Below are 70,639 nucleotides of genomic sequence, written 5' to 3' on the forward strand. Positions count from 1 at the left end.
TTATAGGTGTGCCCCACCACACCCACCTAACATTTTAAAGGTGGGCTCTCTGCTGGGTGAGGTGGCTCACACCTGTAATCCCAGCACTTTGGGAGGCTGAGGCGGGCGGATCACAAGGTCAGGAGATCAAGACCAGCCTGGCCAACGTGGTGAAACCACGTCTCTACTAAAAAAATTAAAAAATTAGCTGGGCATGGTGGCACGCTTCTGTAGTCCCAGCGACTTGGGAGGCTGAGGCAAGAGAATTGCTTGAACCTGGGAGGCAGAGGTTGCAGTGAGCTGAGATCATGCCACTGCACTCCAGCCTGGCAACAGAACGAGACTCCATCTCAAAAAATCATAATAATAAAAAATTTAAAAATTAAAGAAAAAAGGTGGGGTTTTGCCATGTTGTCCAGACTGGTCTCAAACTCCTGAACTCAAGCCATCTTCCTACCTCAGCCTCCCAAAGTGTTGGAATTACAGGCATGAACCATTGTGCCCAGCTCTGTGAAAACTTTTTATGATAAATTTGGTTATGTATAGCATAAAGAACCTTTACTCTCAGGATTCTCCTGCTGTAGGCTGAATGGGTTCTTTGCTACTTACATATATGTGGGAGAGGGTGGCACCTCTGAGTTCTGGCAACTCTGCTAGTCTGATATGCTGCCCACCTCCCAGTGATCCCCAAACCTGGTACCAATATCAAGTGGTAGAGAACTTTCCTTAATTCACTGTTGCCTAAATTCTCCAACAGATAATATTCATTTGGGGGCACTAGTTAAACCTTCGAATTCCCAGATCCCTTCCCTGGAGTGTTTGGTGGAGTGGCTTTGAGGTGAGACCCAGGTTGTTATGTTTGTAACAAGTATCTCAGGTACTTCTTAATAGAGAAGTGTGGGAAACACTACTTTCGTTAGTGCCGGGATGACTTTTACTTTAATATTTGAATCTTAGAAAAAAATATATAGGCCGGGCGCGGTGGCTCAAGCCTGTAATCCCAGCACTTTGGGAGGCCGAGGCGGGTGGATCACGAGGTCAAGAGATCGAGACCATCCTGGTCAACATGGTGAAACCCTGTCTCTACTAAAAATACAAAAAATTAGCTGGGCATGGTGGCGCGTGCCTCTAATCCCAGCGACTCAGGAGGCTGGGGCAGGAGAATTGCCTGAACCCGGGAGGCGGAGGTTGCGGTGAGCCGAGATCGCGCCATTGCACTCCAGCCTGGGTAACAAGAGCGAAACTCCGTCTCAAAAAAAAAGAAAAAAAAAAAAGAAATATATATATATATATATATATATATATATATATATATATATATATAATTAGCACAATACATAATTTTAGTTATCACAGCTTACAGTGAGGCAATATTGAAGTTCAAATAGTGATTAGCTTAAAAAAGAAATTGTACCTGTGGATGATAGATATTGTAACAGTTGTGAAAGTGCTATTTGAATGACTGAGGTTTAGGAAACACTGTCTTTCATTCTGGAATTACCTGTAGATATGAGACATTCCCATAGGAAGGATGTGTTGGTGGCAGTTGGGCTGGTCCTCTATTCATTCCACCACCAAGCCCAGATGAATTAAGATAGATCCCATGCTGCATATGAGGCTACAGATTTGAAAAACCCAGTTCCTTCCTTCAAGGAACTCAGTCTTTTGGGGGAACTGACAATTACATTACAATAAGGCACTGTATTGGAGGTTTTAGAACAAGGTAAGGAAAGCAGAAATGCCCTGATCTTCCCGGAGTGGTTGGGAAGACTACAGAAGAGATGATGTTTCAGTTTAGTACAAGAAAGAATATAACTTGTCAGTGGCTAAAACTGGGGAGGGCATTCCAGGCAGAGGGAACAGCCTCTGCAAAGTCACAAAGGCAGGAAACAGTAGGAAGTATAGAGGAAGCTGCAAATAATTCAATTTGACTGAAGCAGGAAGATATGAAAAGCAAATGGTAAGAATGTTGGAGAGAGGCCAGGGCCAGTACTAAGCTTAACAGTTCATATGTTATCCTGAGGCCAGGGGCTGACTTTCAGACATGCAGTATTTTTTCCCTTCTGGGGAAGGAGTCCATTATGCTCCTGAGATTCTCAAAAGGGGCACTGACCCTCCAGAAAAGAATCAGGCCAGTAGGAGCCACTGAAGGATTTTCAGCAGAATATTGTAGTTGAATTTTCGTGTTCAGAAGATGACTCTGGCAGCATTGTGGAGGATGGGCTGGAGGCCGGGGAGGAGTCCACTGCAGTAGTAGTCCAGGCAAGAGAAAAGAGGTTTTACGTGAAAATATGTGTCTGGGGAGCACTGGAGATTTGACAGCAAATATTTACGTGCCTGCTGGGCATGTGACACTGTTTGTTCCCTGTCCTGAAACTCAGAAGCTCTGCCAGCTGAAAAGGCCAGGGAGGAGAGAATGTTTGGCTCCAGAACAGTCCAAAGGCAGAGCTGCTTGCCTTGCAGCCAGGTCCTACACACATAGAGGTTCCATCCTCTTCAATGGAATACTATACAGCCTTAACAAAAAGAAAGAGATAGATCTGGATGTGTTAGCAAGATTTCTAAGGTAAATTAAGTGACAATCAAGATGTAGTAATTTATGCAAGCATGGTACTGTTTATTTTGAATAACTTTCAGGAATCTCTGCAGTGATATATAGCAGACTGTTGATAATACTTCTGCCGAGCAGAGATAGCAGAGAGACTTTTCAGTTGCCTTATTTATGCTTGAATTTTCTACATTGAACATGTGTCTTAGAACAGAAATACATCCTGTTTATATGTAGTTTTAACAAATCCTAAATCCTCCCAGCACCTCCCAGGAGCCTGCCCACAGCTGTGGCTAACATCAGTTATGAATCCATCCCTGATCCCTCCATCTCCTCTTCCAGGTCTAACCTAGTCAGTGGCTCCCACCTGGGTGCTCCCTTGGTTCATCTCTCCATTGGGGCATTGAACACGCTGTATCACAAATGTGTTGGTCTGTTTTTCCCTGGACTGAGAACTTCTTAAAGCAAGGACCACGCTGACTAACGTAGTGCCTGGCCTGACAGAGCTTAGGTCCTGGCACACCATGCAACTTACAAAGTACATTTATATATTTTCATACATTTCTTGGGGGCCCACGGTTAAACTTCAGTCTGTGCCTGCAGTACAATGCCAGTACTCATTGTTCACTGAAGGAAGGGGTGGCTGTGTTTGAGGAATGGAAGGAGGAGGGGGACAATAGTATCTGAGTGTACTCACCCTGTTCTCTGAGTATAGCTTGCTCGACTTCAAGGCCATAAACCAAGAGTGTGGACTGCCCTTTCTCTCTATCCTGGGACCAAAACCTGCCAGGAAGAAGGATTGCTCTTTGTTCTGGACATCCACAGAGAGCCATCAGAGTCTTGACAGAAAGGACAAAGGCTTTGGAGCCAAGTAGACCAGGAAGCCCCACCACTGTCTAATTCTGTGACTTTAGTCAAGCCATTAAACCCCTTGGCACCCTACTTCACTCCTTTGCATAATTAGATAATATATTATGCACAGAGTTGTGAAGGGCAAATAAATGAGACAGTATGCTTGACCATAAATGTTACTTTATTTCTTTTTGGTTCTTTTGTAATATACTGCTCAACTTTGCTCTGGGGAGCCAAAGGTCTGACCTATGGTGAAAATCAGACCTGTTCTACCCTTTTGGGAAAAGAGGATTAAGAGTGTAGAGAATAGCTGGGAGTGGCCAGGTGTGGTGGCTCATCCCTGTAATCCCAGCACTTTGGGAAGCTGAGGCGGGTGGATCACAAGGTCAGGAGTTTGAGACCAGCCTGGCCAATATGGTGAAACTCCATCTCTTCTAAAAACACAAAAATTGGCTGGGGGTGGTGGTGGGCACCGGTAGTCCCAGCTACTCGGAAGGCTGAGGCAGGAAAATCGCTTGAACCCGGGAGTTGGAGGTTGCAGTGAGCCAAGATCACACTGCTGCACTCCAGCCTGGGCGACAGAGCCGGACTCCATCTCAAAAAAAAAAAAAAAAAAGAATAGCTAGGAGCATTGTCTCTTATGGGATGTCCCCTTCCAGTTCCTCTGAGGTGCTTACCTTCCCATCCCACACTGACTTCCCTGTCTCTGCCATTGTAGGCCTTCCCTTCCTCTTGGTGGTGTTCTTGAGTAAGATAATCTGGACTGGCTGTCGTGTTTGCTTCCCTGCCTGCTGCTGCCCCATTTGATCAAGAGACCCTGGAAGTATCAGAGATTCAGAATCCAAGATTGTCTTTAAGTTTTCATCTGTAAATAAAGTTTTTTTGTATGTGTATGTTTTTTGGTTTTTCTGGTTTTGTTTGTGTGTTCTTTTTAAATGGTTGTAATAGCCCTGCCTGCTCACACCTCAGCTTTAGCCAGGAGGACTGGCGCTCCTCAGAGGCCAGCATGGACCAGAGCCCTTTTGTTGTGTATTGTTGATGGCTCTGACTTGCAAGCAGTTGTAGTAAACCTAACTCTCTTGGATTAAAGCTGATGGGCAAAGAAGCCAAAGCCCCAGGACTTTACAGTACTACTTGTTCCAGGGATGTTCCCAGTAGGTTCAATTTGGTTAGTTCTGGATGGAGCCCGCGGGGAAAGGGTCACTAACTTGACCTATCTACCTACCTCAGAACATCCTTGAAAGAGTCAAATAAGAGAGTGGATATGAAGGCAATTTGTAATAAACAGTAACATGCCTTAGAAAATGTTCGTTTTGGGACTGGGTGCAGTGGTTCACACCTGTAATCCCAGCACTTTGGGAGGCTGAAATGGGCGGATCACTTAAGGCTAGGAGTTTAAGACCCACCTGGCCAAAATGGTGAAATCCCATCTCTACTAAAAATACAAAAATTAGCTCGGCATGGGGCATGGGCCTGTAATCCCAGCTACTCTGGTGGCTTGAGGCACAAGAATCGCTTGAACCTGGAGGGGGGAGGTTGCAGTGAGCTAAGATTGTGCCACTGCACTCCAGCCTGGGTGACAGTGTGAGACCCCATCTTTTTTGAAGAGGCTAAGAAGAAAGTTCCCTGATGTTTCTTTCATGAGGCACTTTCTGGGTGTCCTTTCTTATTTGCTTTCTCCTGTCTTGTGGATGTGGATGCCTCATAACTACCAGCAGCAGGATACTGCAGGAGCAAAGGTAGCAAACAGCTGAATTCTATGACAATAGAACTTGGTTAAAAGTGTTGTTTCAGTGTATCAGATGGCAAGGGAGATGTTGATAAGGGCCCTACAGTAGAGACACTTTCAACTCTCTAGCCAAGTAAACATACTTCAGAGGACATTGTAGAGAAAGTACTGTCATCTAGAGGAGGAGAGATTTTTAAGTAACTATCTAGGGATTGTAAAGAGATGGGAAGGAGGATGAACAGCTGTGATCTGGAGCTGACATTCTTGTGATGGGCTGTTCAGCTGAACTCCCTTACACCTGGCACCTACATTCTATGCCAGTCTCTGTCCTTAGGCCCTGGAGCTGAGTAAGATGTGGCCCATACTTGTGAGAGGCAACAGGACAGTTTCAATGCAAGGTGGTATTAGAATGTGAGCCCTTACATGCATTTGGTCTGTTTTGTTTGTTTTTTAATATAACTGCTGTTGTCCCCAACTCCTGGAAGAGGTGAGCTTCTGATATATAATAGACACTGAATAAATATTTGTTGCATGAATGATAGTGGTATGAGAGGAAGAGGGAAAAAAAGGCTTCTCAGAAGAGGTGATGCTTGAGGTAAGTATTGACAGGCTGGAATTCGCCAGATCAACATGGTGGCGAGGACTTTCTAGGAAGAGGAAATTATGTTCTTAGGCTACAGTCTGTTAGAGATGGGGGGACAAGGTAAAAGTTATTTTGCAGAGAAGATACTTGAGATGAATCCCTTGCCCATCACATCACTTAAAGGTAGGCACTGGAATTTGTACGGTAGTCACCATGGACACCTGGGTGGTATGAGCTCCCAGGATGGCAGGGGGACTGTCAGAGCTCTAGAGTGGCACTCTCCCGCTTTGGAACAGGGGATGAAACTTGTCATGAACTGTTGGTGCGGCTTGTAGAGAGGTGGCTACAAGAAAATTATTATTATTATTATTATTTGAGACACAGTTTCACTGTGTCACCCAGGCTGGAGTGCGGTGGCAAAATCTCAGCTCACTGCAACCTCTGCCTCCCAGGTTCAAGTGATTCTTCCGCCTCAGCCTCCCAAGTAGCTGGGATTACAGGCATATGCCACTATATCCAGCTAATTTTTGTACTTTTAGTAGAGATGGGGTTTTGCCATGTTGGCTGATCTGGTTTTGAACCCCTGCCCTCAAGTGATCCGCCTGCCTCTGCCTCTGCCTCTGCCTCTGCCTCCCAAAGTGCTGAGGCGTGAGCCACCCTGCCTGGCTGCAAACTAGTTTCTTAAACAGCTCATCCTCAAGCTCACTGAGCAAGAAGAGAGCTGAATGAAGTAATTGGATGAGTAAGTAATGATACTTTTTAAAGTAACATAGAAAAGACAGATGTTACACAATTTGTATTTTTGCTTGAGATGCCATCCTTTCAAAGCAGTTACATAGTGAGGTTGCTCACTTATTCTTAGGGGTGCTGCTGCAATGTTTACTAAGTGCCTTTGTAACTGGAGAAAAGCTTTCAAGCCTATAGGACATGCTTTTAAATGGCCTCAGTGTTGGCAGAACTGCCTTTTGAGGAAAGATTTTAACATTCAAAGTCATCTGGAGCTGGAATACACGAATAGCAGCTGTGGAATCCATCCACTCTCCATACACATTGCTGCTGCTGAAAGCCTTTTTCACCTGGATTACTGGCACAGCTGCCCAGATGACCTTTCTGCTGCCAATACCCTTTTCAATTCATTTTCTAAACCATGCCACTCATTTAACAAATGTTTGAAGGTATTATGTGTCGGGTACTAAGTTAGATGCCCAAGGAAGTCACGGTTTGGTGGGAAAGATTTAATTAGAGCAATACAGTGTGTTAGGATGGGAAGGATTCTTAACCTAGTAGCATCTGAGCCAAGACCTAGAGAATGAAGAATTAATCAGCAAAGAGGAAGGAGAAAGGGCAGTGTTTCATGTAGAATCGTATGTGGTACTCCAAAGGAAACAGTGCCTAAAGGACTCCACTAGATGACAGTCCTTTCTCTACAATGTCCTGCGAAACATGTTTACTTGGCTAGAGAGTTGCAAGTGTCTATACTGTAGGGCCCTTGTAGTATTTCACCATCTCCCTTGTCATCTGATAAGTGGAAGCAACACTTTTAACCAAGTTCTATTGCCATAGAATTCAGCTGCTTGCTCCTCTGCTCCTGCAGTATCTTGCAGCCAGTAGTTACGAGCACCTGCAAGGTTGGACAGGGAATGCAAAAGAGACTCTAAGACTTCTTAGAAGTGAGAGAGTCCAGTAAACCACATTAAGGAATCTGGACTACCCTAAGGGTAATGGTAGTCACTAGAAGATTTTAAGTAAGACAATGTCACAATCAGATAGATGTTCTCAAAAGAACTTTCTGGCTGTTGTGGTGGGGAATATTAGAATAAGGAGGAGGTAGAGAGGTGTGGTTAGGAGCCCACAGCACTGCTCTATGCTAGGGGTCAGCCGGCTGCATTCCATTTTTCTGTGGCTCATGAGCTAAGAATACGAATGGTTTTTTTTAATGTTTAAATAGTTGAAAATATGTAAAGATTCGTGTCATGTAAAAATTAGGGCTGTTTTCAAGCTCCAAACCTGAGTAGTAAGTCAAAACCATATGGTCAGCCAAGCTTAAATTATTAACTATTTGGCTCTCACAGAAAAAGGTGTCCCTACTCCTTGCTCTAAGCAACTGATGATGATGGCCTAGAGTAGTGGCAATAGGAACGAAAAGACTCTGAATTGACATTTACAGAGTTTGGAACTGACTCAGGACGGCCTTTAGGAGGTGGAATTGACAGGCCTAGACGGCATTGGTAGGGGTAAGGGATACTGCACTAGCCTCTTAACTGCTTTCTCTACTTCCATTCCTTGCCCCTTTGCAACCCATTCTCCACTCAGCAGCCATTTTTAAAAAGAAGCCCCTCCGTACTTATGACTCTAAATTGCTCTTCTCACTCTTGCCCTTAGGATATATCTCCAATTAAATATACCTAAGTGACCCTGCCCACCTCTGCAACCCAATGCCACATTGGAGTCTTACTGAACTACCTGACTTGCATTTCCCGAGATCCCACCTCTTCTCGCCTGTACCCTGTGCGCGGAAAGTCAGCCCTCCACCTTCTCCCTGCTTCCACTCCCAAAATACTTACTGCTTTTTTTTTTCTTATTTATTTTTTATTTTTTTAAAGACGGGGTTTCACCATGTTGGTCAGGCTAGTCTTGAACTCCCGACCTCAGGTGATCCGCCCGCCCTGGCCTCCAAAGTGTTTGGATTACAGGCGTGAACCACCACGCCCGGCCCAATACTTCGTGCTTTTGCAGCTCTCGAGTATTTCCAGTGCTCGCTGTTTAAATTCCTGCCTCCATCAGCAGGCAGAAACTGACTCGCGAACTATTCCATCCCCAGCCGATAGTAGACGCTTAAAAAAGAACGAAAGACGGTGGGTGGAGGACTTCAATAACATCAGGTGGCAGCCTCAATTTTAACGTTTGTGAAACGTGGATAGTAATCCTTCTATCACATGGCTGTTGTCGGAATAAAATGGAAAAACCAAACAGGCTAGCTTGTTCAATTAAATCTGATTTGTGGTCAGTAGAAAAAGACATGAACACTCGAAGACACTTTATATATATATATGTACATGTATGCCTGGTAAAACGGATCAGAAGGCAGGTCCCCAGAGAACACACCCTCGCCTTAAACATGCTAAACATGCTGAGCCCAGGCTGTCTGAGCCTGCGTGGTCCCTCCAAGGTGACTGCTCCGACAAAAGCGTAAGCTCCTCAAACGCATACGTTTAAGGCAATTCCAGAAACCCTCGGCTGTGTCGCCACAACACAGCCATTAAAGAAAAGATGACTCTATACCAGCAGTAATGTTCTCAGATCACAAGGACTGTATTTGGAGCAGGGAGGGAGGGAAGCCTTGTCTTTACGAAGGGCTAATACGTAGTCGGGCCCCCTTCCAATCCCGGGTCCGGCCGGGTAATTCCTGCCCAGCATTCGGGCGTGCCTTTTCTTCAGCTGGGACACAACCCTGAACGTGGGGCCCGCCAGCCCAGCTGCTGCCTCGTGGAAGTCACGTTCTCTCTGCCCGTCCTCTCGGGTACTCTATGGTTTTTGTGGCCGACTACTCTAATTCTAGTTCCGGTCTCTATGGCGGCCGGCGGAGGCAGGAACGGTTGTAGGTCGGCTGAATTAGCCGCCAAAGGGCCAATGAGAGTGGAGGACTGATAAAATATTATCCAGTAGAAGTCAGGAATTGGGGTCAGGTGGGCAGATTGACAGCAGCACTGGCCAGTTAACAACGCCTAGGGCGGGTCGATCGTAGGGCTTATCCCGCCTGTCCCGCCATTCTCGCTAGTTCGATCGGTAGCGGGAGCGGAGAGCGGACCCCAGAGAGCCCTGAGCAGCCCCACCGCCGCCGCCGGCCTAGTTACCATCACATCCCGGGAGGAGCCGTAGCTGCCGCAGCCGGCCCCAGTCACCATCACCGCAACCATGAGCAGCGAGGCCGAGACCCAGCAGCCGCCCGCCGTCCCCCCCGCCGCCCCCGCCCTCAGCGCCGCCGACACCAAGCCCGGCACTACGGGCAGCGGCGCAGGGAGCGGTGGCCCGGGCGGCCTCACATCGGCGGCGCCTGCCGGCGGGGACAAGAAGATCATCGGTGAGGGCCGGACGGGGACGGGGGTGGGGCCCTCGGGCAGCCTGGCAGCGGAACCGTTAGCCTGAGCAGGGCGAGCCGGCGGGCGCGCGGCCGGCGGGGACCGACTCCGCGGCGCGCGGCCGCCCCTCCCCCAGCCCCCCAACTCACCCTCACGGGGGCCCGCCCGGCAGGCGCGCGCGCGCGCTGCCTCCCGCGCCCCCTGTGGACCCCGCGCGGACGCGCGCCCCTCCCCCTGCGGCCGCGCGCCCGCCAACCGCGTGTGCGACGGGGTCCCCTCCCCGCCGACCGGCCTCGTGCGCTCTGGCCCGCACGCCGTTGTTCGCGTCTCCCCCACCCAGCTCTCTTCCGCGTGTGCTAGGAGGGCGCGGCGCACCGCCTACGCAGGCCGGAGTGGGCCGGGGCGGCTTCCCCTTCCCTCACGTGCTCTCTGCCCGCGGCCTGCGCACACACCCATCCTGGGCCCGCTCCCCGGGCCTGCCCTGGAGCGCCCCGCGGCTTCAGACTCACCCACGTGTGCGGCGGCGGCGTGGCCCGGCACCCGGGAGGTGGAGAGAAAGGGCTGTCAGGTGGCCGCGCGGGCAGCGTGCGAGGGACCGGATACCGAAGCCGGGCGGGTTTGGAAAAGGATAGATGGTAATCGTGGCTTGTTTTGCTTTGTTTTCTTTTCCAGCAACGAAGGTTTTGGGAACAGTAAAATGGTTCAATGTAAGGAACGGATATGGTTTCATCAACAGGTGAGCTCCCGGGCCCTGAAGCCTCCATCCCACCGTCTCGCTTGTTGCCTGCTCTGTCGGCTTCTCAGCGCTTGGGAAGCCCCAGTCCACAGCCCTGTTCTGAAGGGCCAGAAGGGCGTTTACTACCTCTTGTGTATTAATGTGATTTTTTTTTTTTTTTAATATATATTCCTTGACGATTGGAGGGATTTGTGGATCTAGAGAAGGTCTTTGTTTTGCAGCAAAATGTTAATTTGAAGCCAACTTCAAAGGCTTCGTTACAGTACAAAGCAATTTAAAAGGCAAGCGGAGTGAATGACCCATGCCTTAACAGGGTAAACGGGAAACTACGGTCCTGTACATTTTTATCCTTGTTATCCTTTTCTACTTTATTGAACTCGGTGTTTGAGAGTGTGAGCCACTGACATCGGATATTTACGCCTTGTTAACATTTTGAGGGTAAGATTTGACTTGTCAAGTATATGAGGTTTTGTCACCTTTACCGAGAAGTTGTGTTGCCTTTGTTTCACCTTCACTGTAATACCTTAGATAAATCTTATAAATTTTATGTTAGCACCAGAGAGAACCTGTTTTTATTTGCTCATAGAATAAATAATGTATCAGCAAGAAAATGGTTCTTTGCTTTCTTCAGTTCTTATTTTTCATTCTTCCTTGTCCTAAAATCATACCGATTAAATCGATTTCTATTAGATCTCTGGCTGTAGCCTATTTAGAGTGGCCATAGTCCCTGGTAACTTGACATTGTTGTTCTTGCTTGAAGGCAAAGCTGCAGGCTACATCTTTAGGACTTACCCTTCGGGTTGTTGCTGGTAATGTGCAGTACACTGGATTCCATGGGCTCCCTTGTGAGCCTGGCATCATTTTCAAGATGGCTGCCAAGGCTAGTAGTGCAGTTACATGGTTGTAGAGCCCTGGGTATGCCAATAGCAATCTTGGCCTCATAGGTATGGTACGTAGTGCCATCTCAGCATTCTCTTACTGTAGAAGACCTAAGCAGATGATTAAAAGAACAATTAAGAATGTTTGTGGAACGGACAACAAATAGACGAAATCAAGCTTAAGGACAGACATAATCATCGCTTGTTGAAAAACCGTTCATTAATCAATCATTATTGTGGAAACACTCAGAGTAAGAGATAAGCATTTGATGGTCTATTCTTTACTTTTGCAATTGTGGGAAAACGTTTTGTTTCTTCCAAAATCTTAGGATTTTCCAACCTTCTATGCTGTTGCCACTGTTGTGGCTGAAACTACGTTTTTCATTAATTTTTTGATAATGGATTATTAGCAAGGAAGGAAGGGAATGCTTATATATGATTGGTATACTGATAGCTTTTTAACTGATCTCTCTGAACTTATTAGTGTTTTAGTTTGTATTTCTGTCTCCGAACTAGTCTAACCCTTAAACCAGTGGTTTTCAAATTTAAGTGTGCTTGCCTAGGTCTGGGTACATTTTTAGCAAGAATGATAATGTGGGCCATACCTTCAAAATCACTGCTTTTAACCCTTGACCCAATGTAATGGTAACTTTGGTGTGCAGATTTGCAGCCTTTTCAGTGGATAGATTGCAGTTTTGTATGTATTTAAGAAGTTTTAGTGTGTGCCTTGTTTTGCTGCATTTTAAGTGGCGTAGGTTATCACATTTTAAAAAATCAAGTTTTATCCAAAATAAGAGTAATTCTTTATAAGTATTTCATGAGGTGCCATTCATTGAATATCTCTGTTCTGAATTGGAATCAACTCAATTGGTCATCCTCCAGGGCAAATTGTGAATTGGCTTTTGATGGTCTTTTGTTTGGACTATCCTAACCTTAATTATTTTGTTAAATTGACTGGTTAAAATGTTCTTTATCCTTCTGAACTGGTTGTTTTAATGATTCTGAGACTTTTTGATAAGATGGTGTAAAATCCGACTCTAAATAAATAAAGGGAAGGTTTGCTTTAATTAAAGAAAATATGTGTTAAAAGAAATCAGTTTGGAAGCCAGCAGTTGGTTCTATATGTAGTTCATATAGTAGAACAAATAGACTTGGCTGGAGGCACCTGGTTCTTAAGAGGGAAGGAGACAGACTGACACATTACATGTGCTGTTTTCTGTATAAAGGAGAGGGTGCAGTATTTGGGATGACTACTGAGACAACTTTTAATTGCAATTTTTGGGTGCGCTGGATTATATATTCTAGAATTGTGAGATTTTGTTGTTGTTGCCCAGGCTGGAGTGCAGTGGTGGGCTCACCACAGCCCCCACCTCCCAGGTTCAGATGATTCTCCTGCCTCTGCCTCTCAAGTAGCTGGGATGACTGGCATACGCCACCACACCCAGCTAATTTTCTACTTTTAGTAGAGACGGGGGTTTCTCCCTGTTGGTCATGCTGGTCTTGAACTCCCCATCTCAGGTGATTTGCCTGTGTTGGCCTCCTAAAGTGTTGGGATTACAGGTGTGAGCCACTACACCCAGCCACGATATTTTGTTATTTTATGTAAATTTTTTGTCTTTAAAAGACAGATAATTTCATTGTAAATGTGTTTATTCCAGCCTGAATTACCACCTCTGAATTGTTACAACCTTGTTAAACTTGATTCATTAAAGGGCTTCTCCCTGATGATTATATTGCGTAGAAAGTGCTAAATAACCTGAGCATAGAGCTTTTCAAAATAGCGAAAGTTTTGGCTTTATTTTGTTAGACTATGTGATCAAGAAATTCTGAGAAATTCATTGAGTTATTCGTTTGTGAGCTGTGTCTACAAAAGATAATTGGAGAATGTGACTAGAGGGGTTTGTTAGCTCCTCCCCCATCACTGTCAAATTTTATTAGTGGTTGAGGATTGACCCAAATTCACCAAAGATTACCATGAATTGATAACAGTTTATAGTGACCAGAATAGGAATATTTTTGTTCTAGAGTATTAAAAATGTTTAATATTTAGAGCAAAGGTTACAAATTTGTGACCTACTGGCTAAAACTACTCCCAGATGCTTTGATTGGACAGTACAGTGTTGTTAAAAGGAATTGGGATTAGTTACTAACATCATAATTCAGGCAGTAACACCAAGTAATCCAGATTATTATATTAAGATCGGAACTTTAGCTAGCTTTGGGGGTGTGTATTTCCACATAAATAAAAACCACCTGGCAGTATTTTCACCGCATTTAGGTGGGGTATGCCTTTTTTTTTTTTTTTTTTTCTTCCGGATGGCCTGTCATGCTTAGTTGTCTTAGGTTGCTGACTTCCCTTCACACCTGGCCTTTGTGTATGCATTTGAGTTTTTTACTCTTGGTCTAGGAAGATGTAATAAACCAAGCTAGGGAAAGGTTTAGCTGTCTCTCTTCAGTCATGCCTATCAGGTTTAGTATCCCATTGGGGTGGGGGCTCCCTTGTGGGGATTCCATGTGTATGTAAAAGGTGACTTCTTTCAAACGTTGGTGAAAATACACGTAGCTAACAAGTATTTATACTAGGGTCTATTTTAAATCCTTAAGATTAGCCAAGTCACTTAATCTTTAAAAACCTTTGATGTAGGCTGGGCTTGGTGGACCATGCCTGTAATCTCAGCACTTTGGGAGGCCAAGGCCGGCGGATCACTAGGTCAAGAGATCAAGACTATCCTGGCCAACATGGTGAAACCCATCTCTACTAAAAATACGAAAATTAGCTGGTGCGGTGGTGCACGCCTGTAGTCCCAGCTACTTGTGAGGCTGAGGCAGGACAATTGCTTCGACTGGGGAGGCAGAGTTTGCAGTGAGTGGAGATCGTGCCATTGCACTCCAGCCAGCCAACAGAGCAAGACTCTGTCTCAAAAAAAAAAAAAAAAAAAACCTTTGAGGTGTAGGGACTATCACTCTGTGAGGCACAAAGAATTTATTACTTGCCCCACCCCCACTCCATAAGCATATCTGATAAGTGGCAGTCAGGATTGGATCTTAGTTTTCTGACTCTGGAGTTAGTGTTCACCAACTGCTGTTAACGCTATCTCTGAAATAGACCCTAGCCATCTTCAATTTGATTGTTCACATAGTTAGAGGTAATTTCTTAGGGTGATTATTTTTAGAGCCATTGAAAGACTCTTAAATGATCAGAGTATGTCACTGGGGCTCTTGTGTTTTAGCCAACTCCTGGCTCCCTACATTTGAAAAGCTTTTGGCCTTTCACTGTCTACTTTGTGAAGTTTAGGATTGTGAAAAATTCTGGTTTAGCATGTAGGTCAGCTTTACAAATAAAAGGACTTGCTTAATTCCTAATATTGGGAGGCAAAGAATTAAAGGAGAGAACATCACACCATATCTCACTGAATCTTTTTTTTAATATGGCCTACAAGGTAAGCATAACTGCTGCCTTTTTATTTCTTTTTTCTTTTCTTTTCTTTTTTTTTTTTATGAGATGGAGCCTCACTCTGTAGCCCAGGCTGGTCTCAAACTCCTGACCTTGTGATCTGCCTGCCTCGCTTCCCAAAGTGCTGGGATTACAGGGGTGAGCCACCGTGCCTGACCAAGGGTGTTTAATAGAGAAGAAATACAATGATAAGTGGGGGTTATTATCTTACAGTCATCTGCAAGGCTTGGGAATTGATATGTGGTTGCTTTAGGTTATGGAGCATATAGATGCTAAATCCTGGAGTTTTTATAACCACAGGATTATAAATTAGTGTATGCAGTTAAGTGAATTAAAGTGTTAGACTGGCTTGGTATGGTAATCTGCAACAAAGTAGAAGAATAAGAGCATTTAGTTATGGATAAAGTTATGTATGGTAAGTCTTATTTAAGGCAGTATTGTGGATTGGCAAAAAAAAAAAAAAATTAGCCTATCTTTTATGTGGATAGATAATACAGCTAGAATAAAGATAGTTGTGTTTTAGGGATGGCAGGGTGGTCAAATATGGTGAATATGCTGGAGTAGCATCCTTGAGTTTGGATGGATTGGGCCATGGAAAGCAAATGCTGGAATTTATGGTTCCAATGGCATGCAGACTGTCAGGCAAGCTGTAATTGTCTTTTGAGTTATTAAAAAGTTTTCCAGGGAAGTTACATTTTTTTGACTTTGTTTTCGTGTTTTGAGTTGCATTTTTTCTGTGTTTAAGACCCTGACCAATCTGGATAGACTAGTATAGGAGAGGGTGTAATTAGATTTTAATTTTAAAGACTCCCTAATATTAGTAATAAATGCCCAATAAATACTGAGAAGATTTGAGTGCCTACCTTAGTAAGTTATTAAATGTTTAGTATAGTTTTTCTCATTTTGCAGGTAAAAAAGCCAGTGAGGCGCTTAACAAAATGTTTTGGCATTAGGGAAAGCTTAAAGACTTTTCTGGTTACAGAGCTGTTAATAGTTGAATCAAGACTAAAAATCTAGCAGGGCATGGTCGTGCACACCTGTAGTCCCAGCTACTCATGGCTGAAGTGCGAGAACTTGAACCCGGAAGACAGAGGTTGCAGTGAGCCAAGATTGCCACTGCACTCCAGCCTGGGCAACAGAGTGAGACTCTCCCCAAAAAAAATAAATGAGTACTGTTTTTTTGTTCTTGCTTGCTTGCTTAGATCTCCAAAGGGGTTAAATAATGTAAATATCGCATATATTTCCATTTTTAACACCATATTTGTTTCCATTTTTTTAGCAATAGAAAATGATAAAAAATGTTTTCTCCAATATAATAATACAACTGGGAAATATTATAGACAGTCATACTAACCCAATGAATAAGATTCACAAGAAGCAAAATTTTTTGGCGGGGGTGGGTTCTATATTGTTACATATATACGGGGCACCAGCACCAGAACCAAATTTAGAGGAATACTTTTTATTTCTAATTAAAAAAAATCAATAGAGGACAGTCCTCTGGCCTGCAAGTCTAATTGTACATATGTATGTTTCACACTATGCAGGTGGTCAAGAAGAATACAAAGAAATACTTTATCCAAATTTGGAGTTTAGGGCCTGATTGTCCTAGCTTAAGCCTGTAGGAACTTGACAGCTTATTCATACCTCTCATCTTTAGTCATGGTTTTCTTTCTCCATCCTTTTCCTCCTTAACTACTCTGTGCCATTTAGACTTGAAATTTTCTTTTTGGATTATCTTTATTACTGTATAACTTTTATTTTTAGAATATTCCCTATTTCTATAAGTAGGTGGGGGAGCTAGAGCTAGAAAAGGGTCAGTTTCAGTGTTAATTTCCCAGCAAGCACCTGAGAGCAAAACTGAACAGAAAAGAATATTGATAGCTAGCAGAGCAGTGACACCTACACCCAGAAAGCTGCACTGCAACTGTCTAATAAAAGGCTCTCCTTTGTTATAACTCTTCCAATTTAAACTAGAAAATTCTGACTGGTTGCAAATTCAAAGCAGATCCATGCATTTAAATCACTGGTTCAACAAATCACTCTTTTTAATGTTAACAATATTTTTATTGTAATTGATGTTTTTAATAAATATCTTGAGCTTGAAGCCCTGGCTATTCCTTTTGGAGTACTGTTTTTTCTGTCATGACGTTGATCAGTGAACTATATTGGTTTCACATATCTATCTTTGTACTCACAAAACACCTTACTGTTTTTGCAGGAGTGACATTACCATGCGTGTAATCCCAGCTTTGTACTTTCTCTGTTCAGAGACAGGGTCTTGCTCTGTTGCCCAGGATGGAGTGCTATGGCATGATTAGAGCTCACTGCACCCTCAATTCCTGGACTTGAGTGGGAGCCCAGCTAATTATTTTTTTGTAGATACAGGGTCTTACCACATTGCCCAGGCAGGTCTCAAACTCTTGGCTTCAAGAAATTCTCCTACCTTGGCATGCCAAGTGCTGGGATTACAGGCATGAACCACCACACCAGCCTAACTGGTGTGCTTTTTTAAGACGGAATTTCGCTCTTGTCACCCAGGCTGGAGTGCAATGGCGCAGTCTCGGCTCACCGCAACCTCCGCCTCCTGGGTTCAGGCAATTCTCCTGCCTCAGCCTCCTGAGTAGCTGGGATTACAGGCGCGCACCACCATGCCCAGCTGATTTGTATTTTTAGTAGAGACGGGGTTTCACCATGTTGACCAGGATGATCTCGATCCCTTGATCTCGTGATCCACCCGCCTCGGCCTCCCAAAGTGCTGGGATTACAGGCATGAGCCACCGCGCCCGGCTGGTGTGCTATTTTTAAGAAAATCGTCGTTTTGGTAAAATTTTCTAATATTCCTTTTATAACCCTGAAGTAAATTCATAAACTACTTTTAATATTTTTTGTTGCTGAATATGATGATACTGATAATGTGAATACCTGTTTGTAACTGCATTAGAAGGCATAACAGTCAATGCCACCACAAAATGGATTGATAAATGATGTATTATCCAGATACCATGAGTAGCATTATCAATAATGAAAAATTCTCCATGGAAGCTGCATTTTTAGTGAATTTAATGCATGTTAAAGCAGTACAGAAATACATACACGACTCAGATAATAAACAAATTTACGTTCTATACCAAATCTTTGGATAGTCTTCCAGCAACTGATACCCCCACTTCCATTAATGCAAATAGTGCTCCCTATCTTTGGAAAAATTTTATATATATATATATGTGTATATATATATATATATATTTTTTTTTTTTAGATAGAGTCTCATTCTGCCGCCTAGGGTGGAATGCAGCGGCTTGCTGCAACCTCTGCCTCTCAGATTCATGCAATTCTCCTGCCTCACCCTCCAGAGTAGCTGGGACTACAGGCACATGCTGCCATGACTGGCTAATTTTTTGCACTTTTAGTAGAGACAGGGTTTCATGATGTTGGCCAGGCGGATCTCTCAAACTCCTGGCTTCAGTGATCCTCCCACCTTGGCCTCCCAAAGTGCTGGGATTACAGGCATGAGCTACTGCACCTGGCCTGGAAAAACTTTAAGTGCTCTGCAGGGGGATTTATTGCCCCCATTGAAAATCACTGTTCTAGACTTTGCCTGCCTTTATTTTTCATCCTCTGGTACCAGTTTTTTATTGTATTTCCCCTTAAAGCCTTACAGTTTGAAATTCAGTCATGCTGGAGAGCAGAACTAATAAATGATGACTGTAATCTGTTTTTGTGGTGCCTGTGGAACTATGGACAGATGTACATTGTGTACAGCCATCATTTCCCTAGGCATACCTAATCACATAGCTTGAAAGTTCGGTTTTCAGTCACTTGCCTCAAGTAACTTTTACAGTCTTCCTGTTCCGTTTTTTTTAAAATTATCCCTTTCCCATAAGTTTGAAATGTTCATATAATAATCCAAGTTATTGTTATACCTGAGCGAGTTTAAACAGAAGCACCATGCTCTGAGTTTGTTGAGAGTCCACTTTTAGTGCCAGCCCTGTTTCTCAGAAAATTGATTACAAAGATACCAGGTGTCTCAGACCACAAGCTTTCAGAACAGAATGCCCTACATAGCTCAGGGTGGGCAAAATGGAGTTAGCAGGATTATTCAAAATGTATTCATTACAGTCAAACTAGGGTATTTCATTATAATTTACAGATCAAAATTATAATTTTTTTTTAAGACGGGGTTTCGCCATGTTGGTCAGGCTGGTCTTGAACTCCCGACCTCAGGTGATCCACCTGGCCGAATTATAATTAATTTTATGTGGATCCTTTGCATGTATTGCTCCTTAGTTCAGCAAGAAGCTAACAGTAAGCCAGTTTGTCTACTTCATTATAATCTTTGTTCCCTTTCTCATTAAACACTAGAGCTACTATTGAGCTTTTTCTCACTGACCTGATGGAATAAAGAGGGCGAGGCAGGATGCTACAGGCCTGGAAATCCATTTTCTCTCCAGTAGTGGTTCTTGCTCCTAGTATTATCACCTTAATCCCAGTCTCCAGGCTACAAAGTCAGATTATTCTCCACTTTCGACATCCAGTTATCCACACAGTCTTTCTCATTTTGCCTCAAAAAGAGATCTCAAATAAATATCTTCTCATACATAACCCCTTGGTCTGAACCTTCATCAGTCCTGGTCTGAACCTTCATCAGTCCTGGTTTGGGCTTGTGGAGTAGCTTTTTTATAACTAACTGGTTGGGCTTTTCCTACATTCAAACATATCTTATCACCCAAAGTCCACAGTTAACATTAGGTTTCATTTTTTGTATTGTACATTCTTTGAGGGGAGGGGGCATTCTGCTCATTTTTATGATCTCAAGGAAAGTTGGTAGTTGGAAATGGTGAAGAGGAAATGATTGAGGATAAAGTGAGAACGTAATTACTACTTCTGTTGATAACCATGCTCTAGAGGTAAGAGGAGGGTGTGCTAGAACAGTTAATGTTTAATAGGATAAGGAGGGGCAGAACATGTTGCTAGTCACTGCTATCCTCTTAATTATGGCTCAGGAGGTCACACTTTAATTTCTTAGATTGGGGGGGGCGCTATCTTACAGGTAGTGAGGTTACAATTATTTGCAACAGCTTAAGTCTTTAAAGCAGAGAGCATGGTGGCTTGTGTCTTTTGATTTGCCAAATTTGCTGGTAGCTAGTTGGCAGCCAGAAAGTCTCTGAGAAAATTAATCTTTGGCAACATGAGATGTATTTCATTTTCTGACTTGTTCAACTTGGTTCTGTCTTGCAGGAATGACACCAAGGAAGATGTATTTGTACACCAGGTGAGTGCTTGTGTAGATACTTGCGCTTCTGATTCAAGGATTGTGAGAAGAAAAGGTTAGATGTTCTCAACTTTGGTTCCTTGTGAAAGTTAAGTCCAACTACCAGTTTATTTACTTAACTACAGGAGTAGTAGTAGCATGCTTCAAATGTATACATTGAAACATTGTGTTAGAGTCCACTTAATTCTCCTAGACATTTCAGATTGGAATTTTGTTAACAGCTGTGGCTTTCTCAAATGTTGAGTCAAACTCATTGCACTAAATATTTATACCTAATCTCAGATGAACAAATTACTCCATGATTCTAAAGTTGAACACATAATGTTGCTATAAATACACAAACTTTGGCAAGAAGCTTTCAGAGCTTTTAGGTCTACCTGTAGGGACAAATCTCCATAATCATGGGTAAATAAGGTAGACCTGCAAAACAGTATTGCAGTGAATACTCGAAAAGTAGCATAGAGAGCCTTCTACTTATTCTAAATCACTTTAAATAAAAAAAAAAAAAAAAAAACCTTTGGAGAGTTTTGGCTGGCTTCAAAAATAAAAAATCATCACTAGTTTAAGGTTAAATGAGAGGCAGTGTGACAAGGTTGGCAGCTGCTCGTTAAATAATTTTTAGATTGGCTTCCAGTGTTTTGGGAAGAGAACATTGTTAACATAGGATGAGTACTACATGTTGACTTTCTCCTCAAATATCATTTAAGGAAAATGGACATTCAGGAATTAAGAATACTGCTAAAGTAAACCACTGCATGAGGTATGTTAGTACCTCAAATTTACGTATGTTACAGACTGCACTGAATGTACTTACCTTCCCAGATATGAAATTGGTAGGAAAAATACATGTGTTCAGTTTTCTTACTAAGACTGTTGGTATTGTCAACTTGTATTAAAACTAATTTGAGACCCTAACTACTTTTTTGTACTATAATCCAGAAATCAAAAGACCTAATGTCAATTTCCATACTCAACATTTAATTAGATACTACCTTACATGGCAGCATGTTTCTCATAGGAAGGACTGTCATGGGTTGGTGCTTTGTAGCTCACTGAAATATCCTATACAGCATTCAGTGACAATCAAGGAGGAAGCTATATCAATTTCTAGTACATCTAAAACCCAGTTGGTTAGTTTTGAGTCAAATGTAGTTATGGAAACATTTAAATTCTAAATGCAAATAAATACAAGACTACTTCAGACAAAATGTTATTTTAAAGGAAATGTTTTATAGAATTGGCATTCTTGTTTGGGTTCACTACTTACCTCTTCTTTTATTCCTCTTCTGCATGTTCAAAAGAATGTGTGTGTAGACTTAGGAAAAAGAGACAGCAAAGTTTATCAGTCTTGTTGCCTCTTGGCAAACCCTAAGGTTGGGGTTGGGGCAGGGGGTGGAGATGTTGATGAAAATAAAGACTTGGGATTTTAATTATCCATACTTCTGCTATCCCCTATGACTGCAGGTAATTGATAGTTGGCTATATATGAAAGGTGTGAAAATTATGTGACAGTTTAGATGACAGATGAGATCAATTATTTAACTCAACTCACCCAGTTGTACCGATTCACAAGGTGTCACCAATATGCTTTCATTTTTTTGGGGAAGTGGTTTCTTCATGTAGTGTTTCTTGGGACTTTGGCTGCTCAAGTCTTAGTGGTGTGTCAAGGAGACTGCAGTTCTGGGCAGCTTCGCTTAATTGGCCTCAGATTGGTTGGTTGTCCTGCTTCCTCTGCAATGGGAATGCATGAGTGATCCTGTAATGGATATAGCTGGGATTTGTAATGAACATGGATTTGGAGTCCCAATACCTGGGTTTAGAAATTCCCCTTACTTCCTGTGTGACCTTGGGCAAGTCACCTAACTTTAAAGCCTGTTACATTATCTGTAAAATGAGATTAACAATGCTTCACATACCCTCTGTCATAATGAAATTGAATAGGTAATAAGTGAAAGAATGTTGCAAAAAAAAATTTCGTAGAAACATGAAGTGTTACTCTTCCTCCCTTCTCCTAACAGTCTGGAGAAGCAGAAGCAACAAGTCTCTAATACAAGATTTATTGAATTCTGGGGAGGTGATAACTAACAGTTCCATGCAGTCAGATAATATAAAGAATGACATAGTTAATACATGCTAATTGCATTTCCACTGAAGTATTATCAGACAGATTGGAAGGATTTTGGTTGACATTTGTAATTGAGTTTGGTATGGTAACACAGGGACAAAGTTGGTTTGGTCAGCTTTGAAGCATGCACAACCAAACTTGCCTGTCATCTAAACTGACCCAGTGTGGGGCCACCTTCTACTATTAAGTGCAGTCTTTAGGGGATAGGTGGATATCCTCATTTGTTTAAAGTTACATATAATGCATTTGCAAAAAGCAGATTTTAAAATTTGTCTGTCTTGAGTGTTAAATTACTCGTTTTAGTTTTGTGAATAGTGCTAAAATGCTGGGGCCTTGTACGATTAGAGTATTTTGGTTGAAGTTGGGGATAGCGTGGTCCCCGCTTTCCTAACTTTATTGATGGTTTGGTCTTGTTTAAAGCAAATCTTAAGTGTATATCCAAACTAAAATAATATTGACTCTGGTACATTTTAAATGAAAAAGCACATTATTCTCCCCTGTTAATCTATTTTTGGAATGTGATATTACTAGACTGCCATAAAGAAGAATAACCCCAGGAAGTACCTTCGCAGTGTAGGAGATGGAGAGACTGTGGAGTTTGATGTTGTTGAAGGAGAAAAGGTGAGGATGCTTTTTGTGTAAAGGTTTGACTTCAGTATGGAAATATTTTGGAGGTCTCATCCATTAGGATGGTGGCTCTAATGTGGATGGATATGTTCAGGTGACCTCATGAACATAGGTGCATCAAGCCTAATGTTCTGGCTGCAGTTAGAAAGCAATCTCTTCAGAACAGTGAGGAACTGATATTTAGTCATTGCTATGCACCCCCGGCCACGCAAACGCCCTCCCCCCTTTTTTTTCCTTAACTTCATTTTGTTTTTTGCTTTGTTTGAAATTTGTTGAAAGTGTTCTGATTTCCTTTGTCACTATCAATATGTGATGGCTTTTGTAGGGTGCGGAGGCAGCAAATGTTACAGGTCCTGGTGGCGTTCCAGTTCAAGGCAGTAAATACGCAGCAGACCGTAACCATTATAGACGCTATCCACGTCGTAGGGGTCCTCCACGCAATTACCAGCAAAATTACCAGAATAGTGAGAGTGGGGAAAAGAACGAGGGATCAGAGAGTGCTCCCGAAGGCCAGGCCCAACAACGCCGGCCCTACCGCAGGCGAAGGTTCCCACCTTACTACATGCGGAGACCCTATGGGCGTCGACCACAATATTCCAACCCTCCTGTGCAGGGAGAAGTGATGGAGGTAAGTTTCGTCATCAGCAACAGCAATGTGATAAATTCCGGTAGGACTGTTTAGAGCAGTTAGACTGTTAATCTATGGAAAGTACCTTTGATTCCTAGTAAGACCAAAAAGGATTAATTTGTAGTGGAGTCACAATTACTAGATGGTCTGTTTTGTTTTTGTTTTTGTTTTTAACTCAGATTTGGATTTATCTCATTGCGTTTTTTATTATGTTACTGATACAGTAGGCTTGATTTCCATTATCTTTTTCAGGGTGCTGACAACCAGGGTGCAGGAGAACAAGGTAGACCAGTGAGGCAGAATATGTATCGGGGATATAGACCACGATTCCGCAGGTATGGTTCACATAAACATGTTTCTATTAAAATTTTCTCAAACCTTTGTTAGGACTCCGCACATCATGCCTCTCCTGCAGACTTCTTGACTCATTTTTCTGTTAACACTTCACGTTTTCTTTCATCAGATGCCTAAGTGCTGAACCTGAAGTCAGTTATCTCTGAGAATATATTCTTTGAATCTTCTTTGCTGGCACTCGTTAAAAACAGCTTGTATAGATGAGGTCTGCTTTATACATAATTTTTTTTTAATAATGAGGGTATGGAATTTCAAATTTTCTGTCCCTGAACTGATAAGAGAATATTTTAAACCACATCTTTTAAACCTGCCTCCTTGGTAGGGAGAAAGGAAAGCATTAGGAGTACCTGAATTGTACTATGGCATTAGCGAAGAATCAACAGTAAGTGTTACCACTTGAAATGGCATACATAATCTTCCACTAATCACTTCTCAGTTTAAGTATGTACCCCTTTTTTTTGAGTTGGGGGTAGACAACTAATCTATCTGCTTGGGTGGGTATTAGAAATCCTATTAATAGATGTAATTATTAGAGTAATCAAGCAAAAGTTCCATGAACCAAGCATATTTTAGTATATGCTGTGGTAGACTTTGAGGCAGTATTCCCAGTCCCACGGTGGTAGGATAGAATGGTGTAATAGATATTTCTCTACTGGTTTCATATTGAACCATTGAGTTTTCATAGGTCATCCCTAAAAGTTGATAGGTACTTTTGAAGAATCAAACCAGTATAATAATGCATCTTTGTATTTTTTTTTTTTTTTTTTTTTTTTTTTTTTGAGAGGGAGTTTCGCTCTTGTTACCCAGGCTGGAGTGCAATGGCGCGATCTTGGCTCACCGCAACCTCCGCCTCCTGGGTTCAGGCAATTCTCCTGCCTCAGCCTCCTGAGTAGCTGGGATTACAGGCATGTGCCAGCATGCCCAGCTAATGTTTTGTATTTTTAGTAGAGACGGGGTTTCACCATGTTGACCAGGATGGTCTCGATCTCTTGACCTCGTGATCCACCCGCCTTGGCCTCCCAAAGTGCTGGGATTACAGGCTTGAGCCACCGCGCCCGGCTAATAATGCATCTTAACTGATCACTTAAATAGCAACTTTTAAATCCCCAAATAATTGTCAAGTTTATTATTCTCTAAGTATCCAACATGTCCAAAACATACTGTGAGCCTATAAGAAGGAGTTTCTGTGTGTAGGTTTTGGAGCACTTAGTGGAGTTTTAGGAACTAGGGAATCTAGTTGATGTTGTAATACATGTATTTGTCAGCATATGTATATTGAGAGTTTTGCAAGAGCAGCTGATGTCATCATTCTTATTTGTGTTAATATATATATGTCCTGTCCTGAGTTTTCAGTTAAAAGAGCTGGGGTCCTAACTGATCACTACTACAATTGAAGATCTCTAATTCAGTTTTCTACCAGGAGACTGTGTTAACCAGCTGCTGGATGTTGAAGACAGATGGGTTTTTATTTTATTTTGGGAGACAGAGTCTCGCTCTGTCACCAGGCACCAGGCTGGAGTGCAGTGGCACAATCTTGGCTCACTGCAGCCTCCTCCTAGGTTCAAGCAATTCTCCTGTCTCAGCCTCCCAAGTAGCTGGGACTACAGGCGCACGCCACCATGCCCAGCTAATTCTTGTGTTTTTAGTAGAGACGGGGTTTCACCATCTTGGCCAGGATGGTCTCGATCTCTTGACCCCATGATCCACCCGCCTCGGTCTCCCAAAGTGCTGGGATTACAGGCGTGAGCCACCGCACCTGGCCGAGTTTTTATTTTTTATAGTAGGTCTGACATAGGCTCTCATGGCAGTACATCCATTAAGTAAATGGGTTCCAGCAGCAGAATCTTTGGTTTGCCTTTGTTTGTTTGTTTGTTTGGTTTGAGACTGAGTTCTGCTCTTGTTGCCCAGGCTGGAGTGCAGTGGTGCAGTCTTGGCTCACTGCAACCTCCGCCTCCCGGGTTCAAGCAATTCTCCTGCCTCAGCCTCCCAAGTAGCTGGGATTACAGGCATGTGCCACCGTGCCTGGCTAATTTTTGTATTTGTAGTAGAGACAGGGTTTTGCCATCTTGACCAGGCTGATTTGTAGCTCCTGACCCTCATGATCTACCCGCCTCAGCCTTCCAGAGTGTGGGGATTACAGGCGTGAGCCACCATACCCAGCTGGTTTACCTTTTTGTTAAACTGAAGAGCTGCTTAATTAAATGTTCTACCTAGTTTCATTGATGTCCTTAAAAATAGCATAATTTTGTGTTTGTATTCAATGCTTCAGTTTCACTGTTGAGTAAATTGTTTGTCTTTATATTGACAAACAAGTCTGAATTTGATTTGTCTCCTAAAAAGGTATCTTTGTCCATTGTTACCCCTTCAATACGTTTTGCCTTTTGGTTTTAGACTTAATGTCTGTGTGTTTCAATGTTGAGAATGCTCAATCCTCCAAATAGTTGCTGCAGTAACACATAATTGCTTTGAAGTTATCAGTGAATGTTAGACTTTCCAAACCTGTGCAGGAATCCTTTATTCAAATGAGAGTGAATGAAACATGCTGCCCCTAATGCATGGAATCGTGTAGTGAAATCCTGGCTAGTGTGAGTTTAATAGCAAAATTGATAGAGAACTCTTAAGACGGTATAGTACAATTTTCACTGAAACAGAGACAAATAGTAGGGGAAAATGGGAAGTCAAAAAGGGATTTTTTTGTTGTTGAGAAATAACATTTATAGGCTGAAATTTAATCGAGGATAACAGGTGATGGCAGGAAAGTGACTACTGGAAGTATTTTCTTCTTCAGAGAGGATGGGATTTTGCCCACATGTGAAAATGTTCTCCTTTTGTTAGGAATCTGATGTTTTCATGTGTAAGAGATAGGAATACATGGGCACACACCTATTAATGGAAAGGCGTGGAAGCCTTTGGTTGCTTCGTTGAGTCAAAAGAAGGAAGAAGTTTGAAAAGTTTGGGACAAAGATGTGAACCCTCTAGAAGAGAAAATAGAGATGGTAGATTTATAAATAATAGGATAATAATCAAAAATTAGAAGTGAGTTGACCCAGCTTGGCTCTGTTTTTCTAGCCATTTGAGCATCAGGCTCACATTCAACAGAGTTGGATTTGCCTGGCATTGGTTTATCCAAATGAAGACACTGGGGTAGGGATTAGTCATACGATTAATATTGGACTTTATACTTGGATAAAGGGGAGAAAGGGGAAAGTGAGGAGTTTTTATTTATTTATTTTTTTATTTTTGGTAGAGATGGAGTTGTACTGTGTTATTCAAGCAGTCTTGAACTCCTGGCCTCAAGTGATCCCCCCAAAGTGCTAGGATTACAGGTGTGAGCCATTGTGCCAGACGTGGGAGTGAGATGAATAGGTAATGGGATCACTGTATTACAGGTCCTAGATTAAGAATGACAAAACACTCCAAAAAAAAAAAAAATTTCTTTAGGTCTGGTGCTGTGGTTCATGCCTGTTCAAGACCAACCTGGGCAATGTAGCAAGACCCTATCTCTACCCCACCTGCCGCCCTCCTCTCCACCCCCCCCAAAAAAAAGCTGGGCGTAGTGGCCTGAGTCTCTACATCCCAACTATCAGAAGGCTGAGGTTGGAATATTTGAATCCAAGAGCCTGATCATGCCATTGGACTCCAACCTGAGTGACAAAGTGAATTACCCATAGAACCTCTTAAAAAAAAAAAAAAAAAAAAAAAAAAAAACTGAAAAGGCTTCAATTTCAGGACACTGAGGATAATACATTGTTGGAATGTACTACCTCAGCTTTACTTTGTAAAAAAGTGTACAACTCAGAGGCTTTTCGTATATTCACAAAGTTGAACAGCTGCAAGCACTAATCCCAGAATATTTTCATCACTCCAAGAAAACCTGTATCCATTAGCAGTCACTCCTCATTCCACTTTGCCCCAGCCCCTGGCCACTGTTTATCTTTTTAAACTTTATTATTCTGGACATTTCATATAAATGTAATGAATCATACATTATGTAGCTTTTTTTGTCTGGCTTTCATTTTTAGCACATATATTCGTGGCTTTTCCTGTCCTAGCACAGACCAGTGCTTGATTCCTTTTTATGGCCAAATCACACTCCTTTGTATTGTGTGCCATGTTTTGTTTATGCCTTAACTCCATGGATATTTGTACTTAAACTTTTTGGCTATTGTGAATATTCATGTAATGCCTGTACAGTTATGTGGATAAGCTCTTGGGTTTATAGACCTAGGAATGGAATTGTTGGGTCCTTTGCTAGCTCTGTTTACCCTTTTTGAGAAGCTGCCAAACTGTTTTCCACAGCTCACTGCACCATTTTACATTCCCACTAGCAATGTATGAGGGCTCCAGTTTTCCCACATCCTCACCAATACTAGTTATTTTCTGTCTTATGTATATAACCATTTTAGTGGGAGTGAAATGGTATTTCATTGTGATTTTAGCTTGCATTTCTCTAATGACAAATGGTTGCTGTATACTGTTACTTTTATGAAGGGGAAATGTTTGGTTTTGAACATGGTGGGTTTTGAACACATGCCTTTTTAGCAATTGTTCATCTGTAAAGGTTATACTGTTTACAGATTTGGTTACCACTTAGCCCATTTTGATCTTTTAGAATGACAGCAAAATGTTGATGGCATTTGCTTACTGTTAGCTTATTTCAGGATTCATTTTGTAATGCTATGAACAAAAAAGTTTGCTGGTCCATTAAAACCAGTTTTTAAAAGTCATCTTCCAGTTTATACTCCATCTCCTTACACAAATTGCCTACAGACCACTTGATACAGAGAACAGGCTGGGCATGATGAGTTAGTTGAGTGAACCAAGTGGTAACACTGGTGGGTGTGTTGAAGAGAAGAGGTTTTATTATTCTTAAGTTTGACAACATTCATTGCAGGGGCCCTCCTCGCCAAAGACAGCCTAGAGAGGACGGCAATGAAGAAGATAAAGAAAATCAAGGAGATGAGACCCAAGGTCAGCAGCCACCTCAACGTCGGTACCGCCGCAACTTCAATTACCGACGCAGACGCCCAGAAAACCCTAAACCACAAGATGGCAAAGAGACAAAAGCAGCCGATCCACCAGCTGAGAATTCGTCCGCTCCCGAGGCTGAGCAGGGCGGGGCTGAGTAAATGCCGGCTTACCATCTCTACCATCATCCGGGTAAGCAAGCCTGGAAGGCCACCATTTATGGCAGTCATGAATGGTGTCTGTTTCATTTTATTAATGCAAGAGTGGGGAAAAGTCAATTCTATCAGATAAGGAAAGCCACGTTATTTACATTGTGTTCTGCCCTATTCTTAATTACCTAAATATTTCATTTTAGGAGTATTGAGTATCAGAAACATATTTGGCCACCCCTCAGCTAGCTCTCAATTCTGACACTGGAGACCTGTATTCTCATGAGTATTTTGAACTATTAGAGCTTTCTATCAACTTTTTTGAACTTTATGATTTGACCAGTAAGCTGAGAAAAGTTTTCCTAGCTGTATTCTGAGAAATGTTAATTAACATTGTTATTTATGCATTATTTAATAAAAGAAGTAGGATAGCTGTTAGAATGAACCTATATGGTGACAGACAGAGTCTGTTTGGGTAAAGTGGCAACATCGATAAAATCTTTTTTTTTTTTTTTGAGACTGGAGTTTTGCTCTTGTCCAGGTGGGAATGCAATGGCGTGATCTCAGCTCACTGCCACCTCCGCCGCCCTGGTTCAAGTGATTCTCCTGTCTTCAGCCGCCTGAGTAGCTGGAGTTACAGGCATGAGCCACCATGCCCAGCTAATTTTTTGTATTTTTACTAGAGATGGGGTTTCTCCATGTTGGTCAGGCTGGTCTTGAACTCCTGACCTCAGGTAATCCACCCATCTCGGCCTCCCAAAGTGCTGGGACTACAGGCATGAGCCACTGTAATCATCTGTAGTTACTTTTTGTTGGTTTATTCAAACTGTAGGTTAATAATAATAATTTTCTGGCAGACCGCATGATACATTTATGTTCTTGTTACCAGCTCACTTGTTTTTTTTTGTTAACCTTCCAAAATTAAGGGATTCATTTTCATTCAGCTTTTTGCATGATACTGAGAGGTGTATGATTGTTGTTCCCTCCAAAATTAGCATTCAGCCAGAGGTGACTTGCTAGGTGGCAAAGGTCTGTTAATGTTTCCCAATATATAAGTAATGTAAACTAGAGCATGTACTACACTAAATGAAGATTACCGTGAATTCTACGTGATCATCTTTTTTTTTTTCTTTACAGTTTAGTCATCCAACAAGAAGAAATAAGAAATTCCAGCAATAAGAAATGAACAAAAGATTGGAGCTGAAGACCTTAAGTGCTTGCTTTTGCCCGTTGACCAGATAAATAGAACTATCTGCATTATCTATGCAGCATGGGGTTTTTATTATTTTTACCTAAAGATGTCTCTTTTTGGTAATAACAAACGTGTTTTTTAAAAAAGCCTGGTTTTTCTCAATACGCCTTTAAAGGTTTTTAAATTGTTTCATATCTGGTCAAGTTGAGATTTTTAAGAACTTCATTTTTAATTTGTAATAAAAGTTTACAACTTGATTTTTTCAAAAAAGTCAACAAACTGCAAGCACCTGTTAATAAAGGTCTTAAATAATTGTCTTTGTGTAAATTTCTGTCTAGTTTTGCTTTAGTTTATAAGTTCTTAGGTATTTATAGGACCCTTAGCTTAACCCGGTCTACAAATAGATGATGCTCACTGGTAATTCCCTCAAGTAAAATGTCTTTAAAATCTCTAATCCTTTTAAGTGGCATGCTTGTGGGTTCATACTAAAAATTACAAAATACATATTCTGATAACCTGGCTTTTTTTTTTTTTTTTTTTTTTGAGATGGAGTTTTGCTCTTGTTACCCAGGCTGGAAGTGCAATGGCTCACAATCTCGGCTCACTGCAACCTCCGCCTCCTGGGTTCAGGCAATTCTCCTGCCTTAGCCTCCTGAGTAGCTGGGACTACAGGCACATGCCACCATTCCCAGCTGATTTTTTGTATTTTTAGTAGAGACGGGGTTTCACCGTGTTGACCAGGATGGTCTTGATCTCTTGACCTTGTGAGCCACCGCGCCCGGCTAGCCTGGCCATTTTTAAGGAAGACTTCGTGGTGTAGATTTTATGTGGGTTCCTTTGGCTGTGTGGCAGTGCTTACAAGGGCATGCTCTAGTCTAGACTGGCCAGATTCTAATCCTGCTCCACTTAGTTTTGTCGCCTAGGGAGAATTTATTTCAATATGCCAATTGAAGATGCCAACTTAAAGTGTTCGGAGAACCTGTCACAGGGTCTGGTGTGGTCACCAAATATTGGTTCAGCTCCTTATGTCCTAGAAATGGGAATAAATAATACAAAAACCCATGGGGAAGCTGCTTAAGAACATGGAGGTTGGTCTTGTAGTTAACATGGAACTTGTAGTTAGGTGGTTCTCAACACCTTACAGCCTAAGCCTAGACTGGCTGTTCTTTTCTAATGTTTTGTTAGATGTCTTTGGCTTGCTTTGTGAAATTATCAGTCATGTAGTTGAAAGTAACTGCTGTCCAGAAATACACTCTAGATCATCCTGGCCAGGTTTCAGGGCCCAGGGGAAACAGCATGGGTAGGTAGTAGGCCAGAGTGCCACATCAGGAATCCTGCAGTGCTGTGGAAGTCATCTGTTTGGGACTAATTTTGCCAGAGGACTTGATAAGAGACTACCCAAATTTTTTTTTTACCCTACTTGGTGTAAGTATTCGTGCTGCGGAAGTGAGTTTGTTAGTCCATTTCTTGCTGGTGTTTATGAAAATACCCAGTGTTCGTGAGTGCAGTGGACCGGAGATGGAAACTGTTGGTAGCATCTAAACTGTTAGGACTGCACATGAAGACAGTCCTGACTCAGAGGTTCAACTTAGGGGCTTTTAGTGGGGTCATGTTTTCTACTGAATAAACATTGTTTTCATGATACCACAGAGTTGAAAAATATCATAGAAATGGGAAGACCAACACATTGGTTAAATATCCAAGTAATGTTAAAATGAGATTTTCAGAAACATCAAGGAGGAAAGTTTTTTGGGGGAATACAAACTTTTGTGTTAGCGTTGCAAGCAGAACTACGTGCACATTTTTAAATACTGTTGTGTTCTGTTGCCTAGGGCTTTGAGTACTTAAGGATTATTTGTAAGGACTGCAGCACGTGTACATCTCTAAAACTGTCCAGAAAACTTGCAGCTAAGATAAAGATTTAGAGCCTGTTCTGCCAATCAGATATACCAACATGAGACATGGAGACATTGCTAGGAAGCTGTGCAAACCCATTATGCTGGAGAGGGTAGTTGCTGTGCTTTGGTGATGCAATAGCAGCAATGGCTTCCTCCCATCTGCCTCCTAGATTTTCATATTCACTGAGCTTAGTTCCCCAGCCTTAGCAATCGTGAGATAACCTGTTTTATTTTTATTTATTATTATTTTTTGGCTTCCTGAAGAGATGTGCCATTTGGAGCAGAGTGAGCATGGGAGAGCAGGAAGTGAGGAGCAAAACAAGTGTGTCATAGTTCCCGTTGAACATTGCACTAAAGGACCTAGGGCAATACAGTTTTTTAAAAAAAGGATTTGGAAGAAATAATTGTCATTATGCTTAGGTGATGCTGGCCACACAAAATCCAAAAGACCTTGCAGTCAAATTTGAGTGTTTATAATTAGCTGGTTGTGTTTCTGTATAGTAATGTCTAGAAAATATATACACATTCTTCATGGTACTATCAAGGAAATGTAGCTAGGAGTGAATCTGTGGGTCTTTATGGAAGAGAGTAGAACTATCAAAAGACAAGGGTTTTTTTTTCTTTTCCTATTTCATGGGTATTAAGGCTTGCTAGTTTATCCAGTGATTAAATGTATTTCAGTTTTAGAGTCTTAGGGTTATTTTGGTGTGTCTTGGAAAGCAAACAAAGGGGGCTCAAGGGATATTAAAGATTTAAAAGAGAAAAAAATGTGAAATAGTCTTGAGAAATGGGAAAACAAATACAGTAGGGACATGCAGAATTACCAGCAGGTGGGGAGTTGGATTTAACTAGGGCTTTGCTAGGTGAATTCAACAAAGGAGGGAAAGAGCAAAGGTATTGAGTATGTATACAAACCTATGTGGTATAGCCTATTGCGCCTAGGCTACAAACCTGTACAGTGTGTAACTGCTGAATACAGGCAATTGTAACACAGTGGTAGGTATTTGTGTGTCTAAACATTGAAGGTAGCTCATGGCTGTAAACCCAGCATCTTGGGAGACCAACCTGGGCAAAATAGCAAGACCTCACCTTTACAACAGAGTTAAAAATAGCCAGATAACGGTGGCACATGCCCATAGTCCCAACCACTGGAAGGCTAAGGAGGGTTAAGCCCAGGAGTTCAAGGCTGCAGAGCCGTGATTGCACTACTGTACTCCATCCAGCCTGGGCAACAAAGCAAGACTGTCTCTAAAAAAATGAAAATGAAAAATAATGAGAAAAGGTACAGCAAAAAGGCCATATAAATGATTTTTTTAAAGGGACACCTGTACTTAACATAAGTTGACCATGCAAGACTCTGGGTGAAAATTAAAACTTGTGGGTTCAGGGGTACATGTGCAGGTTTGTTATTTAGGTAAACTTGTGACCCCCATATCACTGCCTTTTACCAGTACACTTGTCCCACTGAAAGGTCTTCAGGTGCATTAATATTGAGTGGAACTGCCATCTCCGGTGATAATGATAACAGTGCCTCTGGAATACCTCCTGAGGGACCTGCCTGAGGCTCAGTTAACTAAAAGTTAACTAAAAAACATCCTAGACATACGTTATAGTGTAGTAAATACATAAGCCATTAACAGTTAAGTATTATAAGCTGTATGTAATTGTGTGTGCTATGCTTTATATGACTGGCAGTGCAGAAGATTTGTTTAAGCATCGCTACAAACGCATGGGTAACGTGTTGCACTATGACATTCCTATGGCTGGGACATCACTAGAGAGTAGGAATTTTTCAGCTCCAGTATCTTTTATTGATACAAAGTATTTTACATATGTACATGTGAGTATTTGTTACCTGAATAGAATGTGATGATCAGGTCAGGGTACTTGGGGTGTATCACCTTGAGGTACACTTTGAGTGTCATTTCTATGTATTGGTAACACTTCAACTTCTGTCTTCTAGCTATGTTGAAATTAGAGTACATTGTTACTAATATATAATACATAGTCGCCCTACTCTGCGATAGAATATTGGGGCTTATTCTAACTCTAGGTACCCACTAATCAACCTCTCTGCCCACCTCACACACTTCCCAGTCGCTAGTATGTATCATTCTATTCCCTATCACCATGGAATCAATTTTTTTTTCTTTTTTCTTCTTTTGGAGATGAAGTCTCACTCTGTCCTCAGGCTGGAGTTCAGTGGTGAAGTCTCGATTCACTCCAACCTCCACCTCCCAGGTTCAAGCAATTTTGTCTCAACCAACCAAGTAGCTGGGATTACAGACAACCACCAGCACGCCTAGCTAATTTTTGTACTTCTAGTAGAGACAGGGTTTCGCCATGATGACCAAGCTAGTCTTGATCTGACCTCGGGTGATTTGCCTGCCTCAGCCTCCCAAAACGCTGGGATTACAGGCATGAGCCACCGCACCCAGCCTGGGATCATTTTTTTGTTAGCTCCCACGTAAGAGTAAGAACATGTGGCATCTGTCTTTCTGTGCGTGATTTAGTCCACGTAACATGCCTCCATTTCCATTTATGTTGCTGCAAATGACATGATTTCATCCTTTTTTATGGCCAAGTAGTACTCCTTTGTGTATATGTACACATTTTCTTTTCTTTCCTTTTCTTTTTAAAGGCAGGGTCTCTCTCTGTTACCCAGGCTGGAATGTAGTGGCACCAGCACAGTTCCTGCAACAGACCCAAACTCATGAGGCTTAAGCAGTCTTTCCACCTCAGCCTCCTGAGTAGCTGGGAATACAGGTGTGTGCCACCACACTTGGCTATTTTTTAAATTTTTTGTAGAGATTAGTTTTCCCTATGTTGCCTAGGCTGGTCTTGAACTCCAGAACTCAAGCAATCCTCCCTCCTTGGCCTTCCAAAGTGCTGGGTTTATAGGTGTGAACCACCACACCAGACTGCTGCTATTCTCAATAGTACTATGCTAAATGTGCAAATGGAGGCATCCCTTTGATATACAGATGCTTATTCCTTTGGGTAAATACTCAACATTGTGATTGCTATATTCTGTGGTAGTTTTATTCCTAATTTTTTGAGGAATCTCCATGCTATTTTCCACAGTGTTTGTACCAACTTACATTCTTACCAACAGTGTATAAAAATTCCCTTTTCTCTGCATCCTCGCCAGCATCTGTTATTTTTTGACTTTTTAATAATCACCATTCTTTCTAGGGTAAGATCATATGTCATTATGGATTTGATTTGCATTTTCCTGATGTTTAATAATGTTGAGCATTTTTCCATGTGTTGACTATTTGAATATTTTCATGTGAGAAATGTCTATTCATATCTTTAGGCACTTTTTAATGGGATTATTTATTTTTGTTACTATTATTTGAGTTCCTTGTATACTCTGGATATTACTCCTTTGTTAGATGAATCGTTTACATATTTTCTCCCATTCAGTAGGTTTTCTCTTCACTCTTGTTTCCCTTGATCTTATAGAAGCTTTTTGGTTTAATGTAATCCCATTTGTCTATTTTTGTTACAATTGTGCTTTTGCATCCTTAGCCATGAAATCTTTGCCTGGACCAATGTTCTTTGAGAGACAGGGTCTCCCGCCATCACTCAGGCTGGAGTGCAGCCTCATGATCATGGCTCACTGCAGCCTCCATCTCCCAGGCTCACACGATCCTTTTAATTTTTGTAGAGACAGGGGTCTCGTTGGTGTTGCCCAGGCTAATCTCAAACTCTTGGGCTCAAGTGATCCTCCTGCCTCAGATTCGCAAAGTGCTGGGATTACACACATGAGCCATCACGCCCAGCCCCTATGATTTTTTTCTAATAGTTTTTATAGTTTAAGTCTTCAATCCATCTTGAGTTGGTTTTTGCATGTAGGCATAGATAAGGGACCAGATTCATTCTTGTGTGTGTGTGTGTGTGTGTGTGTGTGTGTGTGTGTGAGTCAGAGTCTCGTTCTGTCATCCAGGCTGGAGTGCAGTGGTGCAGTCAGCTCACTGCAACCTCCACCTCCTAGGTTCAAGCAATTCTTGGGCCTCAGCCTCCCAAGTAGGTGGGACTACAGGTGCACACCACCACACCCAGCTAATTTTTGTATTTTTAGTAGAGATGGGGTTTTGGCCTGGTTGGTCTCGATTTCTTGACCTTGTGATCCACCTGCCTCAGCCTTCCAAAGTGCTGGGATTACATGCATGAGCTACTGCGCCCAGGTCCTCAGTTTTATTCTTATACATAGGATATCCAATTTTCCTAGAACCATTTATTGAAGAGGGTGTCCTTTCTCCAGTGTATATTGTTGGCACCTTTGTCAAAAATCAGTTGGCTCTAAAGATGTGTATTTATTTGTGGATTTTCTATTCTGTAGCAGTGGTTTATGTGTCTGGTTTTATGCCAATACCATGCAGACTTTGGCACTATAGCCTTGTAATATATTTTGAAGTCAGATAATGTGATGGATCCAGCTTTGTTTTTTTTTTTTTCCTTTTTTTTTTTTTTTTTTTTTTTTTTTTTTTTTTTTTGCTCAGGATTGCTTTGACTATTCATTCTTTTGTGGTTCCATATGAATTTGAGGATTGTTTTTTTCTAATTCTGTGTAAAATGACATTGGTATTTTGATAGGGATTACATTGAATCTATAGATTGTTTTGGGTAGTATTGTTAACAATATTAATTATCCTGATCCATGAGAATGTGATGTCTCCATTTGCATCCTCTTCAATTTCTTTCTTCAGTGTTTTGTGGTTTTCCTTGTAGAGATTTTTTGCCTCCTTGGTTACATTTATTTCTAGGTATTTTTTTGGTAGCTATTGTATTTGGAATTACCTTCTTGAGTTCTTTCTCAGCTAGCTCATTATTGGTATATAGAAATGCTGCTGATTCTTATATGTTGGTTTTGTTGTATCTTGCAACTTTACTGAATTTATTAAGTTTGGGAGTTTTTGATGGAGGCTTTAGGTTTTTCTAGATATAAAATTATGTCATCAGCATAGAGGGACAATTAGACTCCTTTTCCAATTTGGACCTTTTATTTCTTACTCTTGCTTGATTGCTCTGGCTAGGACTTTCAGTACTGTATTGAGTAGGAATGGTGAAAGTAGGTATGCTTGCCACCTTCTTACCGATATTAGAGGAAAGGGTTGGCCAGGTGAAGTGGCCCACACCTGTAATCCCAGCACTTCTGGAGGCTAAGGCAGGAAGATCGCTTGAGGCCAGGAAGTCAAGACCAGATTGGTCAACAGAGTGAGCCCCTGGCTCTATTAAAAAAAGGAAATGTAAAGATACAAAATTTCCTCTGAAATGCTTTAGAAAATAAATAAAATTTTAAAAATAAGACTTTCAGCTTTCACCATATAGTATGATGTTAGCTGTGGGGTTTGTCATATATGGCCTTTATTATTTTGAGATAAGTTCCTCTGTTCCTAGTTTGTTTGGAGTTTTTATGAAGGGATGTTGGATTTTATCAGATACTTTTTCTATGAGATCTTATGATCTTATGAGATCATATGGTTTTTGCCCCTCATTCTCTTGATATAATAATCACATTTATTGATTTTTTTCCTTTTTTTTTTTTTTTGGAGACAGTCTTGCTCTGTCACCCAGGCTGGAGTGCAGTGGGGTAAAATAAGTTCACTGCAACCTCCACCTCCCAGGTTCAAGCAATTCTGCCTTAACCTCTCAAATAGCTGGGATTACTGGTGCCTGCCACCATGCCAGGCTAATTTTTGTATTTTTAGTAGAGGCAGGGTTTCATCATGTTGGCCAGGCTGATCTCAAACTCCTGACCTCAAATGATCTACCCACGTCAGCTTCCCAAAGTGCTGGGATTACAGGCTTGAGCCACCATGCCCAGCCAGTTTCCATATGTTGAACCAACCTTGAATTCCTGGTGTAAATCTTACTTAGTCTTTTTGTATTATCTTTTTGATGTGCTGTTGGAGTTAGTTTGCTAGTATTTTATTGAGTATTTTTACATCTGTGTTGATTAGAGATACTGGCCTATAGTTTCTGTTGTTGTTGTGTCCTTGTCTGGTTTTGGAATCAGGGTACTGCTGGCCTTGTAGAATGAGTTAGGGAGAGTTCCCTCCTCTTTAATTTTTTGTAATAGTTACCAAAGGATTGGTATTAGTTGTTTTCATACATTTAGTAGAATTTGGCTGTGTCTCCATGAGGTCCTGGGCTTTTCTTTGTAGGGACACTTTTAATTACTGATTCAATATCATAACTCATATTGGTCTGTATAGGTTTTCTGTTTTTCCTGATTCACTTTTGGTAGGTTGTATGTTTCCAGGAATTTACCCATTTCCTCTAGGTTTTCCAGTTTGTTAGCATATAGTTGTTTATAATAGTCTGATCATTTGTATTTCTGTGGTATCAATAGTAATGTCTCCTTTTCATTTCGTTGTTTATTTGGGTCTTCTCTCTTGTTTTCTGGCTTAGTCTAGCTAGAGGTGTATTAATTTTGTTTATCTTTTTAAAGAACCAACTTTTTGTCATCTTGATCCTTTGTATTTTTTTTTCAGTCTTTATTTCATTTAGTTCTCTGATCTTTAGTCTTTCCTTCTGTTTATAATTTGGGTTTGGTTTGTTCTTGCTCTTTTACTTCTTTGGGTGCATCATTACATTAGATTGTTTATTTGAAATCTTTCTACTTTTTTGATGTAGGCATTTGTTGCTATTAATTTCTCTCTTAGTAATGATTTTATTGTAACCAACACATTTTGGTATGTTGTGTTTGTTCTCATTTCTTTCAAGAATTTTTTTTATTTCCATCTTTATTTCTTCATTACCCCAATGTAGTTCAAAAGCATGTTTTTAAATTTACATGTGTTCATAAAGTTTCTAAAGTTCTTCTTGGTGTTGATTCATAGTTTTATTCCATTGTTGTCTGAGAAGATACTTGATATGATTTCTATTTTTTTTTTTAATTTGTTGAGACTTGTTTTGTAGCCTAACATATGGTCTGTCCTGCAGAATGTTCTGTGCTGATGAGAAGAATGTCTATTCTGTAGTTAAAATGCTCTGTAAATGTCTGTTAGGTTTATTTGCTCTGGGGTCCAGTTTAAGTTCAATATTTCTCTATTGATTTTCTCCCAGGATGATCTGTCTAAGCTGAGTGTGGAGTTTGAAGTTTCCAACTCTTATTGTATTGGAGTCTCTTTCTTTAGTAATAGTTACTTTGTAGTCTGGATGCCCCAGTTTTGGGTGCATACGTATTTAGAATTATTATATCCTCTTGCTGGATTGATCCCTTTGTCATTATATAGTTACCTTCTTTGTTTATTTTTAGTGTTTTTGACTTAATGTCTGTTTTATTTGATATAAGTATAGCTACTCCTGCTTGCCTTTGGTTTCTAGTTGCGTTGAGTATTTTTTTTTTCCATCCCTTTACTTTGAGTCTGTATGTGTCTTTGCAGGTAAAGTGGGTTTCTTGTAGGCAGCATATAGTTGGATTATGTTTCTTTATCCATTCAGTCAGTCTGTGCTTTAAGTAGAAAATTGAATCCATTTACATTCAAGGTTATTATTGCTATGTCAGAGTTTGTTATTGTTATTTTCTTATTGCTTTGTATATTTGTACCTTTTTTTCTCATTGTCATTGTGATTTAGTGATATATTATAGTGGTACCCTTTGAGTCCTTCCTCATTTGTGTGTTTAACTTACCAATGAGTTTTATACTTTAGTGCACTTTAACAATAGTAAGTGTTGTCCTTTCTCTTACAAGTTTAAGACTCCCTTGAGCATTTTATGTAGGGCTGGTCTATTGGTGTTAGACCAGCATTTGCTTCTCTAGGAAAGACTTTATTCCTCCTTCATTTGTGAAAGATAATTTTGCCACATATAATATCATAGCATGGCATTTTTTTTTTACTCTCAGCACTTTGAATATTTCATACCATTCTCTCCTGGCTTATAAGGTTTCTGCTGAGAACTCTGCTGTTAGTCTGAGTGTTCTTTTTTTTTTTTTTTTTTTTGAGACAGAGTTTCACTCTTGTTACCCAGGCTGGAGTGCAATGGCGCGATCTCGGGTCACCGCAACCTCCGTTTCCTGGGTTCAGGCAATTCTCCTGCCTCAGCCTCCTGAGTAGCTGGGATTACAGGCACGCGCCACCATGCCCAGCTAATTTTTTGTATTTTTAGTAGAGACGGGGTTTCACCATGTTGACCAGGATGGTCTCGATCTCTTGACCTCGTGATCCACCCGCCTCGGCCTCCCAAAGTGCTGGGATTACAGGCTTGAGCCACCGCGCCCGGCGAGTGTTCTTTTATAAATGCTTAGATGCTTTCCTTTTGGTGTTTTTAGTATACTCTTTTTTTGCTTTTACTTTAGATAGTTTTGACCATGATGTGCTGTGGACAAGAACTTTTTGTACTTTATCTGTTTGGGGGTCTTTGGGTCACCTTGATCTGGATATCTAGGTGTCTTGCTAGACTTGAGAAGTTTTCATCTAATATTTCATTAAATGGGTTTCTAACCCTTTCATTCTCTATGTGCCCTCAGGGACACTGATAATTCAAATATTCTGTCACTTTTTGTCATTACAAATGTCATGAAGGCTTTTCTCATTGATTGATTTTGACAGTCTCACTCTTGCCCAGGCTGGAGGGTAGTAGCATGAACATGGCTCACTTCAGCCTTAACCTCCTGGGTTCAAGAGATTCTCCTGCCTCATCCTCCTGTGTAGCTGGAGCTACCACACCCAGCAACCTTTTGTTGAGACAGAGTCTCACTTTATTGCCCAGGCTGACCTTGACCTCCTGGGCTTAAGCAATCCTTCTGCCTTGGCCTCTCAAAGTGCTGGGATTATAGCTGTGAACCACTGTGCCTGGCCCTCTTCTTATTTTTAGTTCATTTTTTAATTTTTGTCTGACTAGAATATTTCAAAAGACCTGTTTTTGAGTTCTAAGATTCTTTATTCTGTTTGATCTAGTAGTCTGTTGTTAAAGCTTTCAAATGTATTTTATTCAACTGATTTTTCAGTTCCAAAATTTGTTTGGTGGTTTTTTTTTTTTTTTTTTTTGAAACAGAGTTTTGCTCTTTGTCCAGGTTGGAGTGCAATGGTGCAATCTTAACTTGCTGCAATCTCCACCTCTCAGGTTCAAGTGATTCTCCTGCCTCAGTCTACCATGTAGCTGGGATTACAGGCATGCACCACCCTGCCCTGCTAATTTTGTATTTTTAGTAGGGTCAGGGTTTCACCATGTTGGTCAGGCTGGTCTGAAACTCCTGACCTCATGTGATCCACCCACCTTGGCATCCCAGAGTCCTGGGATTACAGGCATGAGCCACTGCACCCGGCCTCTGTTTGGTGCTTTTGAAAAATACCTATCTCTTTGGTAAATTTCTCATTCATCACGCCTATAATCCCAGCACTTTGGGAGGCCAAGGCGGGTGGATCACGAGGTCAAGAGATCAAGACCATCCTGGTCAACATGGTGAAACCCCGTCTCTACTAAAAATACAAAAATTAACTGGTCATGGTGGCACATGCCTGTAGTCCCAGCTACTTGGGAGGCTGAGGCAGGAGAATTTCTTGAACCCAGGAGGTGGAGGTTGCAGTGAGTTGAGATCGTGACATTGCACTACAGCCTGGGTAACAAGAGTGCAACTCCGTCTCAAAAAAAAAAAAAAAAAAAATCAGTAATTTGAATTCTTTAAGCTTCTGTGAATTTTTGATTGGGATCTGTTCCTGGAGACTTATTGTGTTTCTTTGGAGGTGTCATATTTCCTTGCTCTTTCATATTTCCTGTGTCTTTATGTTAATATCTATACTTCTGGTACAATAGTTGCTTCTTCCCTTTTTTTGAGACAGAGTCTCACTCTGTCACCCAGGCTGGAGTACAGTGGTATGATGGCTTGCTGCAACCTCGCCTCCCAGGTTCAAGCAATTCTCAAGCCTCAGCCTCCTGAGTAGCTGGGATTATAGGTGTATACCACCACACCCAGCTGATTTTTGTATTTTTGGTAGAGACAGGTTTTTGCTCTGTTGGCCAGTCTGGTCTCAAAGTCCTGGCCTCAAGCAATCCTCCTACCTATGCCTCCCAAAGTGCTAGGATTACAGGCATGAGCCACTGTGCCCAGCTTCAATTTTTTGACATTGCTTTTGTAGAGGAAGTCTTTTCTCTGAAGATGTGTCTATGGTGTTGACTGAGTAGGGCACTTTGCTTTTGATTTGGGATACTTGCGTTAGTATATGATTTCTTCCCCTGTAAACAAGATCAGTGGTGTCTGTGATTTCCCTAGTGGTATAGAATATGGTGATTAGTGGAGGCTGTGGGAAAGTTGTGGGGGACTAGGATGCCAGATGGGCCAGTCTTCAGTGGTCCATAGTGCCACTAGTGGCGGCAGTGGTGGGCTGGGTATGCCTGTCCTTGGGTCTTTGGGCAGCTTACACCGGCACCAGTGTCAGTGAATCCAAACAGACTGATTCTTGGGCCTCAAGGGGGCCCACTCAGATGCTGGTAATGGAAGCTGTGGTCTGGGCATCCAGACAGGTTCTCAGGCCCCTTGGCAGCTGATGTAGTGTGGGTGATGGCAGTGGCAATGGTGGAGCAACCCGTTGGAACCCAAATGGTTCATGCTAGTGTTGGTGGTAGCTACGAAAGATTGGGCAGGCCAGTCCCTTGACCTGCTGGTGGTACGTGCAGGTGATCACCAGCTGTGGTGGTCTCGGCACGTTGTCAGCCCAACTTCAGAACCCAAGAGGAGTGTTCATATGCCATTGGTGGTGGACTGGGCCAGGCCTCTGAATGACATGTTCAATTAGTAAGTCAGCTCTATTATAATCTTGTGGGACCACCATCATATATGCAGTCTGTCATTGACTGGAACATTTTTATGTGGTACATGACTGTACTTCTTAAGGGAACTGAAAGATTATGAGGTGGTGGTACTAGGCTGGGATGGGGTATGGTGGGATTACTTCTAATGACAAAGCTTAGGTTGTGGATGTGTAGATGGGAGATGGAGGAGGACGAATGGCAAGCTGACTGTGAAGTCAGAAATAGACCACGGTGTTCAATGGATCTTTTGTGTGCATGTTGAAATTGCCACAAATGATGGTAAAAGTAGAGGGTGTGGGAAGGACAGTGAGGTGATGCAGGAATTAAAATCTTCAAGGAGTACTTCTGGATAATGAATTTAGTCCAGAAACTCATTGAACTAAATGAATTTTGTCCATGGCTTCAAAGGAGTTTTGGGGGGCTTAGGAGAGAGGACAAAATTGTTTAGAAGTGGCAGTGGTGGCTCATACCTGTAATCCCAGTACTTTGGAAGGCTGAGGCAGGAGAAACGTGTGAGCTCAGGAGTCTAAGACCACTCTGGGCAAGAAAGTGAGACCCCACCTCTACAAACAGTAAAAAATTAGCCACATTTGGTGATGCACACCTTTAGTCCCAGCTACTCTGGAGGCTGAGGTTGAAGATCACTTGATCCCAGGAGACTGGGGCTGCAATGAGCCATGATTGTGTCACGGCACTCCAACCTGGGTGACAGAGTGAGACCCTGTCTTAAAAAAAAGAAGTGGCACAAGAGCGAAACTCCGTCTCAAAAAAAAAAAAAAGAAGTGGCAATTGTGTAACAAGGCAGACTTAGCCTACCACCAGACACCATGGGTATTTGGGACATAGGAGAGAAAAAAAAAAAAAGACTCCATTGAAAGGGCTCCAAGGGAAGAAGGTTGTGGAGGTAAGAGATTAGAGATAGAGTAAAAAGCTAAATAACATTCAGAGAAGGGGCTATGCCTGAATTCCAGTGGGCCCCTAAGAAGGTCGGGAAGGGAGCTATATTGGGTTAGATTAGGAGACGTAGAGAGCTAATGAGAAGTGACAGGCAGTGACAGCTGACTGGGGAAGTTTGGATGTCTAGTTGAGACTGAGGCACACCATCAAGTGTAATGCATGACAGGTTTAGTCCGAAGTCCAGATAAGTAATGAGGAGGCTGAGGCCAGAATATGGGTTAAGAAAGAGGGGCTCAAATTTGAGATGTTTTCACAAATGGAGTTGGCAGATGTAGGTGACTAGCTGAATGCAGAGAGGCTGCAGAACGTTGATGCAGTTAGTGTCATTTGCTGGAATAAAAAAATGCACAAAAAGGAGAGGGGTCTGATAGCTCAGTTTAGATCTGTGAAGGTTGAGGATCTTTAGGGGCATCCGTGGGGAGTGTGCAGGAAGCTAAGGAGGGAGGTATAGGCCAAGGCAGTGTTTGACACTCATCAGGTGGCTATTGGAAGCTGTGGTCATGGGTAAAATCACATCACTTTAGGGGCATTTGTGGTGAGATGAGGATGGAGACACAAACTTTGGAACAAGCTCAAGGACATAGAAGCAATGACCAGAAAAAGATGTGGCAAATCCAGAAAGGAGGCATCTCAGAAAACCGAGGAGCAGAGTAGGCAGTGGCTCTCAGCATCAAAGCCAATAGGTCCAAGAAGGTGGGATTGAAAAGTGTCTACTCTGGGTCTGGTGCTTCATGAAAAAAATAAATAAATAAAAGAAGAAGAAGGAAAAAAAGTGTCTACTGGCCCTAGCAACTAGGAGACGACTGGTGAGAGGAGTGGACTGTGGACTGTGGAGGTGACCCTCAGACTGCAGCGGGCGAGCGGTGTGTAGGGCAGCTACGGCGTACGTGCTGCTCCACAGCCTTCCACATCTCCCCAAGGGCTGCTCCATCCTTACAGGTCCATGCCAAAATCCTCAGTCATCCTTGATTTCTCACGTTTACTTACACCCCACATCCAATGAGTCTGCAAAATCCAGATTCTGACTTTGAAACACCCAGAATCTGACTATTTACCTCTGACCACTTGGGTCCAGGCCTGCATCATCTTTCATGGGTCCAGGCTATGGTAGCCTCCCTGCTACCGCCTTCCTACCCTAACACCTGTGTCAGGCCTCAAGACCTGCTCAAAATGCTTCAGAGGTTTCCAGTCCCACTTTTGAGCAGAAGCCAGCATCCTCCAGGAACCTCAGAATGTGCTCCCACCTGCCCATGCCATCTCTGCTCTACCCTCTGGTTTACTCCATCCAGCCTCACGGGCTTCCTTTTCCTGGCACTCTCCCACCTCAAGGCGCTTACACCTGGTGTTCCCTTCTGACTGGAAGACTGTTCTACCAGATAACTAAGTGGCTTTCTCCGCCAGTTCTTTAGGTCTTTGATCAGTAGGGCTTCACCTACCTACCTGTTTAAGATGGCCACCCCTTCCCATGGCCAGTCTCCAATTCCTGGCCTTCCTTATTTTTCTCCATGGTGCATGTCATCTGCTGGCTACATTAACTCGCTTGCTTATCAGCTTCTTCCTGCCAGACTCCTGGGCCCAAATGATCCTCCTGTCTCGGCCTCTCAAAGTGCTGAGATTATAGGCATGAGCCACTATACCCAGCCAGCCAAGACTTACTGAGCACAACAAAATGTCATTTCATTGATCCTTGTTTCATCCCCACAACTTTAGGAAGTGGCTACTATTTATACCTCTATTTGTTTTTTAATTCGGTGTTGAATTTTCTCACATGTCCTGAATTTCAGAGGCAAATGTTTTCTGGTATTGGTAAAGGAGGTTTCAAGTCTGTTTTGTTCATTGCTGCTATATCCCAGTATCTACAACGGGGCTAAAAGAGTACAGAACAAAAGCTCAATATATATGTTGAAATTAATAAATTGGCCGGGCCCAATGGCTCATGCCTATAATCCTAGCACTTTGGGAGGCTAAGGCAGGTAGATCACAAGGTCAGGAGTTCGAGACCAGCCTGGCCAACCTGTGAAACCCTGTCTCTACTAAAAATGCAAAAATTAGCTGAGCGGCCGGGCGCGGTGGCTCAAGCCTGTAATCCCAGCACTTTGGGAGGCCGAGGCGGGTGGATCACAAGGTCAAGAGATCGAGACCATCCTGGTCAACATGGTGAAACCCCGTCTCTACTAAAAATACAAAAAAAAATTAGCTGGGCATGGTGGCACGTGCCTGTAATCCCAGCTACTCAGGAGGCTGAGGCAGGAGAATTGCCTGAACCCAGGAGACGGAGGTTGCGGTGAGCCGAGATCGCGCCATTGCACTCCAGCCTGGGTAACAAGAGCGAAACTCCGTCTCAAAAAAAAAAAAAAAAAAAAAAATTAGCTGAGCAAGGTGGTGCACGTGCCTGTAGTCCAAGCCATGTGGGAGGCTGAGGCAGAAGAATCACTTGAACCTAAGAGGCGGAGGTCGCAGTGAGCTGAGATCATGCCACTGCACTCCAGCCTGGGCAATAGAGCAAGACTGTCTCAAAATTTAAAAAAAAGAAGAAATTAATAAATTATGGATAACCATGAAGAGGCTTGGCAGCTGAATGAAGGAAGCAAAGCCTGCTGCTAGACAGGGGCGGTGTAACTATGTCTCGGCCTGCTTGGGCTGCTGTAACAGAATATCATAGACTAAGTGGCTTAGGCAGTAGGTATTTATTTCTCACAATTCTGGAGACTGGCAAGTCCAGGTCAAGGTGACAGTGGATTTGGTTCTGGTAAGGGTCCTCTTCTGACATGGATTGCAGAAAGCCACCTTTGCCACCTTCTCGCGGTGTCCTCACATGAGAGAAACTTGGAAAGCAACTCAGAGTCAGAAAACCTGAGTTCCAGTCCTACCAGTGAAACTTAATCTTAAGTCCTGACACTGATAACCTCCTTTACCAATACCAGCGACCACTTGCCTCCGGACTTCAGAACGTGAGAAAATTCAACACCGAATTAAAAAACAAATAGAGGTATAAATAGTACCCACTTCCTAAAGTTGTGGGGATGAAGCAAGAATCAATGAAATGACATTTTGTTGTGCTCAATAAGTCTCGGCTGGCCGGGTATAGTGACTCATGCCTGTAATCTCAGCACTTTGAGAGGCTGAGACAGGAGGATCATTTGAGTCCAGGAGTTTGAGATCAGCCTGAGCAACACAGTGAGATCCAATCTCTTAAAAAAATTTTTTTGCCGGGCATAATGGCACATGCCTGTAGTCCCAGCTACATGGGAGGCTGAGGCGGGAGGATGGCCTGAGCCTGGGAAGTCGAGGCTGCAGTGAACCATCATTGCACCACTGTACTCCAGCCTGGGCAACAGGGCAAGACTCTGTCTCAAAAACATAAATAAGTTTTGTGTTATTATTACAGGTATAATGTAAGGATAAACTGAGATAATAGGTATAAAAACTGTACATTGGCCGGGCGCGGTGGCTCAAGCCTGTAATCCCAGCACTTTGGGAGGCTGAGGCGGGTGGATCACGAGGTCAAGAGATCGAGACCATCCTGGTCAACATGGTGAAACCCCATCTCTACTAAAAACACAAAAAATTAGCTGGGCATGGTGGTGCGTGCCTGTAATCCCAGCTACTCAGGAGGCTGAGGCAGGAGAATTGCCTGAACCCAGGAGGCGGAGGTTGCAGTGAGCCGAGATCGTGCCATTGCACTCCAGCCTGGGTAACATGAGTGAAACTCCGTCTCAAAAAAAAAAAAAACAAAAAACTGTACATTGTAAAAGTGCAGTTACCACAAGAAAGTGGCTTGTAGTAAAAAGAATTTAAAAAAAAAAAAAAAAAAGTGGCTTGTAGACCTCCTTCAACTACAGGGGATGTAATTAACCAAGGCCCCAAGTAGCTTTGCTATAAAATTTATCACTTTGTTTGCCCTGAGGCTCTGCTTACCAAATGCTCCCAAGTTGATGGCTGAGTGTGGTAGGGAATCTAAAACAGGCCTTTTCCTGGGAGGCATGGGACTGACAGCCGACTTTGCCTCGAGGACTCCCCTGACGCTCATGTCAAGCTTTCTTTAGACTATGTGGTGATACAGGATGCTACCACCCAGCATCTTTCCCTGGACTATGCAGCGATGTAGGATGCTACCACCCAGCATCTTTCCCTGGACAATGTGGTGATGTAGGATGCTACCATCCAGCATCTTTCCCTGGACTATGCAGTGATGTACGATGCTACCACCCAGCATCTTTCCCTGGACTATGCGGTGATGTAAGATGCTACCAACCAGCATCATTCCCTGGACTATGTGGTAATGTAGGATGCTACCACCCAGCATCTTTCCCTGGACAATGTGGTGATGTAGGATGCTACCATCCAGCATCATTCCCTGGACTATGCAGTGATGTAGGATGCTACCACCCAGCATCTTTCCCTGGACTATGCGGTGATGTAAGATGCTACCACCCAGCATCATTCCCTGGACTATGCGGTGATGTAGGATGCTACCACCCAGCATCCTGGGCCAGGCTCACATTACTGTGAGATGGCTCTCCCAGCTGCCTCCCCATTTTCTCTCACAAAATTACCCTAATAAAATTCTTACATATTTAATCCCATTTGGGGGTCTACTCATTGGAGGACCCGGATTATCATAAGAAGCATCATTTAAAAAGTAAGAAGGTGAGGGCTGGGCATGGTGGTTCATGCCTGTAATCCCAGCACTTTGGGAGGCCAAGGCAGACAAACCACTTGAGGTCAGGAGTTCAAGGCCAGCATGGCCAATATGGTGGAAAACCATCTCTATTAAAAATACAAAAATTAGCTGGGCATGGTGGTACCCGACTGTAGTCCCAGCTACTCAGGCAGCTGAGGCAGGAAAATTGCTTGAAACTGGGAGGCGGATGTTACAGTGAGCTGAGGTGGAGCGACTGCACTCCAGCCTGGGTGACAGAGTGAGGCCTGTGTCTCAAAAAAAAAAATAAATAAATAATTTAAAATTACAAGTAAGGTGAGAGAATTCTGGGAAGATGGAGGAGTAGGAAGCAATAGCATTTTGCCACCCCCCCCCCACAACACAGACAATAAGTACACTGGCAGAATCTGTCTGATGTAATTATTTTGGAACTCTGGAGTCTGTTGAAGTCTTGCAACTTCCAGAGGAGGCTTGGATGTGAAACTTCAGTTAATTTCGATCCATTGTAACTCCCAGCTCAGCTGCAGGTACCTATCCCCTAGCCCCATGACCGGAAGCTGTGCATGTACTCCCAGGAGGAGACTGCACACAGTTGGCAGGAGCCAGGGTGGACGATAAGGACCAAGTCCTCCAAATATCAGGGAACTGTGTTCTCATCGCTGATTAATGTTAATGATTAACTGAGGTCTCATCGCTGGCCAAGGAAGTGCAGACACAGAAGTGAGCAGCGGCTGTTGTGCCTTTCCTGCTGTTGCAAACCCTCCCCTCCAGCTGAAGCAGCTTCCAGGGAATCCAAAGGGACTTATCATAATCTGGGTTCTCCCCAATTCATTATCTTTTCCCCTCTTGGGATCCAGAAATTAAAGACTACAAACTCAGAAAGCATATACAGGGGAAATTAGAAAGCCACTGCACACGCCCAGGGAGGAGTGTAAAGACCAAAAGTCCTGAGAACACCTTCAGTTAAAACTCATGCTGAGATTTGATATGGAGACAGCCAAAAGCAATACAAACCAACCAAACCCAGCAAACCCTGGGCAAGGGGAAGAATCTGATTTCCAGAGTTACAACATTATTAGACTCAAATGTTCAGTTTTCAATAAAAAAAGATTGTAAGAAGCCGGGCGCGGTGGCTCAAGCCTGTAATCCCAGCACTTTGGGAGGCCGAGGCGGGTGGATCACGAGGTAAAGAGATCGAGACCATCCTGGTCAACATGGTGAAACCCCGTCTCTACTAAAAATACAAAAATTAGCTGGGCATGGTGGCACACGCCTGTAGTCCCAGCTACTCGGGAGGCTGAGGCAGGAGAATTGCCTGAACCCAGGAGGCGGAGGTTGCGGTGAGCCGAGATCACGCCATTGCACTCCAGCCTGGGTAACAAGAGTGAAACTCTGTCTCAAAAAAAAAAAAAAAAAAAAAAAAAAAAATTGTAAGGATACAAGAAAATGGAAAGTTTGAACCATTCAAAGGAAAAAATAAACCAACAAAAACCATCCTTGAGAAAGGCCACATAACCAATCTGCTAGACGAAGACTTTAGAACTGTCTTAAAGATGCTCAAGGAGCTAAAGAAACACACAGAGAAAGTAAACAATGAATGAAAAAATGGAAATATCAAATAAAGAGACAGAAAACCAAAAAGCAAATTCTGGAACTGAAAAGTACAATAGCTGAAATAAAAAACTGACCAGTAGCTGGGCGTGGTGTCTCATACCTGTAATCCGAGCCCTTGAGAGACTGAGGCAGGAGAATCGTGTGAGCCCAGGAGTTCGAGACCAGCCTGGGTAACATAGGGAGACCCCATCTCTACAGAAAGAAAAAAGAAAAAACTGACTAGAGAAATTCAAAGGCAGACTTGAGCAGATAAAATAAAAAAGCAGAGAATTTGAGGATAGGACAATTACTGAGTCTGAGGAATAGAAAGAAAAAAGACTGAAGAGCAGTTGAACAAAGCCCAAGAGACCTATGGGACGTCTTCAAAAAAGAGACCCATGGTGAGACACTTTATAATCAAACAGTCAAAAACTAAAGACAACCTGAAACCCACAAGAAAGAAGTGACTTTTCACATCTAAGAACTTCTCAATAAGATTAATAGCAGATTTCTCACCAGAAACTGGATGCCAGAAGACACGAAGCTGATATCAGTAAAGTGCTACAAAGGGAAAACAAAACAGAACTGTCAATCAAGAATCCTGGCTGGGCACAGTGGCTCGTTCCTATAATCCCAACCCTTTGGGAGGCCAGCCGAGACAGCAGGATCACTTGAGTCCAGGAGTTCGAGACCAGCCTAGCAACATAGCAAGATCCTACAAAATTTTTTTTAAATTAGCTGGGCATGGTGGCACATGCCTGTGGTCCCAGGTACTCAGGAGGCTTTGGTGGGAGGATCACTTGAGCCTGGGAAGTCGAGACTGCAGTGAGCTGTGATTGTGCCACTGTATTCCAGCCTGGGCAATACTGCAAGACTCTGTCTCAAAAGAAAAAAAAATGTTGGGGAGAAAGTTGGGGGTGGTTCAGAAAATAGGCTGAGAGTGAAAGGTGGCCGGGCACAGCGGCATTTGCCTGTAGTTCCAGCTGCTTGGCAGGTTGAAGCAGGAGGATCACTTGAGCCCAGGATTTCAAATGGACAGCCCTGGCAACATAGTGAGACCCAGCCTCTAAAGAAAACAAAACAGTGAAAGGATGAAAAAAGATATTTCATGAAAATAGTAGCCAGGCTGGGCATGGTGGCTCACGCCTGTAATCACAGAATTTTGGGAGGCTGAGGCAGGTGGATCACCTGATGTCAGGAGTTTAAGACCAGCCTGGCCAACATGGCAAAACCCCATCTCTACTAAAAATAACAAAAATTAGCTGGGCATGGTGGTGGATGCCTGTAGTCCCAGCTACTTAGGAGGCTAAGGCAGGAGAATCACTTGAACCTGGGAGGTGAAGGTTGCTGTAAGCTGTGATTGCACTGCTGCACTCCAGCCTGGGCAGCAGAGTGAGACTGTCGAAAGAAAGAAAAGAAGAAAAAAGAAAAGAAAAGAAAAAAGAAAAGAAAGAGGAAAGAAAGAAAGAAAGAAAGAAAGAAAGAAGGAAGGAAGGAAGGAAGAAAGGAAGGAAGGGAGGAAGGAAGGAAAGGAAGAAAGGAAGGAAGGAAGGAAGGAGAGAGAGAGAGAAAAAGAAAGAAAGAAAGAGAGAAAGACAAACAAACACAAACCACAAAAATGATAACCAAAATAAAGCAGGGGTGGCTATACAATAGATAGAATAGACTTAAAGAAGGTTATGAGAGACAAGGAGGACAGTACATATTAACAAAACACTTAATATAGCAAAATATATGACAATTATAAACATTTATGTACCTAATAAATAATCATCAAAATGTGTGAAGCAAAAATTGACAGAGTTGAAGGGAGAAACACTTCTACAATGATAAAGTCTTCAGTTTTCCACTTGCAATCATGAATAGAACTAGAGAGAAGATAAGTAAGGAAATAGAGAACTTGAACAACATAATAAACCAACTACATGTGGCCAGGCGCAGTGGCTACTCCTGTAATCCCAGCACTTTGGGAGGCTGAGGAGGGGGATCACGAGGTCAGGAGACTGAGGCCATCCTAACATGGTGAAACCCCGTCTCTACTAAAAATACAAAAAATTAGCCAGGTGTGGTGGCACACGCTTGTAGTCCCAGCTACTCAGGAGGCTGAGGCAGGAGAATTACTTGAACCCGGTAGGCAGAGGTTGCAGCGAGCCAAGATCGTGCCACTGCACTCCAGTCTGGGCAACATCACACACACACACACAAAAAAAACCAACTAGATCTAACATACATTCAAAACACTCCACACAATGACAATAAGATACACATTCTTCTCGGGTGCACATGTGATATTATTCAGGATAGATCATAGGTTAGGCTAAAACTTAAGTCTCAACAGATTAAAGAATATAGTTATCATATCAAGTGTCTTCTCTGACCACAGATATGAAGTTAGAAATAAATAATAGAGGCTGGGTGCAGTGGCTCATGCCTGTAATCCTAGCATGCTGGGAGGCCAAGGCGAGCGGATCACCTGAGGTCGGTAGTTCAAGACCACCCTGACCAACATGGAGAAACCCCATCTCTACTAAAAAATATACAAAATTAGCCAGGTGTAGTGGCACATGCCTGTAGTCCCAGCTACTTGGGAGGCTGAGGTGGGATAATTACTAAAGCCTGGGAGATCCGGGTGCAGTGGTTCACGCCTATAATCCCAGAACTTTGGGAGGGGAAGGTGGGTGGATCGCCTGAGGTCAGTTTGAGACCAGCCTGGCCAACATGGTGAAACCTTGTCTCTACTGAAAATACAAAAATTAGCTGGGTGTGGTGGCATGCGCCTGTAATCCCAGCTACTTAGGAGGCTAAGGCAGGAGAATCGCGTGAACCTGGGAGGTGGAGGTTGCAGTGAGCCGAGATTGTGCCATTGCACTCTGGCCTGGGCAACAAGAGGGAGACGCCATCTCACCAAAAAAAAAAAAAAAAAAAAAGCCTAATGTGGGTAACATCCACCATGGGCACCGAGGAAGGAGAACTGTCCAGGCCCCAGGCACAATTAGTACCTGAAAAATACCTTAGTTTATAGTGTTATTACTCAGCTATTTCCTTTGTATAATCCTTTATATATAATCATATATTGGTTTATAGAATTAGTGCCTGAAGTATAACTTACTGCTTACATATATCTAGCTTATATAGTCATAGTTAGTACTTATATCTAGCATACTTAGTCCCATATAATCTTTCTATATAATCATATAGGTATTATAGTCAGAGTTGTACTGACACATTTAGTGCTGATTTATAGAATCCTTCTATATAACCATGCAGTAGTTTGTAGTAGGAGGAATGCCTAGAGCAGTCACAGAACAGAAGCAGTACATGGGAAAACAGCCAGACCAGGACAAGAACCAAAGACCCAGGCGGTGGCGTCCCTGCCTGAAAGGGCATTTGCTGTATGGCAGGCTTGGAGCAAGAGCCTCTCCTCATGATAAAGGAGTTGTAGTGCTTTGTATCCAGTTCCTGTGGAAAGTAGGCCTCAGGCCTGAGATCCTGGAAATAATTGAGGGAGAAGAACCCCTCTGGTGTGACCGGGTCACGGTGGTTGTACACCCTGTCAGTTTTTTCTCACTTCTGTGCTAGCCCAAATCATCCTCCCATAAATATCGTTAGAGAAGAGCACAAGTCTGTCAGCTCCCACTGCATTGGCTTACAGTATCCTTCTATTAGAAATCCTTTGAAGTCTCCAGCCCCCAGATAAGAAGTGTTGCCCAGGACACCTGCTGCCTACAGCCCACCTCCTTGCCTCGGTGACCTAATGAGGGTGCACACCTTTTCTGTACACGCGCCCGGCCTGAACTGAACCTGTCTTAAAAAAAAAAAATTTGCAAAGAATGCATAAAATGGGCGGGGCGTGGTGGCTCATGCCTGTAATCCCAGCACTTTGGGAGGCCGAAGAGGGTGGATCACGAGGTCAGGAGATCAAACCAGCCTAACACAATGAAACCCTGTCTCTACTAAAAATACCAAAAATTAGCCAGGCGTGGTGGTGGGCACCTGTAATCCCAGCTACTCGGAAGGCTGAGGCAGCAGAATCGCTTGAACTGGGGAGGTGGAGGTTGCAGTGAACTGAGATCGGGCCACTGCACTCCAGCCTGGGCGACAGAGCAAGACTTTGTCTCAAAAAACGAATTATCTCTCTCTAAAGGTCTCTATAAAATTCACATACCCTATTGGTGGGAATATAAAAGGATACAACTACTTTGGAAAAATAGTTTGACATTTTCTTAAAAAGCTAAACATGCTCCCACCATTCCACTCTTAGGAATATACCCAAATGAAATGAAAGCATGTGCCCACGTAAAGACTTGTGTATGTGGTAGCAGCTTTAATTGCAATACTAGCTCCAAACTGGAAATCACTCATATTTATCAAAAGATGAATGTATAGACTCACACAGTGGGATACTACTTAGTAATAAAGAATAAACACACAACAAAAAGGACAAATTTAGAAAGAATTATCTGAGTGAAAGAAGCCAGACCATGAAAAGCGCATAGTCTATGATTCCATTTATATAAAGTTGTAGAAAATGCAAACTACTGTATAGTAACAGAAACATGGCTGGGTGTGGTGGCTCATGCCTGTAATCCCAGCACTTTGGGAGTCTGAGGCAGGTGAATCACTTGAGGTCAGGAGGTCAAGACCAGCTTGACCACATGTAAAACCCCATCTTTACTAAAAATACACAAATTAGCTGGGCATAGTGGTGTGTGCCTGTAATCCCAGCTACTTAGGAGGCTGAGGCAGGAGAATCGCTTGAACCTGGGAGGTGGAGGTTGCAGTGAGCTGAGATCGTGCCACTACACTGCAGCCTGGGCAATAAATAAAACAAGGATCCATTTCGAAATAATAATAATAAAGGCCATTTTAGGAGAATTAGTCATTTGTATATCTCTTTCCCATTGTTGTAAACATTGCATAAAACAAGCTTCATGTGCTCATTACATAATTTTTGAAATACATATTTACTTTTAAAACTTTCAAAATTAAGTAATAAGGTGATATAATTTAAACCAATTTTTTGATATTTTCATATCTAGTAATTCTTTTGTTAATTTGGATTGTAATGAGCAGTCATGTCACAGAAAAGAAAATAATAAACAATAATGTTCTACTTGTGCAAGAATTTTGAAATGTATCCTGAAATTACATGATGGCATTTTGAAAAGATTACTCTTGACTTCTACTTTTGGTAATGTTGGACCAGCTCTTCTGCTGGAGACAGCTAAGAAAACTACTCAAAATACTTAAAAAAAAATCTTTCTAGATGCAAAATATACAAAAATCCTGAGAGATTTCCAGGCTTGGGTCCAGGAGAATGTGGTAATGTAAGAAAATGAGTCTGATGCTCAGGGTTGCTTTTGAGGTAGAATTATTTGCTAATCTCTTACAGGCAACTGAGAGACCGAGTGTTGATCTGGAGGGATAAGTGTTTGCTTATCTGGGAGAGGCAATTGTACAGTGATAGAGGAAAATATTTAGATACAGGCCCACTAAGTCTGGTAACCTTTATAAACTGTCCCATGCTTTGAGTTGGGGACCCTGAATGAATGTACCAGAGTAGAGACTTAAGCTGATACTCACATGGATTGCAACCTGACTGAGGACCCAGAAATCTTTAGGTCCTGAACTTAGATAAAAGTGATCCTGGATTGCTGGTGACCTTAGGCACCTAGCAAAGCAAATAAAATATTACTAAAGGAAAGTAATATAATCCTAGGCTCAAAAAAATATTAAAAATTAGCCAAGCGTGGTGACGTGCACTTTTAGTCCCAGGTATTTGGGAGGCTAAGATGGGAGGATGGCTTGAGCCCGGGAGGTCAAGGCTGCAGTATGCCAAAATCATACCACTGCACTCTAGCCTGAGCAACCTTGTCTCAAAAAAAAAAAAAAAAAGAAAAAGGAAAAAAAACAAGGCCTTACTCTGTCACCCAGGCTGGACTGCAGAGACAATCACATCACACTGCAGCCTCGAACTCCTGAGCTAAAGTGATTCTCTGACCTCAGCCTCCCAAGTAGCTAGGACTACAGGCATGTACCACCACGCCTGGCTACTTTCTCTCTCTCTCTTTTTTGTAGAGATAGGGTCTCTTTATGTTGTCCAGGCTGATCTCAAACGTCTGGCCTCAAGTGATCCTCCTACTTTGGTCTCCCAAAGTGCTGGGCTTACAGGTGTGAGCCACATGCCCAGCCTGCATTTGCTTCTGTTGAGCACCCAGGGACATCACCAGCCCACAAACAATTTTTCAAAATTTTGAATAGCTTAACTTTTTTGTAGGCCACTCAAGTGATGTGAATTTGGGCTTCAAGTCCACAAGCAAGTTGGCTTATGGCTACAATTTGTCAGGGACTTTCCCTACCTCTGCCCTGGGGTGAGTGTGAGGGGAGAGTAATTCCACCTTACCTTCAAGGGTGTAGCATTTGGGATTTAAATTTAATGTCTGGAGGATCTGATAAATCCCCCACTGTAGGTGAGCCAGACCTTTTCCTTCTTTCCCCATGCTAGGATATATTTTAAGTGTGCTTAGATTTTCAAGTGTCCCCTGAGAAGAAAGCCTTCCTAACTTTCCTAAGACATTTTTTTTTTTAACTTTTAATCCCTTTTTTTTTTTTTTTTTTTTAGACTGAGTTTTGCCCTTGTTGCCCAGGCTGGAATGGAGTGGAGCAATCTTGGCTCACGGCAATCTCCGCTTCCTGGGTTCAAGTGATTCTCCTGCCTCAGCCTCCCAAGTAGCTGGAATTACAGGCATGCGCCACCACGCCCAGCTAATTTTGTATTTGTAGTAGAGATAGGATTTTACTATGTTGGCCAGGCTGGTCTCAAACTCCTGACATCAGGTCATCTGCCTGCCTCGGCCTCCCAAAGTGCTGGGATTTCAGGCGTAAGCCACCACGCCCGGCCTTTATTTTTAATATTGATATAATTTCAAACATAGAGAAAAGTTGCCAGAATAGTTCAAAGAATTCCCGTATGTCCTTCACTTAGATTGTTCAGTAAGTATGATACTGCAAATATTTCATATAAGTTTTCATGTGCATCTCTGCATATTTTTTTTCTGATATTTCATTATCTTCTTGTATTTCCCTAAAAAAAACAGGGACACTGTTCTACAAAACCACAGGGTAACTATCAAGCTCAGGACATTAACTTTGCTGTGATACTACCATCTAAATCACAGATACCATTCCAATTTCACTGGTCATCCCAACATGTCATTTATAGATCAAGAATCCAACCCAGGATCACTCATTGCATTTTGTTGTAATATCCTCTCAGTATTTCCTTGTGTTTCATAGCTTTGATAGTTTCGAAGGGTACAGGTCAGTGATTTTATAGAACAGTCTCAATTCAGTTTTTCTGTCTCATCATGATTGACTGAGGTTATCCATCTTTAGCAGGAATACCGTGCAAATGCTGCTGTCCTGTGTTCTCCATGCACTCCAGCAAGGGGCATCTGTTTCAATTTGTACCATTCCTGGTGATAACTCTTTTTTTTTTTTTTTTTTTTGAGACTGAGTTTCGCTCTTGTTACCCAGGCTGGAGTGCAATGGCGCGATCTCGGCTCACCGCAACCTCCGCCTCCTGGGCTCAGGCAATTCTCCTGCCTCAACCTCCTGAGTAGCTGGGATTATAGGCACGCGCCACCATGCCCAGCTAATTTTTTGTATTTTTAGTAGAGACGGCATTTCACCACGTTGACCAGGATGGTCTCGATCTCTTGACCTCGTGGTCCACCCGCCTCGGCCTCCCAAAGTGCTGGGATTACAGGCTTGAGCCACCGCGCCCGGCCTTCCTGGTGATAACTCTTATCACTTGATTAAGATGTCTCAGCTGGGCGTGGTGGCTCATGCCTGTAATCTCAGCACTTGAGGTCAGGCGAATCACCTGAGGTCAGGAATTTGAGACCAGTCTGGCCAATATGGAGAAACCCTGTCTCTACTAAAAATACAAAATTAGCCAGGTATGGTGGCACATGCCCATAATCCCTGCTACTTGGGAGGCAGAGGCAGGAGAATCGCTTGAATCGGGAGGCAGAGGTTGCTGTAAGCTGAGATCTCACCACTGCACTCCAGCCTTGCCAACAAGAGCAAAACTCCGTCTCAAAAAAAAAAAAAAAGATATGTCTGCTATGTTTAATCACTGTAAAGTCATGATTTTGTACTTGTTAATAAGTTATTCATATAATCATTTTACTGTAAGGTAGAGATTTTTCTTTTCCCCCACTATTCAAATTGGTAAGGACTAATAGATTCTTATTTGTATCCAGGGAGTTGAAACCCATTATTCATAATTATTATTAATTTTGATGCTCAGATTGTTCCAGATAAAGCAAGTGGGACCACCTTTAATCCAGCTTCTGGATCCTTTAGACACAACATCATCCCTCGAGCACTTCTTACTTTCTGGAATACCAAGATGCTCCAAGTTTATTTTGCACTGTCTCTACTCCAGTTCTGAAATCAGTCGTTTTTCCTTGGAGCCCTGGTACCTTTTAGTGGAGAATGGTATTCAGAAACCAAGATACGGCTTAGTGGCGGAGGTGTGCCCATTGCTACTGGGTATCATTACTGCTAGGCCTTCCTAGAGGGTAGAGCTCATAGATGTATGCATGTATATGCATCACACATGCGCGCACACACACCCTCCTGTATTTATTTCAATATATATCTACATATGTTAAAAACCACAAGTTCATCCAGATACCTCCAATTTCAATCCAGCACCACAGGGTTTACTCTAGTTTTCTCCCTTTCCATCTTTGTAAGCCTGGCTCCCATTTTCTTCAGCATGTTTACATGTTTGTTTAATCCCCTTATATGTAAGTAAGTAATCTCCAGCCATGCCAGCCAACCACTCCTCAGCTTTGTGGTGACCTCGTGGGCCACTGTGTGGCTGAGAGGGAGAGGCAAAGCTTTTTAGGCTTTGACTTCGTGATTCCATGGGACCGTTGTGGGCCCTTTGATGCTTTGAAGAATTTTTTTTTTTTTTTTTTTTTTTTTAAAGACAGGGTTTCACCATGTTGGTCAGTCTGGTCTTGAACTCCGGACCCCAGGTGATCTGCTCGCCTTGGCCTCCAAAATGCTTGGATTACAGGCGTGAGCCACTACATCCAGCCGCTTTGAAGAATTTTTTACACTTCACCCATTTTTAGTTGTTTTCACCTAGAGGGCTGGCCAGGATGAAATTGCCTGTAGTATTCTCATAAGTTAAACAAAATATACTTTTATGTGTTTGATGAGAAGAACAAAATGGAAAATTGAAAAGTACTACTTTGGGTGTTGTTGCCTGGCTTCATTGAAATCTTGCCTGGATCTTTTTTTTTTTTTTTGAGACAGATTTTCGCTCTTTGCCCAGGCTGGAGTGCAATGGTGCGATCTCAGCTCACTGCAAACTCCGCCTCCCGGGTTTAAGCGATTCTCCTTCCTCAGCCTCCTGAGTAGCTGGGATTACAGGCCTGTACCACCACACCCGGCTAATTTTTGTATTTTTAGTAGAGACGAAGTTTTATCACGTTGGCCAGGCTGGTCTGGAACCTCAGGGGATCCGCCCACCTCGACCTCCTAAAGTGCTGGGAGAGAAGCTCAAGAGAGAATGATGTGTGGTTTCCTGGCCAGCTGCTTCATGACCAAACAGCAAGGAATGCCAAACACCCAGCCTAGAATAGGAGGATGACCCCACCCCTGCTCAGCTGGCACCACGTAACAGGGTTCCGCAAGGCTGCGCTGAGTTTCCAAGTTTCAAATCCTGTTAGGCAGGGCTCTTCTGGCCGTGTGGGACAGGATTCAAACAACGTTTTTTCAGCCAAAAGGGGGATTGATTGGAAAGACGTGGGCATGACACAGAACAGCCTGGTATCGGGAAAGGCCAGAGTAAGCTCGGGTTTCCTCCCTAGTCTTTCCTCTCCCCACCTCTTTTCTTTTTTGAAACAGTCTCGCTCTGTCACCCAGGCTGGAGTGCAATGGTTGGATCTTGGCTCACTGCAACGTCTGCCTCCTGGGTTCAAGCGATTCTCCTGCCTTAGCCTCCTGAGTAGCTGGCATCACAGGTGCCCACCACCATACCTGGCTAATTTTTGTACTTTTAGTAGAGACAGACAGGGTTTCACCATATTGGCCAAGCTGGTCCCGAACTCCTGACCTTGTGATCCAGCCTCCCAAAGTGCTGGGATTACAGGCATGAGCCACTGTGCCCAGCCTTGTACTTTTAATAGAGACGGAGTTTCACCATGTTGGCCAGGCTGGTCTCAAATTCCTGACTTTAGGTGATTCACCCGCCTTGGCCTCCCAAAGTGTTGGGATTACAAGCATGATCTCACTGCGTCCTGCCTCCACCTCTTTTCTTGTGGGTTTCTTTCTCTCTCTGCAGGCCCCACAGAGTCGCCTGGGCTGGAGGCCTCATAGAGGTGCCCTCAGTGCTAACCACACATTGCAGTCCCCTGAGAAGCTACATGACTTCAGATGCCCAGGTCCACCCGGACCAGTGAAGTCAGGATGTCTGGGGTTGGAGCCTGGGCATTGCGCCCCCTAGTGACTCGAATGTGCACACAGGTTTGGGAACCACTACATTATAGCTTCAGGCACCCAGAGGAGAAATTCTTGGCATTCTCATTCATGATTAGAGGGGCAGGACTCTGGGGAACCTATTTAGGCCAGGTAGCCACACCCTCCAACCACAGGCTGGACAAGCCCCTGCAGCACCCCGATGGGTGTGCGCACTGGCCAGGCCAAGCTCCAAGGGGTCAGTCCCCCAGCAGCTCCCTGCCATTTGTGTCACTCCTCCCACCCCCGCCCTCAGCTGCAGTATACATCGAAGTCGTCTCAGCTGACTTGGTTTCCATCACTTTCTCTCTCAGAGATAAACTCGAAGGAGAAGCTGACCTGCATTCTTGAGATCTGGGGAGTTAATGGGAGATGTGGTCACAAGACAGGTGGTGGAGGGGGCCAGAATGGAGCTGGCCGAGCAAGGTGCCTGGCAGGGAAAGGGAGGCTCAGTGATGGATGCTCTCTCTCACCAGAAGCCTGCCATGCAGTGGCCAGGGAGACTCAGAGTCCCGGAAGAGGGTTTGGGGTGGGAGAAGCCTGAGCATGAGGGGCGGGGCTGGCACACTCTGGTTCCGGGAGGTGTTGGCCAAAGGACTGTGGCCTTGGGACTGATCGGGGCTGGTTTCCCTGCATTCCTCTCAGGCCCTTCCCCCTCTATACCAAGCAGGGATGGCACCTGGACTTCAAGACCAAAAGCCCTTCTAGCTTTGACTGCACTGCTAGGTGCAGCACACAGCTCCAGCCACAGTCTCGGGGCAGCCTAAGGCTGCCCCTCCCCACTCTGGTTCTAGGGCAAAGATCTTGGCCCTTAGCTGAGCTGGAGAGGAGGAGTGGCAGGTGTGGAAACGAGGGGCAGGACTGGGGTGAGCAGAGCTGGGGGCTGCAGAGCTTGCTCAGGACAGTCCTAATGCCTGCAAGGTCCTAATGCCTGCCCCGCATTCCCTCTTCTATGTGGGAGGCTCCTACACTGTGTCCCCTCACCTACCTCTGATCCCCAGCATCCAGCTGGAGAGCCTTCTAGGAATTGTCCCTTCCCTTAGGAGGGCTCTCAGGGGTGGACCAGGTTAACAGGGGCAGGGTTTGTTATCTTGGGGCCTATGTCCACACCAGGGGCTCCCCGACCCTGGGGCCTGCTTCCAGAGCTGGGCCAGCCTCAAGGGCAGCCTCCAGGGTGGGTGGGGTCTCCCATCAAGGAGGACCTTGTGCCAAGGCCAAGGCCAGGTTTGGGAGTGGGGTCCCTAGGAAAGGGGTAGGAGCCCTGAATTATTTCCTGCTCAGCCTTGGATGTGCTGTGGAACCCACCCTGGCCTGGTGTCTCCTCATCTTTCTGCCCAAGAGCCCCAGGGGTCAGCACTGACCACTGACCCAGGACCCGCCCAAGCCATGCTGAGGACAGACGAAATGACACCATGACTGGGGCTGGATGTTCACTTCTGTTTTCAAAAAATATGAAACACACAGTCTAGGTATGGCAAAGGACAGAGCCTGGTTGGGGACTGGACATTACACACCCAGGGGGCCCTTGGCGGAGGCGGGCAATTTAACAACTGGTCTGAAAGTCAAAAAAGAGAGAGCTGGTTAGTGGATAGCTGTGGGGGTGGGGGCAGGGGCTGTGCATTCAGGCCTGGACACAGCGGCTGGCCAGCGCGGCCAGACCTTGGGCCTCACAGCAGCCCTGCCTAGGACCCATTCCCAGGGGTGGGGGCGCCGTGGTCCTACCTAGCCATCTGTGTGGGTGGCCCCCGGCGCTGGGCACACTGGAAGAACCTGAGACCTGAACTCAGACCCTCCCTGTACCCGTGTGAACATTCAGCATCCCGGCACTGCCCTGTGGGGTTGCAGTGAGGAGCCCTTGGGATTGGGATGAAGGGTTCTGCTCACCCCAAGGACCTGGGTACTAAGGGTGTCTTGGCCACTGCTGTATCTCCAGGGCCTAGCACAGAGCAGACATCCACGCAGCTCTTCAGTGAGTAAACAAAGGAGCAGGTGAAAAGGCGGCAGCTGGGCTGGTGCCTGAGGGTCTGTCCCCAGGGACACATGCTGGTGCCCACGAGGCTGTGCAGACAGCACCATGCCTGGACCTGCATCTCTGTGTGTGTGCCTGGGGGCTGGGTCCTGCCTCTGGCCTTTCTCTGAGGTTCTGGGTCTCAGATTGTAGGGTAGGTGCTTGTGTTGAGGACAAGCTTCTCAGAGCACCAGACTAAGCTCTGGGGACATCCTGTGCTTTACTGGCCCTGCCCTGGGTGCTGCGAGGCTGGTTGGAGGCTGGGCGAGGGGGCCGCTGGGCGGGGGGCTGGCCAGGGCAGGCGGAGCTCAGACGTACTCTCGGGCAGCAGTGGAGGGTCCGGGCCGGTAGGGCTGCGGGCTGCTGTTGGGTCTCTCTGGCTCCGGGCACGTGCAGCAGAGGAAGGAGCCCCCCAGCACGGCCAGGCCAGCTGAGGCCCAGCCCACAAACAGGGCTGGACCAAATTCATACCTGCAAGGGGTAGGGAGAATGGCATCAGGTGTGGCTGCTGTCTCAGGGTGTCCCCAGCCCCTGCCCTGGCAGCGGAAGGGCAGGGTGTGTGGAGCTGGAGGCTGGGGCCTCACAACCTCCTCCATCTCTCCAGATAAACTGGGGTGAATGCACTTCCTTTCTCCCTCCCCCCAGCCCAGAATATCAACACCACACTGAGTGAGCCAGGACCAAGCTGGGCATGAAGGCTGGAGGCTTGGCCTCATGCTTGTGCTCTGAGCAGCCAGGGCTCATTTCCTGATCCCGCCAGTGGAGGGGGCATGGGAGGGCCTGAGAGGGCTGCCCTGGAGGAGCGGAGCAATCCCTGCCGTCTTTTTTCCCAGTCACAGTCTGGCCCCACTGAACTCCCAGCCAGGAGGGCTCCCACTGCCCTTGGGAGAAGCCCACACCCCTCCACCTGGCGCTCTGGGCTCTCCACACCCAGGCTCTGCTGGCCTGTCCAGCCCCGCTCCTGGTCTCACTGCCTCGGTGCCTTTGCACACGGCACCCTCTGCTGGGCACTAAGCCTGCCACTCCCTATGCCTTCCCAGCTCCTTCTCTGCCTTCAGTTCAGAGGCCACCTCCTCATGGGGGCTTTCCTTGACATCCTCTCTGTGTTCACCCCGCCCCCTGTGCCGACCCCACTGCCACACTCTCTCCAGGAGGCCTCAGCCCCTTGCCCTCGGAAGTCCCCTGAGGGCACACAGAGCATGGGATTCATCAGTGTCCCCAGGACCCAGCACAGGGCCTGTCACCACCTGAGTGGCCTTGGGGACTGTTGAAGGGATGGGGGGCTGAGTCCTGTCCTGACATGCCTGAGCTGGACCTTGCCTGGCGGACTTTGTGGCTGTAGCTGCCTGCCCAGGGAACAAACTTTGTACCTGAGGTCTCCTCCTTCCCCTCCGCTCTCCATACATCTGCCTCCTCCAGGGAGCTCTCGCAATTGCAACAGCCCAGGCATCTGTTCTCATCCTCTTTCCACCCCAGGGCCCAAAGCCCACTGGGACATCTGGGTTTGAGGCTGTTCCATTCTCTGCTTCTGGCTGGGCTGAGAGGTGAGGGAGGAGCCAGGGTGGGCCCAGGCCTTTTGCAGAGCCTCCTCTTCAACTCCTGTGCCCACAGCCTTGCAAGTCCTGGTCATCTAGCTCCTGAATAGCAGCCTGCTTTCCACTGCTCCCTCCCTGGTGCCCCAAACCCTCTGCTTAGACCTTCAGGACAGCCGCATTCCTGTGTCACCCCCTCCCCACCATTCTGCACATCACAGCCAGAGGGACTGCCACTGCCTCCGCCCGGATGAGGAACAAAATCTTCCTATGGCTGCAAGGACCTCTACAATCTGCCCTTATTCTCAGGTTTCTTCCTGGCCCAGAGTAACTGCTGCCTCCTGCAGGAAGTCATTTCAGCTCTGCTGCCACCAGCAGAAATAAAAACAGCTCAGGCTTGCTAGGCACTGTCCAGGGCCGAGACACTGTGCCACACCCTCACCTGCATCTTGCTGGATGCTTGTGTTGAGGACAAGCTGCTCAGAGCACCAGACTGAGCTCTGGGGATATCCTGTGCCCTACTGGCCCTGCCCTGGGTGCTGTGAGGCTGGCTGGATGCTGGGCAAGGGGGCCCCTGGGCGGGGGGCTGGCCATGTGTGAACTGGTGCTCAGGCTCTAGCTCCATGTTACAGAGGAGGAAACTAGGCACAGAAGGATTGAGCAACTTGCCCAGGTGACGCAGTGCACGCAGAGCTGGGATGGATGGATTGATTTTTTTGAGACAGAGTCTTACTCTGTCACCCAGACTGGAGTGCAGTGGTGCGATCTTGGCTCACTGCAACCTCCGCCTCCTGGGTTCAAGCTATTCTCCTGCCTCAGCCTCCCAAGTAGCTGGGATTACAGGCACCCATCACCAACCCCAGCTAATTTTTGACTTTTTGGTAGAGATGGGGTTTTACCATGTTGGCCAGGGTGGTCTCGAACTCCTGACCTCAGGTAATCTGCTCGCTTCAGCCTCCAAAAGTGCTGGGATTATAGGTGTGAGCCACTGCATCCATCCAAAGCTGGGATTGAAACCCAGAGCCAGGAGACCTAGATCCTTAGAGAGTCCTTGCTGCACCTGGGAGCCTGCTGCAGGCCTCCTGCCCCTGTGGAGGGCCCCACCACACTCCACCTGGCTCCCCTCTTTAGAGCTTCTTGGACAGCAGCTGGATCCCGTCCCCCTCTTCCTCCTCCAGGTGATCCAGTGGACAAAGCTCAGTGGCCCCAGAGGAGGTGAAGCAAGAGACTCAAGCCCTGACACCCACCTGGCATTGACAGGTGTGCTTGGGTTGAAGAACTCCTGGGTCACCAGGGTGGCATACCATGAGACAGCAGTCAAAGTGCAGAGGCCTAAGGACAAAGCAGAGGGGCACTCAGCTCTGCTCTGCAACCCTCCCACCCTGAGGCCACTGGTGCTGGGGCTGCCTGCTGTGGCTGGGATTGCGGAGAAGGGAGGGACACTCACCTGCCAGGATGAAGAGAGCACCCCCGGAGATGGCGACACGGCCCTTGGCGATGGGGTTGCTGTCTCCCACCCGTGTGCACTTCATGCCAACCACACTGAGGACCATGGCCACGAAGCCCAGGAGCACGGCCACCACCATCAGGGCCCGAGCTGACTGGATGTGACCTAGGGCAGGCAGGGTGGCACTGAGTGGGGCTGGCGGGGATGGGGGCTGGGTTGGTGCCTGGAAGGAGCCCAGCTTGAGAGGGAGCTGGCCTGGGGGTCAGACCACCTGCTGGCAGGTGCGAGATAGTGCGGAGGGACAGCCCAGGCGTGAGGACAGGGCATGGGGGTGAGAGTCCCTTTCACTGTCAACACCGTTCTCCACTTGACCTTGCAGACTTTTCTGGTAGTTTGATTCTGCTGCTGCTTTCTGGCCTGGGGACTCCCTTTTGGGCTTGGCCCACCCTCCTAAGCAGTGGAGGGCAACTCCTCCAGGGGCCCCCAGAAGGAACAGCTGAGGGTATCTGGGGCCCAGCTCAACCCAGCCTGAGCCCTGCAGCAACTCCTCCCCAGCAGCCATTCAGACAACAGTCACCTTCCCCTCTGTCCATGGCAGCTGGAAGCTTGCCTCTCCATAGGTGCATGGGTCAGTCCTGGGCCCTAGGGGGTGCTTAGGAGACCTGGGTCCTTCAGCAAGGCTAGATGATGACCTGCCTGAACCGGCACAGTGGGGCTGATTGATGGCCATGGGGAGCAGATTGCCCCTAGGGGGTCCTAGGCAGATTGCAGATGGGCCACCTCCACTCCAGAGTTAGAGCTATAGCAGTCCCCACACCCCAGAAAGAGAGGGACGGCATGCAGATGCACCTGTCTGTGCATGTGCGTGTGTGTGCAGGCATGTGCATGTGTGTGTGTGCACCCATATGCTGGCATACTACCCTGGGCGGCAGGAGTGCACGCAGTGTGTGTCTACTGAGTATGGGGGAAAGTGGATGAAGGGTCTTCACTGAGCCTTTCAGAGTGCCACAGGTATTAGTATTCCCCTTGAGAGATGAGAACATCACAATGCCAAGAGGGTTGGTGACTGGTTCAAGGTTATGGTGGCAGAGCAGGGATCCGGACCCACAGCTTCCAGACCCTAGAGCCCTCCCCTCCCACAGGGCAGCAGGCTGGCCTGGACTGTCGGATGGGCACAGGGCAGTAGTGGGGGATTGTGGAGGATGGAGCCCAGCACAGACAGCAGTCTGCGAGGAAAGCTTGCTCCAGAACCCCCTGCTGTTCCCACCTCCCACCCCACTGGCCTGAGGCCTACCGTCCAGGGCGAGCAGCGAGTCGTAGAGCTTGCACTGCACCTGCCCGGTGCTCTGGGAGGCGCAGGACATCCAGAGCCCTTCATAGAGGCCCACGGCGGTGATGATGGCGTCGCCTGCGTAGGAAGACTGCTTCCACTGTGGCAGGGCCGTGCTAGCGATGATGCCCACCCAGCCACCCAGGGCCAAGAAGTAGCCCAGGAGCTGGAGGCCTGAGTTGGCCATGACCCAGGGGAGGGGACCAAGGGTCCCGGGACTCAGAGCTGGGCCAGGGTCCCAGCAGGGGCTGTGGTCATGGCCAGGTGGGAGGAGCAGTTGGACAGAGGGAGCAGCGAGGAGGAGGATCAGAGGCAGGGAAGGAGAGGTGATGGGTCGGCGAGAAGGAGGGTCAGAGGCAGGGAAGGAGAGGTGATGGGTCGGCGAGAAGGAGGGTCAGAGGCAGGGAAGGAGAGGTGATGGGGCGGCAGTGGCTGGAGCAAAGGCAGTGGCTCTGGACTCCAGAATGCAGGGGGAGGCCCAGGGGCTGGAAAAGGCCAGGGCCCGCCCACAGCAGCCGCCTAAGCCAGAGCAGGGTCCCCAGCAAAGCTCATGCCCAGCCCCCTGGGGGCGGGAGGCCGGCCGGCCCACAGCCCAGGTGGTGTCCCTGCCCCGCCCCAGTTCCCCACGGATAGGGAAGGGAGGGGCTGAGGGGAGTGACCCAGCTGCCTTCAGGGACTTTCCCCCCAGGAAACCCCTTTAGGAACCTGATTCAGGTGCCCTAAAATTCAGATAATCCCTCACCCAAACACCAGCCCTGGGAGAATGGACTTTGCTCTTGCAAGGCTGATCTGACCCTTGGGGTTTTCTGCCCTTTGACTTTAGAACAGAAGGGAAAGGGATGCCAGCTTGCAGCAGGTAAAACTAGAGTTAGACGTCAGGGAGAACTTTTTGGCAGAGGATCTGAAGCTAGATGTGGGCAGATGGAGCTAGGGGTGGGGAGTTGGGGGGAGGGGTCATGGGTAGCTGGGAGCTGTGTGTGCCAAAAATCAGGAAGGCCAGACCAGGAAATATGTACTGCGGGGTCTTTTTGTGATCTAAGGGGGACAGAAAAGGGGCCCTATCAAAGCTGGGCCAGCGCTGGCTGCCGGCCAGCAAGGGGCCCGGTGGGGAGCTGGGGAGACAGCCCCGACCTTTTGGCATCAGCCTGAAGGAAGGCGGATTGCTCAGCCCCTTAATCCCCTTGCTGGCTGGCTTAGCAGCTCCTGCTGGGACCTGGAACACTGGGCCCTGGCCCCCAGCTCTAGAGCAGCCTGGCTCGGAGCAGCGGCCTTTGCACATTCCTGGGGTTCAGGCTGCCCCCTCCTAGCACCCCCACCTCTGTCTCCTCTCTCCCAGTCTCTCTCTCAGTCCTCAGGAGTAGGGGAATGTTTAACTCTCTTCGACCTCATTAGCAATCCCCTCACGTTCAGTTGGTCCCCACTGCGGTGTAGGTGGAGGAGGAATGTCACAACCATGCTCCCACTCCTGCCTGCCTCTGGCCGCCCCCTCTGTCCCCAGCAGCCCACCCACCTTTCCTGGACTGCACTGGGGGAAGGCAGGGTCCTGCTGCAGACCCCTGCTGGCTTCCTCCCCCACAGCCCCAACCCCCCTCTGCAGGGACAAGTCCCTAGCCTGCCGTGCTCCCTCGCATTCTTCACGTGGCTATGCAAACGAGAGGGTGCCAGGCGCTGGGCAGACAATGGCAGCCCTGTGTGCCCGCCCAGGGCGTAGGCCTCTGGTATGGCCTGCAGCTCTGGCCAGAGCTGGGGGAGTGGTCTGCCATCTGAGGGTCAAGGGTAGGCACTGCTTGGCCTGTGGTGCCGCACATCTGAGGCCCCCTGTGCTGGGAGGGTCAGAGTCGTATGGATCTGGGCACACACAGACCTGCTTCCTGGATGATCTGTGGGTCCCAAAGAGCAAATGGGGTCTACGACAGTGGCAGACAACTAAGTCCTGAGCTCAAATTCTTCTGCCACAAAGACAAGACAGTAGGGGCAAGGGAGCCTCCTCCATCCTGCTGGGGCCGCAGTGGGCACGCTGTGACTGGTGCATCCTAATTTAAGCATGCAGGGTTGCATGCAGGCAGAGGCCTCCTAACAGCAAGGAACCCAAGGCAGAGGGAGGTAACAGGCCCACAGCTAGGAAGCAGCGGGAAGGGCTTACCACTTGAATCTGTGTCGTGCTGGCCCCCATGGTCTCCCACACTCCTTCCTTTTTGAGGGTGGCACCAGGTCCAGTTTGAAGGGGGGCGGCAGGCAGTCACAAGACACTCTCCTGAGGTGACTTGAGTGACTGTGGTGCCTCAGGGTCCTCACTCTAAATGGAGGGCCTGCTTCATGGAGCTGTGGTGGTCTGTTAAGGTAATCAGTGTCTGCGGAGGGCAGGGGCCTGGTGCTGGGTAGCTGCTCTGCACACATTTCTCCAAAGGCGAAGCCCTTCTCTCCATGCTGGGGTTTGGCCCCTTTTCCCTGCCATCTGCAGATGCTCTTGCTGTAGGGAAGATCCAGGGGTCATTCTGGTTTCAGGGGGACCTGGGTGAGGCGCCCAGAGGCCAGGCAGAAACATGCCTCAGAGACACGGGCTGCAGTCCCCTCCATTGACAAGTTGAGAGCCAAAGAGGGAAAGGGAGCTGTGGTCCACAGGGCTCCAGAGCCAGCAGGAGGCCCATCTTGGGCATTCCCAGAGCCTCTTTGTGATCTAGAACAGTACACTCCTCTTCCTCTGAAGATCTTCTGTTTATCCCTTCTCTTTGTTATTTGAGGCTTTGAGTCTTCTATCAAAATATTCTCTCCTACCCTGATGGACTTCCCTCACTCTTGTTCCAAAGCCTTTTGGAATTCAGATTCCACTTCTGGAGTGGGACTCCCTAACCTGGCACAGCTTCTCCACCGAGGGCACCTACCACTCCTGGTGCCCCCCTTGCAGTCCAGTGACTCCCAGGCATGCGGGGAGAACAGGAAGGCTCAGGGTCCCAGCCCAGCCTCCATTAAGAGCTCACTGAAACTGCCCTGGGTGGCACATCACACTGTGCTTTCACTTACACTACAAGAAGCCTACAGTTGTAGCTTTACCTCTGCCATTGAAAAGCTACGTGACATTAGGCAAGTCCTCAGCTTCCCTGGGCCTGGTTTCTCCACTGGAAAGTAGGGATAACACTTGCCCTGTCTGTTGCATGAGGGAGTTTACAAGGATCAGATGTTAGGTGAGAAATGCCATCTGAAAGCATAAAATGGCCAGGCACGGTGGCTCACGCCTGTAATCCCAGCACTTTGGGAGGTTGAGGCAGGTAGGTCACCTGAGGTCAGGAGTTCGAGACCAACCTGACCAACATGGTGAAACCCCATCTCTACTAAAAATACAAAAAATTAGCCGAGGGTGGTGGCGTGTGCCTGTAATCCCAGCTACTCATGAGGCTGAGGCAGGAGAATCGCTTGAACCTTGGTGGCAGAAGTTGCAGTGAGCTGAGATCGTCCCACTGCACTCCTGCCTGGGTGACAGAGTGAAACTCTGAAAAAAAAAAAAAAAAAAAAAAAAGCAAGCAAGCATAAAACGCCTGCAGAACTGCAGCGAATGAAAGCTCTGTTCCAAAAAGACTCCCCGCACAGGCCTGCCCCTCCAGCCATCATACCCCAGGATCGGGCAGACTGCCTGCAGCTGAAGACCCACTGTCACCACTTCCTCTGCAACACTGCCTGACCGAGAGCTGGCCTTGCTAGGTATGTGTTGATCATTGACTGCTTGGTATGAGGATTCAATGTTTTTGCCTCCCTC

The 70,639-nt window shown here is 45.1% G+C and overlaps 3 protein-coding genes across 8 annotated transcripts in view; 2 read left to right on the top strand and 1 right to left on the bottom strand.

Moving 5' to 3' along the window:
* Positions 1–4,272, top strand: part of PPIH (peptidylprolyl isomerase H) — a 20,021-nt gene extending 15,749 nt beyond the window's left edge. For 4 of the 5 annotated variants that reach the window (XM_032247181.1, XM_032247184.1, XM_032247183.1 and 1 more), the window contains one exon: positions 4,098–4,272. The gene's annotated coding sequence lies outside the window, so the exon portion shown is untranslated. Of the gene's footprint in view, positions 1–3,237; positions 3,554–4,097 lie in introns of those variants that run through there. The other variant, XM_032247182.1, reaches the window with a different exon arrangement.
* A 4,971-nt stretch (positions 4,273–9,243) lies between these two features.
* Positions 9,244–30,473, top strand: YBX1 (Y-box binding protein 1). 2 transcript variants are annotated; one of them, XM_032247186.1, is made up of 8 exons: positions 9,244–9,772; positions 10,443–10,506; positions 20,080–20,113; positions 22,770–22,859; positions 23,191–23,493; positions 23,746–23,828; positions 28,742–29,007; positions 30,102–30,473. In XM_032247186.1, exons 1-7 carry the CDS (start codon positions 9,607–9,609, stop codon positions 28,974–28,976), a joined length of 975 nt encoding a protein of 324 aa, XP_032103077.1. In that variant the 5' UTR covers positions 9,244–9,606; the 3' UTR covers positions 28,977–29,007; positions 30,102–30,473. The 2 variants fall into 2 exon arrangements, with proteins under 2 accessions (XP_032103077.1, XP_032103078.1); XM_032247187.1 differs by lacking the exon at positions 22,770–22,859.
* Positions 30,474–61,988: 31,515 nt separating this feature from the next.
* CLDN19 (claudin 19) lies at positions 61,989–67,221 on the bottom strand. The gene is made up of 5 exons (XM_032247193.1): positions 66,853–67,221; positions 65,559–65,723; positions 65,359–65,443; positions 62,898–63,050; positions 61,989–62,126 (listed from the first exon to the last, which is right to left on the bottom strand). The coding sequence occupies exons 1-5, from the start codon at positions 67,073–67,075 to the stop codon at positions 62,078–62,080; spliced, it is 675 nt and encodes a 224-aa protein (XP_032103084.1). The 5' UTR covers positions 67,076–67,221; the 3' UTR covers positions 61,989–62,077.
* Between the last annotated feature and the right edge of the window lie 3,418 nt (positions 67,222–70,639).

This window comes from Sapajus apella, unplaced genomic scaffold (genome assembly GCF_009761245.1).
Source record: "Sapajus apella isolate SASKATOON/1434 unplaced genomic scaffold, GSC_monkey_1.0 scaffold62, whole genome shotgun sequence".
NCBI classification, from domain to species: domain Eukaryota; kingdom Metazoa; phylum Chordata; class Mammalia; order Primates; family Cebidae; genus Sapajus; species Sapajus apella.

Excerpts from the sequence above, each read along its gene's own strand:
- YBX1 (XM_032247186.1), top strand. The coding sequence starts at position 9,607 with ATGAGCAGCGAGGCCGAGACCCAGCAGCCGCCCGCCGTCCCCCCCGCC. Across the intron at positions 10,507-20,079 it reads GGATATGGTTTCATCAACAG|GAATGACACCAAGGAAGATG; the intron begins GTGAGCTCCCGG and ends TCTGTCTTGCAG. Across the intron at positions 22,860-23,190 it reads ATGTTGTTGAAGGAGAAAAG|GGTGCGGAGGCAGCAAATGT; the intron begins GTGAGGATGCTT and ends TGGCTTTTGTAG.
- CLDN19 (XM_032247193.1), bottom strand. The coding sequence starts at position 67,075 with ATGGCCAACTCAGGCCTCCAGCTCCTGGGCTACTTCTTGGCCCTGGGT. Across the intron at positions 65,444-65,558 it reads TGCTCTCTTCATCCTGGCAG|GCCTCTGCACTTTGACTGCT; the intron begins GTGAGTGTCCCT and ends CTTTGTCCTTAG. Across the intron at positions 63,051-65,358 it reads AGCACACCTGTCAATGCCAG|GTATGAATTTGGTCCAGCCC; the intron begins GTGGGTGTCAGG and ends TACCCCTTGCAG.